Raw genomic sequence first — 60,948 nt, forward strand, 5'->3', positions numbered from 1 at the left:
AAAAACGGGAACAAACGCTATCCAACCAATAATCTTCCTCAGCCAGTTAGCTGGAAAATCTTCCTGCGTTGTTGTAGCCCACGAAACTGGTCAATCCAAAAAAAGTTCTTAACACACGGTGACCTTTTTTTACTTTTACACGTGCTGCTGGGGAACCCGAGCTGGCGTTTCCTCCAAGACAAAATGAAGACACCGCCCTTTAACCTTGATGCCACCTGCCTAATATCAGCCAACAAAATCACGTGCACCTGAACTTTTTCTCGTCGCCACTTATAACGTCTTCACAGGAATGGAATAGCTGTGGTAAGGCTTTCGTCTGAATGAAATACAGAAACTGTAAGTAAGTTGGAAGTCAAACTAAAACTGAGCCAGCTCATCTATTTCCAAATAGTTTTATGCTTATAAATTAACATAGTGTGAGTGTGTCAAAGCACACTGTAAATTCATACTAGTTATATTAATTTATGTTCAGGAAATAAGTTCTGAATCGAATATGCACTGAAAGAAATAATCATCTGAAAGCTGATATAACAGGAAATAAAATAAAATAACAAAAAGTAAAATAATTTCTAAACTGCTTTCAAAATTATTTCAATCGGGAGTCATTGTCAGTAGACAGCCAAACATTAATTTGGCTTTCCTTGTTCTTGGGTTTTTGATGAACGACCGAAGATTGTAGCCATAGACTCAAAATCCCAGTCACTTTTCTCGAACCAACTTCGATTATACCGGTTCCCAGATTCCGGTTTCGGAAGTATCTCTTCTCGTTTCCTCAGAGATGGCCTAACGGACCTGAGTACTGTTTCACTCTATAGGTTATACTAGTTTTGTTTTTGAAGAATCAAAGAAAATACCACACATTTATATATGAGAATATATGAGATATGCGAAAGGCATCATTACACCACTAGGTGGATTAAAAAAGGTTTTTAAGCGAATGTTCAAAGTAATGCATTATTTTTTTTATTTCGTCATAGAAACGCACTATACGCCGAGATCTAATGTTATCTCGAGAAATACTCTAGTGGTGCCTTTTAAAAAATACCGCAAGAAGATTCTGTCAAGAATATTTTTTTTAACTTAAATCAAATAAGGTACTCTCTTTGGGTATGAACTAGCATAACCTTTTCAATTTGTAAACAGTTATGTCAAGCTTATATGAATTCTTCATTATGACGGTTTAAAAGTATAAACACACTTGACCCTATAGCTCCGAAACCCGAAGTTGGATCCGGATGAAATTCAACAGCAACCTGTGAGACTATAGAACCTTTCGTTTGTGAAACCAATCAAATCATCTCTGAAAAATTGAGAGAGTTATATCGTATTCCAGGATGCAACAGGTCGGAATCTGAAATTCGAGACAACTTAAACGGGAAGCCGACAGGGTCTGGTACGTTTGATTACAACACGTAATTTTTTGTCGTTTTACCTTCTAAGGTTTTACCACGTGCAATCGTTCCAACCTCAATAAATTCCAAAATTTCGTCTCAAATTTTTAAGATACATGGAATATTTCAAAGCATCACAATAACGCCATCTCGTGGTAAACATGCTGTTTCGACCCCTTAGTCAATTCCGGTGAAACTTACAACAAGTAACCACGTCGTGTCGTCTTATTATCCTCTGGTAGTCTATTTGACTATAACTATATGATGGATACCTGGAAAGCGACAATGTTTCAATTTTTAAAACGAGAAAGCTCAAGCATGCACAATTCACGCAGTTCATCAACTAACGCGAACGAGTTTCAATACTGTGGACGAATCGTATTCGTTTTATTACCCAACTAATCAAAGTTTGGATAAAAGGGAATGATTTGGCTAAAGCAGTTTACAAAGATCATGGTACCTGTTTTGTGAGTAATCCACAGTTAAAAGTTCACGCGACGCAACTGAATGAACTTCTAAGAAGCACCTGGAGTAAACTGTTCAGCTCCAAAGTTCACGCGGAACTCATGCGCTTTTCAGTTGCTCAAAAATACGTGTTTTCTTGAGCAGCGAGAAAGTTTACGCGGAACTAGTTCTATATTTTTAAGTTGTCAAAAGTCTCGGGTGCATTGTTTAGATTTTTCAGTAATTGTGGAACTTTCAGTTGCTTCAGTTTTTTGATCGTTCAGTTCTGTCTTTGATTTTATCCACCCGCCCCTTTTTACAGAAATTTCTGTTTTGTGTGTCCTTTGAATAAACATAAGGCATTCAGATTAAGGATAAACAAACTTCATTTAGGTTTTTATTTACCATAATATGCCGTTTTTCAGTAAGAACAAAAACTTGGGTTTATTTCATTGAAGTTTTTACAGTCGGTAGAACAGATTTTTTTAACGAATATAGATTAGTTTTATTCTTTACTTCTTTCAGTTCCTTCCTAGATCTTCACACGAACCGATGGAACAAAAGGTGTTGTACGATTGAGATGAAACGCAAAAAGTTTCATTTCGCTACAGTTTGAAAGTATTCACTGTTTCCAAATATGTATGGCTTCGTTTTATTATAAATTGTTTACTAGCAGGGCTACGAATGTCTTGTTTCTAAATCATAGTTCCGGTAGATTTCACAATATAATTTTACTGGTATTACCTTAGACATTCTAGTTAAAGCAGCTTTCACAATATGTAACAATCTACTGAGAATTATATGCATTCATTCGTGAAAATGTAGACACAATTCAGTATTTTTAGTTTGATTCACCGGTTAAAATTATTGATATTAAAAAAAAACTCCTGAAGGTAGGCAAATTATTATTCAGTATCGTACAATTTGCCTTGCTTTTATGTTGAACATCGCATAACATAGTTTGAGTAATACGTTCTGGATGAATAGGACACAATAGGATAGGATCCTACGACAAAAACAATTGATAGCAAAAAGTAAGAATTTCTGTTAGTGTTTATTATTTATTGTATCCGTTGATTTTGTCAAGAGTAGCTACTATCTGTCAGATTTATATTTCAATTTAACCAAATATTCAACTGTATTCGTTCACCCAGAAATATCCTTCGAAATTGAACGTGGATTAAAACTCATCAATGTTCGTCATTTCCCCCTTTCATCAATCTCTTTCTGTTGCATATGCATTCGGGTATAATAGTATGATAGAAACACAGGGTCATTAGGAGGGTATATTCTCACCGATCACTGGATGTATTTGCTGTTTCATCTTCTGCTGTTTTAAATCAAATTTCAAACCATTGTAAAATTAGTTTATTAGCAACAACAGTAGCGATAGTGGTAATAGCGACGGTACGCACGCACACAATCCATTCCGACGACGACAAAAATGACAATGCTAAACAGAGCATCAAGAGCAAAGCTTGTGACCGTCTTCCCGACCATTTTTTTTTTCGCGTTAAAACCACTAAAAGCAGCTTCCCTCCGGTGGTTGTGTTAACTTTAAATTTTCCTTTAACGTCATAATCCTACGAATTTCTTGAAGTATAGTCTTAATTGTGTACTCCCGATTCCATCTGTTAAGAACTGGTACCATTCGTTGATCGACCTTCAAAACATTAACGGCATAAGCAAGGAAAACGAATGAATAAACCAAACTACGTACCACTCCGTTCTGACTATTTATGCAGTTTATATTAATTTTTGATAGAAATTTAACGGTTGGTGGTTCATCCGGATAGCGTTCGCCACATTCCACTTTCAGCGAGTACATTCTGTTTTCATACGGAGTCTGTGGAAGAAGGGGAAAAATTAAAACCAAACAACGGGTTCTGGCGAAATACCTAAATACTTACTCTAGGAGGGCCAATGATCATGACAGTCCAGTGAGTAAGTGTCATATCATCGTCGTTTTCCAAACCCCAGGAAACGGAGCCATCTCCCACGCCTTTCTGTCCCGCTTCCAGTTCCTCCAAGAGACGGAAGTTACGCGGTACCACTGTATAAACAAACAAACAATCAAACACACATTAGTTAGTAGAACTTTAGTTTTGTGAACTGGTATCATATTTCCTATATGAGAACAGATTAGTTGTAAATTTAATGCGTTTTTTGGGACAATAATGCAGGTAATAGATTTCATTATAAGAACAATTCCACCACAAATGACAGATTTTTTTTCGAATATTTTTGTTGTATTTTTTGATTGGCTCAAATTTTGCATAAGCCTTGTTCATGGTTAAACGAAACAATTTTCATCATCAATTTGCCCTTTTTACGCTAGCCTTACTTTTGGTGTCTACTGCAGGTTAGGTAACATAAGAACTATGTGAAAAATTAGAACGGTTGAAACAAATTTTTTGTTTGATTTTTATTTGTTGAGTTTTGTTGAAGGAAGAGTCAACGAGTTGTATGAAATAATTGATCAGCTTAAAGAAAAGTTTTCCAGTGAAAGTACGACAAAAGCTGAACAATTTCAACTCTTAACTGTGCTGCCTGAATCATGGACAGCCGAGAAAATAAAGAAAACATTCAATACGACGATATATACGGCAACGGTAGCAAACAGATTACTGAATGAGAGCGACGTGCATTCTACTATTGAATCGAGGGCAGCCAGTGCACTAGATGAAAATATTACCAAGCAGACCGATGTCTGGTCAACGTGATTGTTTGACAATTAGGAAGGACGGAAAACACCAAGCTGTTCAAAAAAGGCTAATGATCACTACATTGCAAGAAGCCTACAACCGATTGAAGGAATTGAACACTGAAATACAAATCGGATTTTCATCCTTTGCTCAACTCCGGCCTGAGAATTGCAAACTATCAACAGGCTCATGGACTCGTAACGTGTGTGTGTGTTACCATTAAGGCAGTACGCGTTACGATTCTATATCCGTTAACTTATTTTTCTGAAAAACGATTGCTTTTATACGACAACAGTTACATGTGAACAAAATTTATTTCATGTCCGATGGAGTTGCATCGCAATATAAAAAAGCTTATTTTTAGGGGCGAGTAGGGTCTAACATTTTTGAAAAATCAAAAATCTCATACTGCGAAGAAGCAAGAGTTCGGTGCACAGGCCCAAGAGTTTTGCTTCGATTGATTTGAAAATTTGGCAAAACATTCTTCAATATAGAAAAAAATGATTTTTCGATGTGTTAGACCCTTGTTTCCTTCGATTTTATATAAACTTTAAACACGTTTTTCGTGAAAGTAGGTTTGGAAAGTCCGTGCCCATCGTCATTCGAATTTTTCAAACTATGCACACACTTTCTACATGTAAAATACCAGACCAGAACGCTCCTTTTTTCGTTGTTTGTTACTATGGGGAAGTTTAACAAAATGGCGGATATTTTCGTGAAAAATCGTAATGATTTTTACATAGTCCTTATAATTACCTAAAACATTGCAGTAGACACCACATCGTTCGGACCCACCGTTTCTGAAACATGTATTATTGAAAATTTTCAAGGGAATTTCGCTTAGTCCCTCCTCAAAAATAGGGCTAAAGTAAAAATGACAAACTTATGAGGCAAATTGTCTCTTTTGATCATGAAGAATGCATATGCAAAATTTTAGCCAAATCGAAAAATACAAGAAAAAATCGACCTTCGATTTCGCATGGAATTGCTCTAATGAGTATTAATTTTTTACTAATAATGTCTCATTCAATCCGCTTAAGAAGGATAGATGCATGTTAGAAATAACGAAACTTGGTGCCACATTAAAATTCATTGGGAACATTATAAACGGCATAATCGTATTGCAAACTTAACGCAATGTCGTCGTTGCCAAGGCTTCGGCCATGGAACCAAAAATTGTCATATGGATATACGGTGTTTGAATTGTGGTAAATCGCATTCGAAAGATGTTTGTCCAATGAATGAAACCACTGATAAATTTTCATGTTCAAATTGCGATGGAAATCATAAATCCAATTATTTGAAATGTCCTGTCAGGGAAAAAATTTGAAACGCGCGTTCGCTTAGACAACAAATCAAATCAACGACCTTAAATTTACAGAACATACTTGAAAATCAAAAAAGCGTTACAAATGCCACGCCTTATTCTTCTAAGGCACTGATTTCTTCGAATATAAAACAAAAAACAGGTACGTTTTCCAATTCGTCTTCTAACGAAAACAATTTATTGACAGGTGACCTTCTTCTAATGTCAGTTATGCTAGTATAACAGGTAGAAATCTACCACTTAATTCTTCTAATGTAAATAATCAAAACACATGACCGCCTTGCAGTTCATCTTCTAACGAAAACAATTTATTAATAGGTAGATCGGCCAAATCATCTTCTTCTAATGGCAGTTCTAATGCCAGTCTACCTGGCAGTGAAGTTGATTTAGTCGAAACTGAAAATAAAATGATCTACCTACAAGATCAAATTAAATATCGAGTTTTACCTTCTTTCAATACCAAAGTTATTGAAAGCTTGGGAATCGAAGTTGAAACCATTCATGGAACTTATTTCATCGCTGGAGCATATTTGCCATTCCAATGCACCGGCGAACAATTAAATTTCTTTAAAGGCGATTTGCAAAAACTCACAAGATATCGATCTTTTTTCAATAAATCATCTTTTCTGTTAGTTTTTGATTCATTTGGCTTCTCCAATGTATGTTTCCACTCAGTCATTGCAAAAACAAAACATCTTGTGAATTTTACAGTAAGATGGGTTGTTCAAAGCACTTCTCATCGGTGATCATAATATTATATAAAACAGCTAATTGTTAGCACTAGATATCACCGACCCAAATCAAAAATGTTTAATTGTTCTGCAAAAATGAGTGCAATGCAAAACTGGCGTGATTGTCCAAATTCCTCAATATCTCACATGGCCAGTCGAAAATGACGAAACATTTTGTGGAGTGGTGACAGCAACGTGCTATTATTTGGCTTAGATGGCAGGCGTCGATTTGTCAGAAGGGCGCCAGACACTTAAATTTTACTACAATTCCCAATGAAAACGGTTAAACACGGCGATACCAAAGTCGTGGTATAAAGTTTCACCTCTTTCAGCGAAGTCGGATACATTGTCTGAATCTCAGGCACCGTAGATGCAGTAAATTTCGTGGAACTAATAGAGAATGTTACGTTGTCTTTTCGAAAGGACATTTTCTTGAAATGGAACTTTCAACGCGACAATCATCTGAAAAATTTCAAGGGACGTGCGAAAGCTTGGTTTTACAATAAAAAAAAACTTCCGTGTGATTAAGTAGCACACGCAGTTGCCTGACCTCAATCCGATCTAAAATCAGGCAAGAAACATTAAAAAGAAGTATTTGGGGCTTAGTCTAAAATATCCATCACAAAACGTAAGTAGAGTTATTGAGCTCTATGCCTCAGTAAGGAAGGTACAGATGTGGCCTAAAATTAATAATAAAACACGAAGTCCTGATCGTTATATGCTACAACAGTTTCTAGGAGTAACGAACTAGTTGTTAGGAATTTTTCAATTCATTCCATACTTGTAAGCAGTATGATTCAGACGTTATTCAATAAACCTTAACAGATCGGCTGAAAAATTCGTATCGTTTCTATGAGAGGGCGCCACTAGAATTAAATCCATACCATTTTCAGTTAGTACCAACCTTCAAAAGATACGTGTATAAATTTGACAGCTGTCTGATTATTAGTTTGTGAGATATTGCATTTTGAGTGAAGCTACTTTTGTTATTGTGAAAGAAATGGAAAAAAGGAATTTCGTGTGTTGATGAAACACTACTTTTTGATGAAAAAAGTGCCGCCGATACCAAAAAATGGCTTGATGAGTGTTATCCAGACTCTGCACCGGGCGAAGCAACAATTCGTAAGTGGTTTGCAAAATTTCGTACTGGTCATATGAGCACCGAAGACGATGAACGCAGTGAACGTCCAAAAGAGGCTGTTACCGATGAAAACGTGAAAAAATCCACAAAATGATTTTCAATGACCGTAAAGTGAGTTGATCGAGATAGCTGACACCCTAAAGATATCAAAGGAACGTGTTGGACATATTATTCACGAATATTTGGATATGAGAAAGCTTTGTGCAAAATGGGTGCCGCGTGAGCTCACAATCGATCAAAAACAACAACGAATTGATGATTCTGAGCAGTGTTTGGAGCTGTTATATCGAAATAAAACCGATTTTTTTTGTCGATATATAACAATGGACGAAACATGGCTCCATCACTTCACTCCGGAGTCCAATAGACAGTCAGCTGAGTGGCCTGCACGCGATGAACCGAACCCAAAGCGTGGAAAGACTCAACAATCGGCCGGTAAGGTTATGGCGTCTGTATTTTGGGATTCGCATGGTATAATTTTCATCGACTACCTTGAAAAGGGAAAAACCATCAACAGTGACTATTATATAGCGTTATTAGAGCGTTTGAAGGACGAAATTTAAAAAAAAAACAGCCTCACTTGAAGAAGAAAAAAGTTTTGTTTCATCAAGACAATGCACCGTGTCACAAGTCGATGAAAACCATGCTGAAATTGAACGAATTGGGCTTCGAATTGCTCCCTCATCCACCGTATTCTCCAGATTTGGCCCCCAGTGACTTTTTCCTGTTCTTAGACCTCAAGAGAATGCTCGCTGGTAAAAAATTTAGAAGCAATGAGGAGGTAATCGCTGAAACTGAGGCCTATTTTGAGGCAAAGGACAAATCGTACTACAAAATTGGTATCGAAAAGTTGGAAGATCGCTATAACCGCTGTATCGCCTCTGATGGCAATTGTGTAAAATAATAAAAACGAATTTTGGCAAAAAAATGTGTGTTTCTATTAAACGATACGGCCTTTTCAGCCGAACTGTTAGTCAAGTTCTAATTTTTTTTTCCACGTTCCGGTTATCGAATCCCACTATGAAGTCTCACATGAAACATGTCAGAGGAAGGTTGTTGCTAAACAACAATCATCACACAAAGCGCTATCGAGCGATTTGAAAGTTCTAACAGGTTCGCATTGATCAATTTTAATAACCTTGTTCGCGCGTGACTTAAAAGCCATGCGAGTTTGAACGAAATGCTATGTTATATCGTTTCCGCCTGCAAAACCTGGAACTAACCCAAGGTAAATCTTGAGTGCTTAAGAATTATTTTTGATTTAGAAAAATGAACACGGTTCAAAATGAGAAAAACTTGGTCGCTTTAACCGAAATCAAAGACTGGAGAACCATAGAGCGAGCACGAATCGCTACGTTACACTTTCACAAGAGAAACTTAGCGAAGAGAAGGTTAAATTACAAAATCCGTAACACTAGTAAACACATAGCACTTCTAATTGCATATAATTGGGCTACTGATACAAATTTCGTTGGATACAAGACTAAAACCAATTAAGGCAAACAGAGTCTATGTTCTTGGTAATCTTAAATGAATCTCTCTCATGATTGCACATTAAAAATGAAATGGTATAACGATTAATGGAGGTGTTTGATTGAAAATATTTATTTATGTGTTTATGTTCATCGAATAAACGGATATAAATGGACAAATAGGGTGGAGAAAAGCACTTCCATGAGAGTTGAGTCTTGTTTGTCATTCTCACATGGGTGTAAAAACCACCATCCTTTAAAGCAGTTATAGGAACAAAACAACTACAATAATTCGAATCCTAAAACGGCTAAATACATACTAAATAAATGACATGAAAAATAAATATTGTAAAACATTGTCAAAACATAATGGCACATCGTTCAATTTTACTAGCAAAGCGACTAGATGATTCATCAAACTCGAAGTAATCTTCGACTGCAGTGAACGTTCGAATACAAGCGGCTATCGGTTCATTATATCCGAGAAGAGTCCTGTGGAATATGTGCTGAAGCAGAGTTGCATTTCGTAGTGTTCTATTCGGTGTCCGAAAGTTTACTTTACAACGTAACTTAGGTGCATCAATCTCTCCGTTAATCAATTTTGCGTCGAACAATGCTTGCTGAATTCTTCGCCGACGATGTAAAGTATCGATACCAATTGGTTTACATCTATCAGGATAGGGCATGTGTCGCACGCAGTGCCAAACGAACGAAACATTTTTGAACACATTTAATTCGCATGTACCACGAAATTTTATGAGGAAACCAAACAACTGACGCAGTCTCAAGAACTGGCCAGTGAACAGTACAAACCCTTCAAACAGTGTGGGTCCTCCGGCGAGACAGGGGATTGGCGTAGGCCTAATAAGCCGCCCGTAAAACATCTATTACGAATAATACAGGAGAGAATACGACCCGGAACAATCGGCATAGACCCACGCGACGAAATGAGGATTACGATTGGAAACTTGGAACATGGAGCTGCAAGTCGCTAGGTTTCGTAGGCTGCGACAGGATAATATACGACGAACTAAATCCTCGCAGCTTCGACGTCGTAGCACTGCAGGAGCTTTGTTGGATGGGACAGAAGGTGTGGAAAAGCGGACATCGAGCGGCTACCTTCTACCAAAGCTGTGGCACAACGAACGAGCTGGGAACTGGCTTTATAGTGCTGAGCAAGATGCGTCAGCGAGTGATTGGGTGGCAGCCGATCAATGCTAGGATGTGTAAAATGAAAATTAAAGGCCGTTTTTTCAATTACAGCATCAACAACGTGCACTGCCCACATGAAGGGAGACCCGATGACGAGAAAGAAGCGTTCTACGTGCAGCTGGAACAAGCATATGACGGCTGCCCAGACAGACAGGCGCGGAACAGACTAAACTCGGTATCCCATAGAAAAAAGCGCCAACAGGATGACCGAGATCGCGAAGCGATGAGACAGCTGTTCCGTGCTAATGACACAAGGAAGTTCTACGAGAAGGTGAACCGTTCGCAGTTTTACGTCAATTTAATTTTGCCCGCCTTATTGATTGTAAACGTAGAATGACACAAATATTTAAAGACAGCCTTTTCATTTTGCTTGCGTCAGTTATAATCAGTTGAAAGAGTTGCTGCAGAATTCAGTAATATAAAGTAGGAGAAACTTTGTATTATGTGTTCAGTAACGTACCCAGAGAGAGCACATCAACCTGTTGCCAGCGACATCCGTTGAAAATCGAAATCAACTCGTCATCCCTTAACACCAAAGTCTAAGTTAATAGGTATAGTATAGGTACAGCGCTTCAAATTTAGGAAGCGAAGAAGTGAAAGCTTTCATAATTCACACAATCGACTAATTGAAACAAATTTGACAACATTGAAGTGTGTCAGTTTTATTTGTGTTCATGTCATCCAGTTATGCCACTGACATGACCCACTTGTCTTTTGCTAAGAGACATATATTGGAAAAATGGAAAACTATGTGAATTCGCCTTCCATTGACTACTATTTCATTTTATTCGGATCGTACCTTCAGTTCTGAATCTCAATAAAATGTTGTATTCTATCTCACCTCATAAAATGAAACACGATTCACGATAATATTTCATGAATTTGTGATTTACACCCTGTTAAGTCACTTGCCTTAATATATTGAACAACAAACAAACAGACGTTGGTTTGTTCTTGAAGTTTTCAAGGCAACAGAAATATTGCTTTAACCGAATATACGATGGATTTCGACATGGCCATGATTGATGAAACAAATATGCACCGGATCAAAATATTGAAAAACCTTTAAGCGACATAAATATTAATACGACTGTCGATTTATTCTATCAATATATATTCCCAGTAAAATTCCACTTTTCGTTCAAGAATCCAACAGGTATACGAATATAGGAATAGAGCTCTTTTTCTACGTAATGAAGATGTACTTCGACAAAATTTAATAATGCTTATGATGACAGCAATTATTATTCTTCTATGAACATTGAAACCCAAATGAAGTTTTAGCATTTTCATTTTCTTAGATATTTTGCATATGTAATAATCCAAGTGGAAGCTTTTGGCTCATTTGAATTTCAATACTTCAATATGGACGTTTAGAAATAGAAAATCAGAACGGAAATGAAGAACTTTTCCTTCTGCTTCTATTTTAACCAATACATTGAAAGGAGGCATCAGATGGCAATCTAGTTAAAGCATTGAAATTATGTTACTGTACTGAAATAGTAAGGGGCACCTTATTCATATATCATAAATCTCAAATTTGATGCTAAATACTCGTAACATATGAAGTTACTTCCATGATAATGAAGGATTTTTGCAACACATCTGTCGCTAATGTGTATTTAATAAGAGAAATAACATATTTATTTTTATTTTAATACATAATGTAATGTTGTCGTTGACCAACATTGAATTTTAATTTTTTAATTCTCGACAAAAGAAGTGAAAGGAAATCAAAAATGTCCATGTGCACGATCAATAATATGTGTTTTAAATACGATATTGGGTCCTATGTAGGAAATAGATTTCCCTTTTCGAACTGCGTGTTTTTTTTTAGTGTTTTTAAAAACCTGTCAAAGCCATACACTTTTCTTGTATTTCTGACAAATATACAGTTTGTATTGCCCAATTTGTATAGTATTTTGACCAAGAAAAAACTGCAAACTTTTCCATCGCGACTGACATAAATCGTCATCAATCGATGCGGGAAGCCAATGCAAAACAGCAAAGAGAAAACAATTTCTGGTATATTCGATTAAAAATGCTGTTGATCTGTCAAAGCAAACTCCACCTGACATAATAATATGAAAATCGAACCAGACTGCGCACTTTCGATTTGTCGGCGATTTTCTACGTGCCATCATTACTCACTGCCGCATCGAACGAGAGCTACCTTCATTGTCATTCGGTCATTTTTTTCCTTTCCTTGCGTCCACCGTTTCTCACTTGAACTATGGAATTTCGCTGATGCACTCATTGATTTGGGAGGTTCTTTCCATTGTATGAAGGATTAGGATATGCCTGCATGTGATACGGATGTGAGCAAACGATGAAAAAAAACTTACCAACACCGGTTGTGGAGGCCATTTCAGACGAGCTGCTACTTCTAAAGAACGTTGTGATAGAAGAGCAAAAACGATCGACTTTTAATTTTTAGCTCCACCGACGACCGTAAAGGCGACTCCAAATGTTACACAGCCAAACAGGAGTCAAAATTAAACGCTGTACTGCGGCTGGAATCGTTTTACTTTTCCGCTTTTCCCGATCGAACCGTATTCACGTCACCGTCGTCGGTTTTCTTGTGCCGTGAGTTTTTTCTTCTTCGCTCTGTAGCACGAATTAGATGCGTTGCAAATTGTGATGTCCGATTTCATCAAATAATCGATTAGTGGTTATGTCGATCACATACACGCTCATAAAAAGTGAATACATTTCGGTTAAATGCGAACCATAACAGTCGACTATTTTAATGAAACCAGATGAAAAAGCATATCTTTTGATTTTAAATTAAGTGTTGAAAGCAGGAAAATATTATCCACGACAATCATCCTATTCAACGTAGAATATATGATGTCGTAAGCCACACACAAAAAAAAATGCAAGGGGCACATTAAGGTCTGAGGACAGAGGGTCACGTGTTGAGTTTTAAATCTACCACGTGGCTCGCTCAATTCCCATTGCGCATCATATTTCTCTTGTACTCTCTCGTATATGAGCAAACTGTACCGGGTTGCCAGCATACATTTTATTATTTTGATGAGAAGTTTTATCATATTAATCTATCGTATGGGTTGGACATTACATGGATTCCAATGAACAATGAAAAAATATCCAACTTTCACAAAAATTGAATGTTGTGTTTGGCAGCCTTGTCGAGCCAATTTTATTTCTCTCTCCTTTTTCAGAATGCTATCAGGAAACCAAAGTGAAAAAAATGGCAGATGCATTGAAAATGACTTTGTTTCATAGAAAAATACAAGACTTTATGTTTATCGCGATAACATATTTGATTTTATGAACTAATCGCATCTAAACTAAATTATCTAGACTTTGTCACGGTAGATTTATGATACAAGCCTTCAAAGCCGAGATATTCGATGAACAAGTAGAGGTATGCATTTCCGAGCGTTCCAATTTTCAGCAGTTCTCCAGTCAGCAAAAAATACAACACGACCGCTAAACTCAATGAATCATTCAGAAAATTTCACAGAATATTCTCAACTAAATTTCGAAGACATTGTCAGGTGGGTTTTTCTATATTCTGCACCGTTTCCAAGAAAATTTAATTTGGAACGGGAAAAAAGCAAAAAATCTACCGCTTTACGGTTACCGAAAGCTAGGGGCTATCCCTCAGCAGGTCATTAAAAACGATGAGGCGTAGCCGCATTAGACCTTTCAAAATCGCAGTAAATTAGAACAAACTCTATTAAGCAGCATGTTGATCTGTTATGCCAAATTATCATTAGGCCAAATAACCATTATGCTCTCCCACGTTACTGTAGAAAACTGCTTGAGCTTGGGTACGAACATCGAGAAACCGACTGAATTAGTGATCGCTGTGTGTATAGGGTGTTGGTGATTAAAATTTGTTTTAAGTTTAGCACAGCAGACACCAATTGAGCAGCTTGATCAACTCCTGTCACACTCACAGGAGGCAAATTCTGAAATTAGGAAATTTTTCACGTTTTAACAAGAAATAAAAATATCAAGCAACTTACCAAGGAATTAGCCAGCCTCAATAAAATACATAGTCGGCTGAAAAACATTATACGATTATGTAGTTATCACATGGATTCTGTTCATATGAACAATATGAATAGTGTTTTCAAACTTCACAATCTTCTAGCCAACTATATATGTACTTATTGTAATCCTTCGGAAGACCCCTCGACAACGCTAACATAACAAATGTTGTAAATTAATCTTGGTAGTAAAAGTGTCAAATGTCGGTTGCATAGTTTAGAACAGAAATTTGTTTCCGTATCCAGTGCCGATCAAACGGATAGATAGTATAAGCCTTCAGGCTGTATGGCTGAGACCAGTTAAGCTTGGCAGATAGCAAATAGTAATTAACCACGCTGATGGTTAAGTTTAGTTTATACGAATTGAATTGGTAAGTGAAGAACATGAATGAAGATTAAAATGAGTTATGTATTATGATTGAATTAATTAATAGGGCTCAGCTCAAGAATATATTTCCCGGTAAAGAGACTCGTGTGAATTGATTAGAAATACTAAACGTAAGTTGGTTTCAGTTCCTTATGGTATAACTAATTACATCTGAAATCCTTTTAGGAGATTTTAACACATTCTAATAAATTTGTTGCGATCACGGAAAATCTATTCATTTCTTGTGGTAAAACCACAGTACTCATGGTAACATTTGTATATTGTAAATAAGAACATACTGACATGATAGCAATAACTATTTCGCTTCTCAAATTTATCACGAGCGATTTCACCTTCCTTGTGATGGTTATTTTATCTATTTGTTCATAGTTTTGAGATGATAACCATTGTTAGAATGACCATGCCAGAAAAGTCATAAATACAAATAGTCTTCTCAAGTTATAGTCTTTGCTATCTAGTACTTTATACAATACAGATAGTGAATAATCTCATATCATGGTCGTTGTTACTATTTAAGCATATAGCATGACCATGACAAACAGGTTATACGGCTACTATAGTATTTTTCTCAGTGTATGTTTGATGGCAACACGTGAATAATCCTTTTTTACCCATATTTGCAAGGTTTTGCCATCTGCCAAGTAAATTGTTTGTTTTGTTATTTTTTTAATTATAGAGGCTTTAACATCTTAGGTTATTCGCCTCTTCGGACCAGAAAATCTTTCTGACCCTATGTGCGGGGTTGGGAATCGAACCCAGGCGGGCTGCGTGAAAGGCATCGACTATCCCATCACGCTATACCCGTCCCCCCAAGTAAATTGAAAAATTCGTCAAAAAAATTTTTTTTGAATACATGAGATATGTGTAAAGGATCACCATAACGCTCGTGGTGATCACTTTGATTGGATTCTTCAATCGTAAGAGTGCACATTTTGAGAACAATCAAATATTTTATTGGGTAATTGCCTTTTTGTCAAGATTACTTTTATTTTGCAGTGTATTTGTCAAAAAATTTAAATGGCGTCCTGTGAGCAGAACGTTCGCATTGTCGGCTTGTGTTGAGAATAGTAATAAAAACGTGAAATTCGCAAGCAATAGTCGCAAAGCGTAAAAAAACTAAAAGATTTTCTAGATATTTTGTGGTGTATTGGTTTACGTACCATGGATACACCTGCTCCACCTAATGGTAAGATGAAAGTAGCAGAGGTTGTTCCCGGTTTGACTCCAGCTTTCAGTAGAAAAAATATTCTTCCATGATCGTTTGTCTTTCCCCCGTATGTACTCATTTTCAGATATTGAATTAAGGAATATCATCGACAAGCTTGCAGAATTCGTTGCACGCAATGGTCCAGAATTTGAGTCGATGACAAAATCGAAACAGAAAGGGAACGCTAAGTTCGCCTTTCTACACGGGGGCGAGTACTATGACTACTATCAGTACAAAGTAGCAACGAAACAGCAGTCGAGTATGTTTTAGTTAGGTGTCCTTTTATCAAAACATTGATATATGTTATTTACTTAGTAATGCAACAACAAGGGGGACATTCTTCTGGATTCATGGGACAACAAATGAATCCATTTGGCCAACAACAGCAATCACAAAGTCAAAATAATCAGATTCCGCAAATTTGGTCAAATCCGCCGCTTCCTCAAGTTTCGCAGCAACAATCACAACCACAACAGCCTGTCATCTCTCCTCAGATTGCTGCCCAGATTGAAGCCCTCGCAACGCAGCAAACCACCTTGAGAGAACAGATTCGCCAGTCGGAACTGAATCTCCAGGCTCAACATGGAGTAAAAAACCGTTGTTTCGTGAAGCGAGTGGAAAATAATTCTCTTTTTTTTCATCTGCTAGGTTCTACTTCAACAGCAACAGGTACAAATTGACGAGGCTGTGACAAGAGCTCAGAATGATGCTCTGGTAAAACAAGCAGACGATCATAACATATCGCTAGGCGAATTCGATGCTAAACTGCAACCCATTGTTGACTCGTGCACCAAGGATAGTATATCTTATGGTATGTCTAGCTTGAAAATATTTAACTCTAGTCATCAACAAGTCGTTTTTCACATCTCGAGATGAAATCAACTAGCGGTTAAAGTAAAAGGGCGCAAATTCTCTTCTCTACCGCTGCCAATATTGTACCATGTGTTCTTCAAAATTCTTAGTTTACTATGTTCTCTATGTTCGGCAGCTTTGAGTTTTCTATTGTCAAGACGCCCCTTGATCCCCTCGTTTCTGTCTTTATAATGATTTCCATATGCTTTGACAATAACATATATAATGTCATATACTAAATTTCAATCATTTTATAACCATATTACTAAACCAACAAATATCAATCTACATATATTTTTTTGTTAATTACAATTTTAGGAAAAGGCTGGATTTTACAGCATTGTACCGATTCGGGAAAATGTCAAATTATTTCGCAGTATCTTTTGAGAAAGTAATTAGAAGCATTCTAATGTTTTTTTTGTCTACTATATCCCTCATACACGTAACATCAATAACAACAAACGAGAACGAAACTTGACCGGACCGCTGGATCTAATTTTTCACCGAGGGAATAGTTATACACCTTTTTCGAATCCTTCCTATATACGGTGAAACGTTTTGATCTTGACATTTGACAGACACAAAAACCGACCGTTCAAGCTCTTGTAGATACCTGCAGATAAATTTTGCTTTCGTAGTTTTTGTTTGTTTTTCGATTGACTAAAGACACGGACAGACATTTTTGATTTCACTAGAGAGAGAGCGAGAAAAAACTAGAAACGAAATCCGAATTTTTGTTTTTCGATCTTATCTACTTATAGGGCGTTAATAGCTGGAGTATTATTTACGCAAAAGTTGCACCTGATATATTTAGTTAATGATGTAATTCATCACTGGTAAGTCTGAACAGGCATTTATGCTGTAATCAAAATTTTCACAGTTGATCCCATTTGAAACTTGAGATTATAGAAAAAAAAACGGAAGAAGAGCGAAAATTCAACATCGGAAGTACAAAGTGTGACAAAATTACAATTTAAATATTGCTTAGTCTAGTCAAAAATGTCTGGAAATCGCCGTTCGAAGGTTACTGTTTTATTCATCCTAACACCCATTACTATTGTTTTCATGATATCTTTAATTATTATCTACGCAATACGTGCAGAAATTAATAAATAACGCTGCAAACTTTGCAAACCCGTTTCATTGATACAAATCACTGGCACCGAGCGAGTGGAATCAACGGAATCAATGCAAAACGACGTAAAATGGCTAAAGGCTGAAATATTTCAACAGTGATTAAATGTTTCAATTGTCAGAACTCTGGATGAATTATTTCTACTGATACATACAATATTTTTAAAATCTAAATTTGTTTAATGTATATTATAATATCGAAATTATCAGCTCCCATCCATGCTATTTGCGTATTGATATGATAACTATTTGTTTTTAACAAAGAAGCGGGAAGAACTAAAAAAAGATCATAGCTTTTCTCGCGTTTTGTTTCTTCTTTTCAATCGTATGGGGCCAGAGCACAACTGTCAAACTATACTGCTAATCTTCTCGAATTAAATGCATTAGCAAATTTTTCATTTTTTGTTTTATTCTCGGTGACGTTATTTCGTTTGAGACGGTGCCGACCAAGGATCGCTTTTAGGTAATACAACCACCTTCCAACGATAGTCTCACGGAGTCGCAGTTCAATTCCTGGCCAACACCAGTGTTTTCAATCCAGTGGTGTAATAATGCCTTTCTCATATAACTCATGTTTTCATAGATATTACTAAGGGAGTCTTAAAAACTTTTTTTAATTTTGAATAAGAACAAAGCTGCTTGTTTGGGCATACCCTAGCATACCGTCTTAAAAAAATTAAAAATTCGAAACACACTTCACCTTATTGTAGTGAAAGTCAGATCCGAATGAAAGTTTTGTTTTGAGTCTAATTTTGTGAAAATATAGTCAGACGTCTCTAAAAAATGAAGAGTGCTCCGTTTCGTTCATGTGCGGTACTTTCGGAACCGGGAATTGAATACCGGTAAAGCTGAAATCGGTTTGGTCAGCAACTAGCATAACCTATAAATTAAAACAATTTTGAGTTAAATTAAGATTTTTTTCTGTTTTTTGCTTTGTCACTCTAGATGATGACTTGCAATTTCATGCACAATATACTCTGCATTTGCATTTTGAATCTAAATTTGCGAGAATCGGTCTAGTCTAATAAATTTGTGTGATTTCCGGTTTGGAGTACACGATCATTTTTTTCCGGTGCTTCTGGAACCCAGGACGAAGATTCGGTATACCCAAAATCAATGTATTTGGTCACCAATCATCCAGACCTGTCCAACTGAAGAGCTATACGGCCGTATTCCGTGTCTTGTAAAAAAAACATGATCCTACCATTAAAATTTTTATACTTATCAGCCTATAATTCCGAAACCGGAGGTTGAAATTCGGTAGATTTCTTTGAGACCTAGTAAAACCTTTCGTTTGAACCTAAACTTGTAACATTGGTTAAGCGGTCTCTAAGAAAATCGAGCGCGTTTTTTTTTTTTATTATTTTGCGCATTTTACCATGTAATTCTGGAAGTCGGATCCGGATGAAATTCAGTAACAGTCTATAGAATTATAGGGGTTTTTATTTGAAGCTGAGTTGAAAATTTTTTCAGGCGGTTTCTGAGAAATTTGAGTTTGTTTTTTTTTTGGTTTTTAGCGAGGCTACTTCGTTTGTTTGCATTTTTCGGAGTAAAAGTAGGGTGTCTTAAAAATCTTTTTTTGTTCTTTTTTTTGTGACATTACACTGAGGTCTTTTTTTTATGCGGCCTTTTTTTATGCGGTTTTTTTTTACGCGATTTTTTTTATTCGAATTTTCAGAGTTATGCGGTTTTTTTTTATGCGAAGTTTTAGAGTTATGCGGTTTTTGCCTTTCTCATATAGAAAGGTTATGCAATCACTGTGAAAACCGACTTTTGAACCGAGGCCCGGAGGGCCGAGTGTCATATACCATTCGACTCAGTTCGTCGAGTACGCAAAATGTCTGTGTGTGTATGTGTGTGTGTGTATGTGCGTATGTGTGTATGTAACGTTTTTTGCACTAACTTTTCTCGGAGATGGCTGAATCGATTTTCACAAACTTAGATTCAAATGAAAGGTCTTGTGGTCCCATACGTAATTCCTGAATTTCATCCCAATCCGACTTTCGGATCCGGAAATATAGGGTAAAGTGTGTTAAAAATTTTATACCATCACTGAAAAGAGCGAAAAACCGTAAAAAGTTTTCTAAATCGACCTCAAATCTTTTCCAATTGATAGTTTTTATTAGTATACGGTCAAACAAATCTATTTCGGTAATTCTTTTAAGAATCGAAGAAAAATAATTTTGAAGAATACCACAGTATTATATATGATAGTATGATTGATATGAGAAAGGCATCATTACACCACTAGGTGGATTAAAACAGGTTTTTTATGCGAAGCTTCAGAGTTATGCGGTTTTTTTATGCGAATTTTCAGAGTTATGCGGTTTTTATGCGGTACGTAAATTCGCATAAAAAACACTTCAGTGTATTCTTCGAGAAAGTCGTCTTCGGAAGAGTTGTTAAGCCAATCCACACGCATAATTTTGTCGATTTTTTTTTTTGTAATATAACTATCATTAACCCATCATAATCCAAATCAAATCAAATATTAGCCAAATAAATTGATACCAATTTCAATTCAATTCAATAATATTTTGTGTTGGACATGTTGGGAATTGCCAAATCACTATTGAAAATTTTTTCCAAACGAAATTATTCTATGTATGATAACTCATACGCTGGGTCAATACAGTAGCAAAAATATTTTAAGAGATATATCTGTATTTTTAGAGTGTTCATTTGTGAAAACTATAATTGGTAATCAAATATACCGTTCAATATCATTTAAATAGTACATTACCCACCCGCCTTTTTTTGAATTGTTACGATTTTTTCTTCGTATTTATTGTTGTTTTGACGTTAAATATGAAATTAAATATTGTCTTTCTCTTCGTGTTTATATATGTAATTTTATGATTTGGGTAGACCGAGCGAACGGATAAATTACAGGTTTGCGGAATTACGTATGGGACCACAAGTCCTTTCATTTGAATCTAAGTTAGTGAAAATCGGTTCAGCCATCTCCGAGAAAAGTTAGTGCAGAAAACGTTACATACACACATACGCACATACACACACATACACACACATAGAGACATAACTGGATGTCGTGAATACGAAAACAACTGACATGTTCCTTAACACTTCCGAATATCAATTAGTTGATCAATTGTATGAATTATGCAAGCATTCCCCATTTCCACATTTTTCGCAAAAACAAAGAAGGCTTCACTTGATCTCGATTACTGTGAATTTCACACAGCGAAAAGTGCAAAAATCTAACCAAACTGTTCTAGATTTGCACTAAACTGAGGATATTTGAATTCGATTTGCGAACAACAAATCCTAATAGTTCTTCAGAAAACTTTTAGAGCCATTAGAACGGCTGGTTTTGTGTAATGCTCTCCACCGTTGTTTTTTCATCCATGCAAATGACTGGCAGCTGTGACGTAATCGGTCTTGTCGGAAGCGAAACTAGCTTTGCAAACGGCACAAAATACATCTGCTCGCATTGGGGATAGAATCCAAACTGATCCAATTTTTGTTAGGAGCTTTCTTTTTACGTGATTTCGTTTGTAGCTTTTTCACTAATGGGCGGTCCTAACGGCTATAAAAATAGCCGCATACAGAATTTTAATGTCGATTATTTCATTTCGAATTTGCATAATTTATTGAAAGAAACTATCAATATGCTGTAGGGATTCGTTTTTAGCACTCAGAAGGACCAAATTGTGGAACTCACTACGATATTCACCACTTTTCGGAACATTTTTCTCGAACGATTTGTTGTACAGCAGCAGATATTTTGTTCTCTTCCTCAGAACGCGTTCTGATTGGCTGGTGTGGACATGGGTCAAATGAGACAGGTTTTTCTATAGTGTACTATTGAAATACTTCAATGCTTTTGCTATACACGTTTAAATTGAAAAATTTCGATTCTATTGGTAGTTAGATTATATAAATCCTTTCACAGATCACTGAGCTATGATCTTTAAAAATACGAACAAGGCAAACGCGCCTTATGGATTATCCCCTTTGATACTCGTTTATACCAAACATTTCAGAAAAGTTTATTTTGAATTTTTTGAGATTATGTCACACAACTGATAATTTTATCATAAAATTGTGATGATATATTCGATGGCGTGTAGCAAAAATTATGTTGATTCGTTAGATACAACAAGAGATATTCACGATCAAAAACTTATCACTCTCTCAGAGGGTAAATTTTGAAAAGACACCCTATAGTATAGTAAGTCGTATTCAGGACAAAAGTTGTCATAATTTTGACCTTAAATAAAGTAAGTAAAAATAAATTACAAAATCATCAGAGTTATTTTTATTTCGGTCCCAACAATACTGCCGTTGTCTTCATTCATTAATTTTCTTTTGTGCTATTTTCATTACATTGGCGTTATTACTCTGGTTCAATGTTCTTCGCTTTTAATAAAAGAGTACAATTCATGCGCAAATGAATAATTTCAATTCGTCTGATTTATTTTCATATTTTATGCCAAAATAACCTTTATGCCAAATGACCTCTATGCTAAATGTCTTTATGCCAAATGACCTTTATGCCTATTCACCGTATGCCTAATGACCGTCGGAGAAGTACAGCATTCCACACGGCCTATAGGTTGGTCTTGCCAGGAGAAAATAATATTAATATTTGAATAGAAATTGAAACTTTTTTTTCTCTGGACGATATTACAAATTCTAACCCAAATACAAATTATTAAGGAATTCATGTGAGCGTGACCAAGCTAGAAGCTATCCTTTAGTAACGAATAGATCTGTATCGCCGTTGCGGTGAAATCCATTAATTTTATTGATCCTTTGATTTCATTGTGAACAAAGTCACCGAGGTAACTCTGTCCGAGTAGATCAATTACCAGTCGGAAGCGGCAGCTTCTTCCAATCAAGCCTGTAATCGGTTGTGTCAAGTTACTAATATATCACATGGCTCTATGACAAACGGCGTTATACTGTACGACCAACGTAGTATCACAGACTAACAGACAGGACACTCAAATTAGATTCTTCAATCATTTTAACGGTCATTTCAAATATTCCTTTATTTGGGACAGTACTCACATGTGTCATGATGGTGCCACGTTACCCTATCAAAAACATCCTGTCTGTCATCTAGACTGTGTTTATTTTTTTTCATTTACCAACAGAGTTGCCATTCATACAGAATTACCTGTAATGTATTGATTTGTATACGTCCTTGCGAATTTCATGCAGGATACAGATTTAATACATATTGCCAAAACTATATACATAATTGTGCCTACTTCTCATCCTCCAACGCAAGACAAAATCGAACCCGTTTTGTTACAATATTTACTTGCTTCTGGTCTGCCGCCACTTAATTTCGGGTGAAAACTACCAACACAATAAAAAATAGTCTAGATGAACAACGTTGAGTCAAATAAATGGTTACCTTCCAACATCGCGAAAAAGTTAAATATATTATCAACGTAATCCAATAATTTATTGTGACGATTCATTTTCAAATATTTTGATGAAATCAGGCATCCCTGCAAGCAGCTGATCGGTGTTGACAAACGAGGGGAAACCAACTAGTAAAAAAACTTTTACATAACACAAGGGGTGTACAGATAGTAAATAGTTCGCGCAGTACAATATAGGTGGAGCTAGTGCATCACGAAAAATTATTTTTTATAAGAATTTACTCATACTGTCATGTCTGTTAGTCTGTGGTAGTATCGAGCGCTAAGTAAACTTAATGTTAAATGAAATTTATGCCAAACAGTCATTGTGCAAATAACCATTACATTTTGCCAAACGGTATTATACCTACTGACGTTCTATTAAACAAGGTGGATACTCCTTGTTCAAAAGATTTTTTAGAAAATTGAAAAATTTTAGAACTCAATGACTAAAAAATCATTTCAGAGATTTTCATTCAAATTCTGAGCCTCAAAGTTTATAAGTGATTTTTTTGTGTCAACGAAACTTGATGACGAATTTTCACCCACACAAATATCGCTTAAGATATAATCGAAAGGGAGAAGAGTCTTCGATTATATTTCGAATTCGAAGTCTTCGATTATATTTGAATTTCCACTACGCTTCGGTTCTACTGAATAAGTTTGTAACTGAATCGCATCTGACAAAGAATTACTGCGATATTTTCGATGCACGTAGAGTGGTCAATATGAACAATATTTTTTCCATTACAAATAGTGATTATAACGACGAAAGGTTGTTTCAATACCAGCTGGTTAATTGCACTGCAATATTTAGATCAAACCCAAAAAAACGCTATTCAACATGAATTTAATTCATAGAGGTAACAGAAGCGCAGCATTTCGCATGCCTCGAACACATAGCAGACGCAGCGTTTGAATAGTGCGTTTCAATTGGCGTAGCGATAACCTGCGCTCCTGTTACTTCTGTTCGAGAACCATTTCAAACTGAACTCCATTCGGTAATTTTTTCATCTTTTGCCAAGTTTAGAACAGCTGATGTACCGAACATTCTCATTCTACTGATATGTGAGCATAATAAACATTTGTTCACAGCAATATCTTAAGGTACCTAAAGGTACTGAAAAGGTCAACTACCGAGGTTCGAACAGCTGAGATCGGTTATTCAATTTAAGTGTGTGTGAACATTTTTTTCTTAAATATCATTAAGGAAAATGTTCGCTAGTGAATTTTCCACAATCTTTTTATGATCCTTCAGTTTTTTAATCGATACCATAATCTCAAGTTCATATGGGTGATAAGTTCTTCGAATATTTGTAAGCCCGATAAAGCGATAAATCATTTATAAATTAGCAACTACTTAGCAACAAATTTTCCAGCATCCGAAAGCGTACCGATGAACTGAAGAAATGCTTGGAGGGTGCTGTTATTCCAATGTTTTGCAACGCCCAAATAAGTGAGTACCCGAGCACAGTTCAGCGTGAATTCGTCGTTAACTCGATGCTAAAACTATCATTTACAGCGGCCGCGACCGACGAGCAACGAGCCAAGCTTACGAAGCTACTTTCGCTGTGGGAATCTAAGGGAAACTTTTTCGATGCTTGCGTTATCTCGAAGCTGAAATCACCACCATCCTCGCTGCAAGAGTATCAAAATTCATTACTCACTCAATACGCAGCCGTTGTCGCTCAGATCACCCAGAACACAAAGGCAACTTTCGAAAAGTGAGCATGCAGTCTTTGATTCGCGATTGAATTTCAAATTGTATTGTTTTTTTGTTTGTACTATTTGTCATAGCTATCAGCAACAACATCAAGCGTTCGTCCAACATGCAACTCAACAGTTGGCGTTACTGGAGAAGCAAAAACAACAAATCGAACAGCAAGCAATAAAGGCAGCTCTGGTTACTCAACAGAAACCTTCTGGGCCGATGCCATTGTTGCCAGAACTTTCTTCGGCTTCTAACAATGGACACGGACAGGTAAACTCAATGATGGGAGGTGGTCGAGGTATGGAACGGGAGATGGCTATCCCTTCGTTGCTGGATCAGAACATCAATTTCAACCTACTGTCAGGGGCAATTCAAAATCTTCAGAACTTAAACGCACAGAACCCTGGTAATCGTAACAGTGACAGCGGAACCAACAACAATCCGGGAGGTGATAACCGAAGTGGGAGTTATGCTGTAAGTTATGATTCCATTGTGTGATTTAAAATCGTAATCTTACCCTCTTTCATTTTTGCAGCATTCGAACGATTCTGGTGACGGTAATAATAATGGGGATTACTCTCAACCACCGCCCAATTTCCCTATTCCTGACATGTCCAGACCGCCGCCCGGTATGCATCAATTTCCTTATGATTCGCAAGATAATGAACACCTGGACGATAGAGATAACGATTATGACGACCATATTCCGGATGAGGAAGATGACAATCGCGAGGATGATGACGATCGTGATATCGTCCGTGATGAGGATGAGGTGGGGGAGGATGACATCAATCAAGATGAGCGACCGCCCACTCCACAACCGCTCACCCCATCGATACCGTATTTCGAGTTGCCTGCGGGTCTCATGGTTCCGTTGATTCGCTTGGAAGATTTCAGTTATCACCCTCTAGACCCTGACCAGATTCGCCTTCCTCCCCCAGCGCCACCGAACGAACGTTTACTTTCAGCAGTTGAAGCTTTCTATGCTCCGCCAAGCCATGAGCGGCCGCGAGATGGAGAAGGCTGGGAGAAACTGGCACTTTACGAGTATTTTAAAGTTAAAAATGCATCTCGTAAGCAAAAGGAAGAAGAAATCGAGAACGGAGTTCGCGAACGTTCTCGTTCACCAACACCGATTGATCCGAGCTGGCTAAAAGCCATAAAGAAACAGAAGAAACGCGAGTATCGATCTCGAAGTCGTAGTCGGTCAAGATCGCGTTCACGATCCCCCCGTCTGCGAAACAGACTGGGCTCCCGCTCACGGTCCCGATCTCGATCACCACGCAGAGCACATAACAGAAGTCGATCGCCCCGAAGGGATCGTGCTCGATCTAAGGATAGAAAATCACTTACTCCGCCTAGCTTCGGTGGCAGTGGCTTCGGTGCTAAGTCCAATCAACCCGTTCCAGAAGGAAAATTGCCAGCAGCGCCAAAACCTTCCACTACTCCCGTGATGAGCAATCCCAGTATCATGCCGCCACTCGATACTAATATGGATGACGATTTTTGGGATAGTAATGAACACGAAGGTTTGGGTTCATTTGGTGCAAGAAATTCCGATCCCTATGAAAGCTTTCGGAAAAACAAAGGAGCTGCATTTATCACACGAATGAAGGCAAGAACTGACGATAGATAGATGAGCTGTTGTTAATGTCACGAATCATCCGAAGTAGATATCACGACAGTAGGTTGTGATTTTATTGGAAACACAAACGAAAAGTCCTTAATAAAATACATTGAAGAAAAGGAGAAAGTTTTTTTTTACAATTTTACTATTTTCAGAGTTTGTGTCGTACTTAGAGTGCCTGTAATGTCAGAATGACGAGCAAACGACCTTTCAAACTAATATGAAGCTTACAAAACTGCCAACATTTCGGGGTAAACGTTTTGAGTTGTTGCCAATATTACGGTTGAGATGTCGTCACTGTGATATTACGGCCACTCTAGTCGTACCTGTCCTCGTAGATATCGAAGCATCCCAATGAATTGCGCCCAAGAAGGGAACGTTTTTGTGTTGTGTTATATTTTTTTCTCTATATTTATGATGATCTAGGAAACGTGATAAAACTAACGAAATTAAACTAAGTAGTAGAAAAACAGCAGAGAAAGGAATTACAATCATTTTTATTCAAATTGAGCAAAATGCAACATCAGTACTTGTTTTTATCTTTTGTCTTCAGTTCTGAGCTATCACTTCGTATTGAACTGATAGTGCGGAATTGAGCCCCTTATTAGGAATTATCATTAGGACCAAATTGTGTCTGTTGATAGATTGTAAATAAACAAATAAGAAATCTTGATCAATCAGCATAGCATAGCTTGATTACTCAGTCAGATTCAAAGTGTGGTTTGAAATTCCCAACTGTGGGTCCTGAAAAGGACCATTTGAGGCATACTCCATAATGCCGGGTGTACGTTATTTGGCCGAATTTTGTTTGGAATAAATTTGTTGGCATTAATTTGATTGGCATAACTTTTGATTGGCATAAATTTGTTTGGCATAATGTCGGAAGCGGCGGCCCCCGCACACAAACCTGTAATCCACTCGTTTGCCCGGTCTATTTAAAGCTAAGAGCTATCCCTTGGCCTCGCATAAAAAAAAACCGCAAAGCGGCAAAGCCGCCTTTAGAATATATTTTCTAGTTTTAGACCACAACGAGGACAAGGCAACCTCGGCGGCCGAGGTAACGCAGTCCGAGTTGTCCAATCACTAATCGGAAAACCTATAATCCAAGTGTTATCAGGCCGTTATGTATTTCAACCTTTTAAATTACTCCCAGAATAAAACGAATCAAAAGGAAATATGCACAATTGAAATTATGCCAAATGAATCAGTATATTTTTTTTATTTTATGCCAAACGACATTATGCCAAACAGATTTATGCTAATCAAAAGTTATGCCAAACAAATTTATGCCAAACAAAAAACACCCGTTATAGTCTTGTTAAGATTGAAAACACATAAAGAGACAGCCTAATTGACTAGAAGAACCGAGCATGCTTCGCTTTACTCGGCCGCCATATCATTCAATTATAATCATAACTCTATGGAAACTCATCTGACTGAAAACATTCACACCGCATCGCAAGTCTATGTTCACTTCACTGCTTTGTCGTCAGACGCTGATTTGAAATTTTGCCTCATTATCCATCAGCTGAGAGCATCAAATAGATGATGATCTGGAAAAAATCATTACGCTCTCGAAGAGTGAAATTTTGAAAATGGGATCCCAGGTGAGTATAGTGAAGTAAGACGTTGTCTTACATAAAAAGATGTAGCCAAGTAGTTGGTTTATACATGCAAGTAACTGAGGGCTCAGGTAGGTGTTAGCTCAACCTCGAAAATCTTAAAATGGGTAGGGCTTTAATGACCAGTCACATTTTGACGTAGGAAGCAATCAGACATGACCAACTATTGTGTGTAAATAAATTTTTTGGCCTTATAATACATTCATACATGAAATATATCATTCAATTTTAAAATTACTGATTTTTTTTAATCCAACTAGTGGTGCTCTTATGCCTTTCTCATGTAACTCATATTTTCATTCATATTTTTGAGGGATTCTTCCCCCCAAAGTTTGTTTGGACATGCAACCTTTTCAATCTTTAACCGTTTTGACCCAGCTTAATAAGAATTCTTCCTCATCCTGTAGTTCAGAAACCGGAAGTAAGGTCCAAACAAAGGTAGTCTATTTTTATAGACGTTGACCCTTTTATTTGAGCCTAAGTTGGTTAAAATCGACTCAGCTGTTTCTGGGAAAATGGAGTTCCATTTAGCCTTTCTCATATAAAGAGGTTATGCAATCACTATGAAAACCGATTTTTGAACCGAGGTCCGGAGGGCCGAGTGTTATATACCATTCGACTCAGTTCGTCGAGTACGCAAAATGTATGTGTGTGTATGTATGTAACATTTCTTCGCACTCACTTTTCTCGGAGATGGTCGACCCGATTTTCATGAACTTAGATTTAAATGAAAGGTCTTGTAACCCCACACAAAGTTCCTGAATTTTATTCAAATCCAACTTCCGCTTCCAGAATTACAGGGTGATATGTGCAAAAAAATGAAAATTAGTGCTCTTACCTTTCTCTGAGACGGATAAACCGATTCTCACAAACATAGATTCATATAAAAGATTATACATATTGCATATAAAAGATTATTCATATTGCCTTATACAAAGTTCCTGAATTCATTTTGATCCGACTTCCGGTTTCGGAGTTACAAGGTGATAAAATTCTTATTTCAAATTACTTCCTCACTTTTCTCAGAGATGGCGGGACCGATTTCAACAAACTTAGATTAAAATGAAAGGTCTCATTGTCCCAACTTCCAAATATCATCCGGATCTGACTTCCGGTTCCGGAATTATATGGTGAAGTGTTTTAAAAATTATACACCGTCACTTGAAGCGGCGAAACAAAACACGTAAAAAAATTTTAATAACATGCCTCGAAACTATTTTAATCGGTAGCCATTGTCAATAGACCAACAACTCGATTCCGGCTCGTTTCTGATTCCGGGAGCACCGGAAATAAAAAGTAAAATAATGTTTAAGTTTGCCTCAAAACTTTTGCAATCGGTAGTCATTATCAGTAGACGGCCAAACATTAATTTGGCTTTCCTTGTTCTTGGGTTTTTGATGAACGACCGAAGATTATAGCCATAGATTTCAAAATGGATCCCAGTCGCTTTTCTCGAACAAATTTCGCTTAAACCGGTTCTCAGATTCCGGTTTCGGAAGTACCTCTTTTCGTTTCCTCAACGATGATATAACCGACCTGAGAACTGTTTCACTCTGTAGGTTATACTAGTTTATGGACAAACCTTTTTGTTTTTTAAGAATCAAAGAAATTTATGTTTAGGAATACCACACATTTATATATGAGAATATGTGAGATATGAGGAAGGCATCATTACAGGTGGATTAAAACAGGTTTTTGAGTTTTCGATTACTATTTCAGGTACTTTCGGAACCGTGAGCTGAGAACCGGTATAGCTGAAATCGTTCCGCAACATTTATTGTTGAATGCATTTTGTGCGCTCAGCTAAGTACGGTTGCGGTATTGACTCCTCTACTTCCTTTCGTTCAATAATTTCCAAAGGTTTACTGTGAAACCGTTCTCTGGAATAGATACAAATGTAAGGTCTCAGTACATACATAATTCATAACCTACCTATCCTATGAAAGCACTCACTATAATATAGCACAACTCGAACCATTGAAATAGTGCAGATAGTTTAAACTCGTCAGCTGCTCCGAGAGTTATTAATTTCTCGAACGACGTTTTCCGTTTCAATGATGTAACAAAATAAAATCTCAGCAAAAGTTGTGTTAAATATCACAAAATCAACTAGTACCAATGTTTGATTCAATGAAAATATTTTAGAATCAATCATCTTTGGCATTTGATTCAAGGACGAAAATTTTTAATCATCATCAGGCCCGTGCGCAGGAATCATTCAATGGAGAGTTCAAGGGAGTGGGAGAGGAGTGAGGATTCAAGGGAGTAAGAGGGGTGGTGAAGGTGCAAAAATTTGAAAGAAAAGTCAAGATATTTGCACCTTTATATAAAAACTACTCTATTGTTAATGAAACTTACTTAATTGAAAATTAAAACCCTCCTGCGCACGGGCCTGATCAACATCCATGAATTTGAAGCTAAGACTCAGTATATTTGATTCAGTTTAATTCAAGAGTCAACATAATTTGTTATTTGAATCTATTCAACGACATATTTGATTCAAATATATTTAATGTACTGTAACAAACATATGAATCAAATAAATATTTGATTTGATTCAATAAAATTTTGAAATTTGAATTCATATTTCAATATACAGGGTCCGGCACTCGAAGTGTAACCAATTAAAAAGGCCATAAATTCAGTTTGGAAAATTACTTTTATTTAATTCAAAGTACAAAATGTGTAAAAATAATACAAAATTCAGAATCAATTCACTTTTGCTCGATATGACCACCTTTTGCCTTGACTTGATGACTTGAGAGGGCGAAGGAGTAGCTTCGTTTGGCCGAATGTGACTTGCAGGTATTTTGGCCCACTCGCGGACAATAACTTTTTTCAGCGCCTCGAGACTGGTGTATCTTTTAGTTCGGACTTTGCTCTCCATAATGGCCCAAAGAGAATAATCCATTGGATTCGCATCTGGTGAATTCGAGAGCCATTGTGTGGACGTGATGAAGTTCGGAACGTTGTTTTTCAGCCATTCTTGGTTCACTCGAGCTTTGTGAGACGGTGCCGAGTCCTGCTGAAACGTTCATGGTCTGCCATCGAAATGTTTGTCTGCCCACGGCTTCAAAGCAACCTCCAGAATACTTTCCCGATAATATGTCGCATTTACCCTAACGCCAGGCTCGATGAAAACGATTGGAGAGCGCACATCTGCGGTTACAGCGGCCCAAACCATTATCTGTTGCGGGTGCTGGCTCCTGGTGGCCAATCGATGACTCACATTCTCGTATGAACGGTCGGTCAAGTAAACCCTATCGTTTTGAGAGTTTACGAATTGCTCAATTGGAAAAATTTTCTCGTCAGAAAATACAATGTTCGGAAATTGACCGCTTTCGGCCAAACGAAGCAACTCCTTCGCTCTCTCAAGTCATCAAGTAAAGGCAAAAGGTGGTCATATCGAGCAAAAGTGAATTGATTCTGAATTTTGTATTATTTTTACACATTTTGTACTTTGAATTAAGTAAAAGTAATTTTCCAAACTGAATTTATGGCCTTTTTAATTGGTTACACTTCGAGTGCCGGACCCTGTATTTGAATCTAATATGCATTGCCACACTAAATTTGATTCAAAAAAAATTTATTTGATTCAAATTTTTATTCAAAAATAGTTTTATTTGATTCAAACAACTGTTTGAAGTTGACTTAGAGACTCAATATATTAGAGTCTAATGTGTTATATTTCTCTGTGTGTAGCATAACCTATAAATTGAAACAGTTTTGAATCGAATTTAGTACAGTTTTTACGTTTTTGCCTTTCTCATATAGAAAGGCTATACCATACGATTTAGCTCAACGAACTGAGCGAATGTCACTCGATTTTCTCGGAGATGGCTGAACCGATTTTCACTTAGATTCAAATGAAAGGTCTTACGGTCTCATACAAAGTTCCGGAATATGTGATATGCACAAAAAATGTGAAAATAATCAGCCCGATTCTGTTTTTCGTTCGAATCGGATTGCTTCGATCGAATACGAAATTTTGCATTCTATAGCTCGATCGAGTTCGAGTTTTCCATACAAAAGCCTCACTCGATCGAATGACAGAATGCAAATTTTTACATTCGTTAGACAAAATCCGATTCGATCGAAATACAGAATAGGGGTGGATATCATACATTTTCCTCGAAGATGACTGAACCGATTTTCACAAAATTAGATTCAGACCTTTCGGTCTTATGGTCCTGGACTTCTTATGATCCCATACAAAATTCCTGGATTTCATTTAGATCAGGCTTTCGGTTCCGGAATGACAGGATGATATGCACCAGAATGATGGAAATAATTTCAGTAACTTCTTTCAAAAATGGTTTAACCGATTTTTATCATCCTAGATTAAACTGAGAGGTCTTCAAATACCATAAGAATATCCCGATTATTTTTGATGTTATATATGAGGTAATGAATCATATGAGCAAGGCATCATCACACCACTAGGTGGATTAAAACAGGTTTTGCATTACCGCTCTATATGATAGGTTGCAATTTCATACACACTACCCTGTACCTTGTACACCCCGGAACCGAAAGCCGAATCTGGACATGACATAATACTTTTGTGTGGGAACATTCAAGTCAAACTTTGTAGTGATGATGATTGAGTGTCTCAGTAAACGCAGGATTTGTTTAAATCATTCGATAGTTTGGAATATTCATTCATCTTTTGTGCTGCTGGTGCCAGATGTGGGTTATAGTATGTTCACATTAGCGCTGATATCAAGTGATATTGGGATATACTTGATATCCGATGATATCATGTGCGATATCACTTGATATCCCATACAATTTGATGTCAACGCGTATCGCCATTTTAGCATGATATCCGGGATATCATGTACGATATCATATCAAGGGGTCAAAAATCGCAACTAGCAACACGGATAATGGCATTGAACGCACTCATTTATGAACGTCACTTTGAGAGTGACAGTAAAGAATCATTATAATTTAGATTTTATCAACGAATATTGGCATTCGGAGACCGATAAATGCGAGACTTCAATTATCGATTGAATTTTAGGAGAGAAAAGCAATATTATTTATCTTACTTCTAATGGGAACATTCTATATGACAACTTGATTGTCAAACGATATCATTTCGATCATATGTGAATACTTGGACATGATATGCATATCATCTCGGTATATCAAGTGATATCAGAGCTAATGTGAACATGGTATTAGAAACGTACATGTCATCGGTAATATCGTATTTGTGATCATGATTTATGTCCGAGGTTTGGAGATTTTTGGACTATTTCGTTGGTACACACTGGAAAATAGTGTTGAGCTTAATTAAATCAGCCAGTTTTGTTTGTAAAAAACAATAAATTTACGACTCATACCGAGTTTAGGGGCCATTTATGACACACCAAAAAGTGACCATTTTCCGCTTCGTTTCGCTTTTGCACAAATAGAAATTATTTTATCATACAAAGCAATATCATTTGATTCAGCGCATCCTAATTAGCTAAAAAATACTAACCGAATATAATTTGTTTGTTGCGTTTCACACTCACCGGCTACTGAGACCAATTTTAGCTGATGTTCGGGCCCACGTGTAGGGGGCTATAGTCGATAGGATGTGACACTTAGTGTTCGGAGTTATTACGAAAGGGTCATTTTTGCCCTGGTCTCCCCTACACTAAAATTGATGATTATAATATTGTCACAGACTAACAGACATGACAGTATGAGTAAATTCTTATAAAAATAATTTTTCGTGATGCACTAGTTCCACCTATATTGTACTGCGCGAACTATTTACTATCTGTACACCCCTTGTGTTATGTAAAAGTTTTTTTACTAGTTGGTTTCCCCTCGTTTGTCAACACCGATCAGCTGCTTGCAGGGATGCCTGATTTCATCAAAATATTTGAAAATGAATCGTTACAATAAATTATTGGATTACGTTGATAATACATTTAACTTTTTCGCGATGTTGGAAGGTAACCATTTATTTGACTCAACGTTGTTCATCTAGACTATTTTTATTGTGTTGGTAGTTTTCACCCGAAATTAAGTGGCGGCAGACCAGAAGCAAGTAAATATTGTAACAAAACGGGTTTGATTTTGTATTGCGTTGGAGGATGAGAAGTAGGCACAATTATGTATATAGTTATGAATATAGGCAAGATGTATTAAATCCAAGATTAAATCTGTATCCTGCATGAAATTCGCATGGACGTATACAAATCAATACATTACAGGTAATTCTGTATGAATGGCAACTCTGTTGGTAAATGAAAAAAATGAACACAGTCTAGATGACAGACAGGATGTTTTTGATGGGGTAACGTGGCGCCATCATGACACATGTGAGTACTGTCCCAAATAAGGGAATGTTCGAAATGACCGTTAAAATGATTGAAGAATCTAATTTAAGTGTCCTGTCTGTTAGTCTGTGATATTGTCGCTTGTGCATAGAAGGACAAGAACTATTCAGCCACTTATTATTTATGATAAAAAAAGTTTCGAAAAAAGTAATATTTTTGTTTTATTTATTACTTCTTGCGACTCCTTAATGTGTTCACAATTGGCCTCCTAATGACAGTTCGACAAATAGATAGCGCTGTAGTTTAAACGATGATGTTTTCGAATGAAGCTGTCGAAATACTTATCACGCGTTTTTTTTTAGAACGGTAATAAGCCACCTGTCAACATTCACTTTGAAGAGTAATTTCGAATGACTCGGCACTCGCTGAGAGTAAGTCATTAGAGTAAACAGCAGAGAAAAGTTTTTTCTTTCGTCTGGTGTTAAATTTAATACTCTATCTTTCATAGCTCGCTTGCAATTTCTTTCAAAAGTGGAAGTTGACAGGTGTCATATTGGCCGTTCTAAAAAAAACGCGTGATATAATATGTACTCTTCAGTGAATTTTCATTTATTTGCGGTTGAAATTCGAATGATCGAGGAATATTTGTTTTTCTTGCCAATTTTTCATAGCAATGCCAATCTCTATTAATTGAAATTCACAGAAGTGTTCGCTCACCATCACGCGCCAGTGATCACTTGGGTGTATTTAGGCGAGAGCACGTGGGAGCGATTCGTGCGAAGAGAATGTTATTCTCTCGCACCAACTTCTTTCAACACAAGCACGCACTCAAAGTCTGTCTGTCTGGACACTGAGAAGAAGTGCGCTTTCCTCTTTGTGTGGAGCGGAGCAAATGTACCCGCAGTGTATAATTGAAACCTACGCCCTGGTGTATCACTCTAGTGAAATGCCATCTCTGTTTGGTGCATATGATCAAAACTTGGTTCGAAAGCCGAAATCTTTGACGCGCGATAAAAACTGGTTAAAGGAACTTTGTTTGACCAAGAGCAACACAAAACATAGAATACCATCTTTCGGAAAAAACGGAAATTAATAAGGAGTATTCAAAATGTTATTGAACTCCATCCGGATCCGACTACAGGTTCTGGAATTACAGGACGATGAGTGGAAAAAGTTGCAAGTAGTCAGCAAGCGGAATTTTTGAAAATAATTGTCGTTCGATGCTTATTGACATTGCGATGCTCCTAATTTTCGTGTAAATTATAATATTCAACGAACATTGACCATCATAGCAGGTAGGCTTTCTGGAATCCTAAATCGATTACCGGAAACTCCGGAATTATAAATTCCAACAGTATGCAATTATGGGGTAAATGAATAGAACAATGGTTTTCTATAGTTATCCACAGTTTATTCAAATTGTAATTTACAATAAATACTGCATTATCTTGTCTTCCCACTTGCTTTGAGTCATTCAATTCACAAACTTCGCATACGTCATTAGTATTTCAATTTTCTATTTCGACCGCATGATTTGCTTTTCCAGTTTCTTGGTCAAAATTGAGTTACACTGTAGTATACTGCTCAAGTAGGCTTCCGCTGCCTCAGTGGATCATGGCTATTGAGTGTGCTATTTTTCTTCACCTGTGCTCGTCGTATAGGGTTTAGCGTTATTTTGATATAGAGTTATGTGTTAATCTCCCGACAACCTTTTTTTTGTAACAAATGTGTATTGCGGATGTGTTTTTTTTTTCTAAAATTTGCTGTGTTCGACTCCAGATTTTATTTCGCTTTTTTATAGTTTTATGAATGCACATATCACAATCAGAAACAGTAGTGCTTTATCTACATACTAAACATGCTATTAGTAGCTTATATTTTAAAGATAGTGTGGGCATCAAGTGTATTTATAAATTCACGTTAGGCTACTAAAACTGGGATAGATTTCGAAAGCTACTAATCAGCCCTTGAAAAAGTTTCATTAAGATTCGATTCCTATTGCAGTTCGGTTTTCATTGTGGGGATTACAATAGGCTCGCTGTTTTAAGGAAAAGTTGTTTCTTGCTATGACTCAAAAACAAAAACATCCTAGTGGAATTTGAAATTTTAACCCATTCACGAAAATAATCGTATTAACAATAATCAACATATGTATCTATAATTCAACCTTATTGTTGAACAATCAAGTCGAAATCGATCAAACCATTTCCACATAAATAAAATTAGTAGAAACAGAAGTGCGTAACGTTCGATTGGCTTACGATCATTCAATGTTCATGCTTTTGATCACATAATGCACTATCAACGCAAATATCACGAATCCAATTAGCACAATTAAATTCGTATAGAGGGAATGCCAAATGTTGTTACTATCATCGCTACTCGAAAGTCCATTGGCACCCTCCGGCGACTCTACATCCAATGCGTCGGGTGATGCCGTTGTACCGTTTGCAACACCATTGGCAGTACTGGAATTGTTGTTATTTGTAGCATTTTGTTTCCGGTGTTCCTCGATTTTAGCTAGTCGTTCATTGATTTCATCACATGTTTCGGGAAACAGCTCGAGGAACACTTCATTTTTCATGTTGAACTCCAGCGATTGACGGGCATACTTCCGCTTTTCGTATGTTGTGGACTCACACGAGCCTAGTGTAGGTGTCGTTTCTAGCATAAAGCTTAGTAGACCTATGAGTGAGAATCAATTTAGCAATAGCCCTATACTTCTTCAGATAATTGACGTACCTGTTAATATGGTTGCCACAGACCATGCTGGATTCCAGGTATCCGGATGAAAATCAGATATACTGAGGCATAGTCGCTTATTCGTTTTGAATCGACCATTGGGTGTTATCATATAAATAGAAGGTGGTTTGAAGGGAAATTCCTTGGTAAATAACAGTGTTCCATGATAATAGCCACCATGATAAGGGGAATCCTCTGGTCCTTTTATAACATAATGCCACTCAAGGATATTCGATGGCAGCGGTTCTGCCGTTATGTACGGCACTAATGAAATGAAGGTTATAAGATGACGGCCAGATAGAAATTAAGATAGTCTTACCAGGATCTCTTTTGAGACGCATGTAATCCTGTTTCAACCGAGAAGTGGCTGTTGGTTTTTGATTGGTCATTTTTGCATATGTTCAACGACTACCTATCACAATAAAAGAACCTTGTTAAGTAAACAGCCTATCAATTTAGATGAAAAAATTCGATATTTTTCTTGTAAACAAAAAGTACACGTAATTGTAATTATTCACTCACTTATTAATGCAATCCGTTGTTTTGTTTGTCAAATGTTTTTACACGACTTCAGGTTACGCGGAGATCTTATCTTAAGTTAAATCCGTTAGACAAACAAAATATGTACTTATTTACAGCGCAGATGCCTATGTTAACAAAAAAATACTACGTACGAGCAATTAATTAAAAACGTAAAAATTGGAATCCACACGAATGACATCAAATCCAGATCTCAAAATATGACTGCTAAGTTGACATTTGGCGCCCCAGTAAAATTAATATATCACTGATCCTGAAAAAAATACACGCACGTAACAGGAAAACTACACTTAAAAAATAAATCACTTCAGTTTTATGAGATTATTCACGTTACTTCATTGTATTAGGGCATGTTCAGGAGAGGTTTAGTTCTAGATGCATGTCAGTTACAAAATTTAAATCTGAATTTTATAACAAGAAAAACTGGCAGCCCCAGCCGTGTTTTACTCGTATTTCAAATATACAAAAATTAGAACAGCATCGTAGATCAGTTTTAAATTTGACAGAAGAAAGGGTCGAATAAATAAAACTAGAACGGCTTGCTGGGGATACATTTGTTCCAGTTTCTGCTCTATTATAGATCTTCCATATAAAACTTCTAGCTGCTGAATTTGCTCTTATATCTCGGTTGATTTTTCAAATGGCCGTACTCGCTTTCCAAAACTGTGTCACAATTCAACTACCCCTCAGTAACTGGTAATGTCAAAATTAAATCCTTTGAGAACTGTCTGGAACTGGCAACACAGTCTTCAAAATTGTTGTTTTTAGTATAACAGTTACCATAACCTTGGTAACGATTTTTATTCAATTAAAAAATGTAAACAAATGAGAACAAACCAAAATTTGTGAGTTTTGTGAACGGGAATAACACCAAATACAAATAATAATACCCCTAAGTCCCATATAAACAAATCGCCAATGTTTGGTTCACAGCATGAACAAGCAATCCTAGCAAATATCTCCCTTTCGTTGCGATAGTGTGAAAATGTGAAAGGAGATCGTTTCTGGCAACGCTTTATGCTAGTTGCTACGGTGCAAAACAAACTTGTTTGTTTATCGTTGCTGTATTAAACTGCAACAGTCAGTCTAAATATGGCCGGCTAATAAACCGAGAAGCTTTCGAAATATATAAACATATATTCTCATTTATATAGATTTTTCAGTACTACTGATCTATGAAGAATTTCGAGCTTGCTTATTGAATTATTAAGGTAGATTATTATTATTATTTGAGAACTTAATTTATAATAATACATGCATGTATTCTAGAAAATCAAGTTAAACAACGCAAATTGTCGGAAGTCGTTCGTTCTTCAGATCCTCTATTCACTTTAACTCAATTTATTTTAGGACAACTCAATCGCTTCCACTGTGTCTTTTACGACACAAACAATCAACGAGATTTATCAGCCCGCATGTATGGCTAATTTAAATAATATTCCAAAGTACTTATCTTTGTTTTATTAGTTGCTGTAAGCATAAGAATGATCAAATTTGATAGTTTTATAAAACTACAACGCGAAAATGTACGGAATGGGATAGGTTATTGTTAATCTTCGAGGTTTGAAAAATAAAGGAATGTATTTTTCAAACCTCGAAGATTAACAATAACCTATCCCATTCCGTACATTTTCGCGTTCTACGAAGATGTAATCATAAACGAAATCTCTACAATACTTTGAAACGCAACCCTAGAAGATCAACTGATCGTTTCCGCGTAGTGAGACAACATTTGCAATTCAACATTGACGGCATTGCCTACATACATGGCTTATCTCAGGGGTAGTTAGTGATTGAAACATACATTCCCAAGTAACATTTTTAATATTAATAAATACTTGTAGCTATCTTCAATGCTACATAATAAATCTTGCATTAAAACTTTAAACTCCACGAAAGCCTACTGAAAACCTCTATAAAAGCATGTTCCTGCCAAGTGGACCATTCTTCATAAGGTTTATAAAGCAAAGTGAAGAATCATCATAAAGCTGCGTTAAAACTTCAAATTCAAGAAAATTTTGAAACCAGATTTACGATCAACATTAAATTTATTTGGATGGAATAAATTCCACTACGAATAAACTGTCGTTTTGGTAATACTTTTCTTGATTATATGTGTGTCATATCTGATTTGAATGCAATCAGTAACAATTTATTGGATATTATTTACAAGTTTGATGCTTTTACCGAACGTAAAAACTTCATGCGCTTTTATTTTTATCGTGAATGTATGGATAAAAATAAGAATTATAACTAATCGCCTTGAAATAAATACGGTTTTTGCGAAAGTCTCCATGATTTATGAAAATTATTTTCTGTGATTTATCTTTATTTTTGTATAAAACTATTTCGTGGCGATAAAACTTGTGCATACGATTTGAAAATGAATCATAAAAGTCCATCATACTTCCTCGTTTTCGCATTTCGAAGTTTATTTGATGTCAATAAAGGCTACGGCCAAGAACATCATAATGGCGGCCATGAAAATTTCTTTAATGCAAATTACACTTAATCTAAGAAGCAATAAATCAAATAGCCCATAACAGGAGTGTCATAAATGTACTTTAGAACCCTCAAATTTACTCTGAGTGAAACTGTCATTCAATTAACACGCACACACACAAATCTAGATTTATGATAGAATTTTACTGACAATAATGTTTTAAAGAAAATTTTTCAAAGCAATATTAAGAGCGTTTGCATGGTTTTATTCTAGTACAAATTGATTTATTTTTAGTCCAGTTGTTAGTCTAGGTAAAAGGTTTTATAGAAGCTTTTAAAACTATGATATTACTTGTCAAAAGCGACACTTATTATAGTTGTTATAAAACAAGTAGTGATTAAACAATCAATTATAAAACTCCTATAAATTATAATCAAAACCATAAGGCATTCGAATTGTTACTTGGGTTGTTATGCTTTTGAGTGAGTTTATTAGTCAATTTTTTTCCAATGCTATCCTTATTGATACAATTTATTTTTCGTAGATTTTTGTTGCTTTTTCCTATCGACAGCGTTTTGGTGAATATCAAGAATTGGTTCATCAAGCTGGTAGGCAGAACGGTAACATTTTCAATTTTAGAAACGTCAGATTATGCTATGCAGCTGAGGAAAGCTTTCGGTTAGCATTGTAAATAAATGGTAATGATGCAGTTGATGGAATTATATGTTTATTCTGTAACCTCACTTTAATAAATATACTGACTTAATGAACCGACCTTCGTACCGTTTCTTTTACTTGTTTGACCATCGCCAGAAGAAACACTCAAATCAATTGCTTTATCCTGTAGTTCATTTTCATTTTTCTTGCCGATAGTTTCGATCACCTTCAAAATATTGATAAACACAGGTCTTGCCGGGAATCATCTAGAGTCTGCTGAAAACATATGAGATTGTTTATCATAATTTAAAATGTTTGTTAAACCTTACTTTTCTTATAACCGACATCAGTTCATCGATTCGCACCAATTCCTCGCTAACAACGCTTGTTGGCCGTCATCATCAGTAGTACTTTTTGACGGCGCTCACTTGTTGCATCAATTTCTGTTCCTTCATCTCTAGATCAACAAGCACTGTGTTCGTTTTGTTGATCATTGAATTAACTTGTTTGTAGAGCATTTGATTATAGAGCATTTGACTGCGCGCGATTTTTTTACCTTCATCTCTCCAGGTTTACAATACCTCGGTTAAGATTATAGTTCTTCTGACTTCGCTTGTGAATTTGTTTACATATTTTTTACTATAATAAACAGTAACTATAGTGAACTTGTTCTTACCCTTCAGTGTTGCTAGTTTTATAGGAAATTCGTTAAAGTACATTGTCACTCTGACAGTGTATCATGACAATGTACCGCACGATGCAAAATGTGTCCTTGAAAATTTGTGGAAGCATTCCGTATTATAATTTGTATTTAATCTATTTTTTTATATTTCACGAAATAGTTTTTCTTACAGGAAAATTTACAAAGGGGTTATTTTGTTTACAAAACATTTGCGACGTGAAGACATTAGTCTAGGATCTACTTGAATCGTTACGATTTGAAGCAGAAAAGTGTTCAAGATACAGGATGCAGACGGCAAGATGTTTTACTGCATTTTAAACACCTGATCTAATCGTGTAGGACAATTTCTACACAATACAATTGAATTCCTAATGAGAGTTGAACAAGTTTTCGCTAGCTTCAGTTTACTTAGATCGTTGGAAATCGTATGAAAACCAAACCTGAGACTTGGCGACGAAGTTGTTGCAAGAATATCACATGATTTTACCTCGATTCTACTTGTTAGGTTTTGTTGGGTAGGGTTCAATGCGTAGTATTATTCTTTCTATAGTTTGGAGTTGCAGTATGTTTTTAGTTATGTAATTTCCTTATTTTTATGGCGACCATGTGACTCTGACACTCAATTAGTATTAGTTAAATAGATGTTATGTAATAAAATTCAATCCATACTATTTAGTTACGATATTACGATTTACGTCGGGTTTCGATCCTTTATACAGTCAAATCAAGGGTCAGTCAAATCAAGGGTCATGAAATTATAAATTCCATAAAATAAGGGCAATCATGCGTAGAACAGCAGTAATTGTCTATGATAATTTATTTAAGGCCCCACTTGCGATTAAACGATAACAGTTGTATATTCAAGAATGAGTTATAGAAGTCTTTTTGCGATTTGTATCAATATATTTATAATTATAATCAGCCCCGTATGAAGTTTTCATATGCCACACAATACATTGAGATAAGAATAATAATAAGGGCTATGAGTCGAAATTATAGGCGCAATGCAGCGAATGTATTTGAATTATTAAAAAAATATTTGATTTGTTCATCCAAATGCTTTCAATTTAAATAATTTTATTTATATACTAAATTTCTTATGGAACACTTCATTTGTTGTACTGAACAACACAACAGGTCGACTGGGCTTCACGAACCCAAACAACGAATCAATCGAACGTTTCATCGACGACACGACCAGGCACTCCGAAGAAAAATCGATACTAAAATTGTTTGTTGACGATTTACCGTCAGTTACCACGAATATATCGACCCCTTGAAAATGATAAAAATAATCTTCTCAAGCAACACTGTTCAAGTTGCTACGAACTAGTTACCAAGGAGCTCCAGAATAAATAAACAAACATTCCGTGATCGCTAAACATACGGGGAAGCATAATAGTTCAGAATGTTCAAAATATTGTGGAAACTTTTGATTAGGACGTGTTTCAGGCAAGAGAAACGACATATACGTTGGACTGCTGAATGAGACCTCATGATAGGATCGTGTAAAAAATGAAAACATCTGGATTCGTTGGTATGGTAAGATTCACTCGACATATTTAGTGAGATAAACTAGAAAATTAAAAACTTATTTCAATCAGAATGCCATATGGACTTTGATGAAGAACAAGTATCAGTGAATTACCGGTAAACACCTGGAGTGCACCATCTGTTGCATTTGGCACAATAGGCGATGCTGAATAAAGAGCGATAAGATTTGTATTGCATGAATAATCGCTAAATTAAGTAATTGATTTACCAATCTTTTTGTTAATTTCAGTTTCATACCAAGAAAAAAAAAATTGTAATTTAAAATTCTCAGCGAATCGAAGAAATAATCCAGACAAATGATGAATGACAAAAGTTCTGCACGAGAAAGCTACCACGAAGTCAAGTGGTTAAAACGAAAAATAAAACATAACTTAAATGACACTTATTGTTAACAAAATATTTTCGACGCATTAGATTTCAAACTAAGGATAATGATTTTTTTATTTGTTTATTTGGGTTCTCATCTCAGAATTTCAGTAGTATTGTTTTATTAATCGGGTCTAGAAACAACGATCATACAGTAGTTAATATGGAGATTCATGTGCTTAATTTCGTAAAGAGCTTCTGATTGCGTTTTTTTATGGATTTATAGGAAACCGTTGAACTTTAAAATCAGAACATTTAAACTTGTCAAAGGTGACATTATTCATACTTATCAGGAAATCGCCATTTTTGATTTAGCAACGTTACTTGAAAATACTCCATTTATTTGAAAAAGAATCTGTTTGATTAGCATATTTCGTCAGTGGTTTGGGTGTTCTCAGTGTTTGGGTATTGACCACAAACGGGTTCCATCTCCACTAACTAAGATAAGCGAAGTTCGTATGATGATATCTTTACAGTATCGATAAACTTATCGATTTACTGCTCTGACACATAACGATGCTGGATCATTTGCAAATTTACTGCGATAAGACCTTCCATTAGAGGCTGTTAGCCAAATTTTAATTTTCCGCGATTTACGTTACTATTCGGAGTTGTTTTTTGTTTACATTTCTCATGTCTCTTATATATAGTAACCAAGGTTATAGTAACTGTTATTCAAAATCAACAACTTATCAACCTGTGTTGCCAGTTAAATTTTTTGTTCAAGAGATTTCGTTTTGACATTACCAGTTACTGAGGGGTAGTTAAATTTGCGATACAGTTTTGAATAGTGAGTGGCAGGTCGTGTCGTCGGTTTCATCCAATGTTCATTTTCGACACGGGGGGATGGTAGGTGGCAGCGCAAAAATTCGAATGAAAAGTGCATCATCCACTTTATTGACAATATTGAATTCATTATGATTTCCACATGGAATCCCGAATGAAAATTTCTCTTCGATTCGGAATTAGGTTTTGAACGAACATAACATAACCTCACAAAAATGAACAATATGAATCAATTCTGACAGCTATCAGTGGTTTGTTTATGTGTTCATTGCGTTTATTCTAATTTGAATACGTGTTAATAGATATGTAAACAATCCACTGATAGCTGTCGAAAGGTGAACTTGATTCATCGGCAGTTCATTGGTAGTTCATTCGAGTGGTCATCGTGCAAAACCTAATCAGGTTTCCCACGAACATGACATAACCTCACAAAATGAACAGACTGAACTTACTTTGACAGTCGTCGTGTACTTGTTTACAGTTTAAAAGTTCATCAGAGGTTCATCGTTCGAATGTAAAAATTGCATGTCGCCTCACACTAAACAGATTCATACATATATCGCTCCTTGATGCTGGAAACACATACAGGGCAATCTTTTTAGTTCTTTTCACTGTGCAATACGTTTTTAACAGGCACTTTTTCGTCATTTTTCAATTTTCAACTTGCAGTCGCAAAACAAAACAAGTACACGGCAACTGTCAAAGATGAACTTGAATCATCGGCTGTCCATTTGTGTTGTCATCGTGCAAAATCTAATTGATTCGTAATTCATTCGGATTTGATAATGTGAGTTATGATTTTCGAAGTTCATTTTGTGTGAGCGTGGTATTTCTTAGCGGGTAACATTCGACGAGTTTATATTCGCTCAAATAGCATCAGTTCCATTGTGCAAATCAGCATTTTCAGTCTCAGGGGTATGTCTGACACGTAGATTGACGTTTTGTGGCCAGAATAATACAATCGAGGAATTTCTGGTTTATTAAAACTTTGAATAAATCATTATTGTAGGGAAAATATACGAAGTCATCTCTGTGTCAAACTACCAGAACTACCTACGATCTATTTCGAAGTGAAAATGATTGATTTTTCTATGCGAAGACGGTGAAATTAGACAAAACAAGAACATCGTCCCCCGTGATTTCGCTGCTGTATAACGAAAGCATTTTTCCTAACTTACTAAAAAAACGGACTTTTGGATCACTGGAAAAGATGGCTAGTCCTAGAACAAGGAGAGTATTGAACGATTTGAAACCAAATAATAATAACACTGTAAGTTGTACCTTGAGATGCCAAGAAATCATATTGGCAGTTTTTTTTTGTTCACTTTACAGAAATGCTTCGAATGTGGAACGCATAATCCTCAATGGGTGTCCGTGACATATGGTATTTGGATTTGTCTCGAGTGCTCCGGAAAGCATCGTGGACTTGGAGTACATCTATCGTTCGTTCGCTCAGTTTCTATGGACAAATGGAAAGATGTGGAGCTCGAGAAAATGAAGGTCGGAGGAAACAAGAACGCTCGTGACTTTTTCGATAGCCAGGATGATTGGGATGATACCTTAACGATTCAGAAAAAATACAATACTCGTGCAGCCGCTTTATATCGTGATAAAATATCAACTCTAGCCCAAGGTAAACCTTGGGATCAAACCTCAGCTTTAACAAGGATCAAGGATGTAGGATTTTTGTTTTCGTCTAACACAACCAATAGCGGTGCTGGTGGATTGACCCATTCGAGAAGTAGTGGATCTGTGCAAGCAAGTAATTACTCAACATCTTCCGGAGGGTATCAGAACGGAGGAAACTATCAGGAGACGAGCTACCAACAGTTCAATACAGCCGAATTCAAATCGCAGAAAGAGGACTTCTTCAGTCGGAAACAAGAAGAGAATGCTGCACGACCGGATCATCTTCCGCCAAATCAAGGGGGGAAGTATGCTGGTTTCGGATACAGCCGAGATCCACCACCGCGAAGTCAATCGCACGAGCTATTCGACTCAGTGCAATCGTCTCTGGCTACTGTATGTAAACAGTGGCTTTTTGTTTTCATAACAGATTTTCAACAGATTTTATTTTCAGGGATGGAACGTATTCTCCAAGGTAGCTAATGTTGCTAGGGAAAATGCAATGAAGTACGGAACGTTGGCCTCTCAAAAGGTAGTTGAGGTTTCTGGTACAGTCACTGATAAGGTAGTTTGTTGTTTTTTTCAGTTTTTTTTTGTTGTCATACATTTGCTTTGAGTTACTTTTATTTGTTCCTTTTATTTTATCATGTTTAGGTTAAAGAAGGTACACTCCTGGAAGGTGTTGGCTCGCAGGTTTCAAGTTTAGCCAACAAGGTAATGTTCTGAATTTTCTTGCAAATAAGGAATGGATCATAGTATCTCTTAAACGGGAAAAAAGATAGAATTGAATTTAAAATATGTTCATCGAACGAACGATAGAAGAGAACAATAATACAATACCAATACCGATTGTACATAGCAAACATCTTTGTCATATTGGATTACTTCGAATATGTGGTTTCCTCCACAGATTCAGTGCAACTCAATTGATTAAATAATGGTTTGTAGGCTCGAATTTTGCCTCGAGTGCATTCCCAGAGAACAGACGACCACGCTATAACAAATTTGTTCGAAAAGTATTTCTGTTCTCGGCAATTCTTCTATTGATTCAATCGGTTTTTCGTTGGGTATTGATAAAAGGCTTAAACATATGGTTTACCTGTCATTAAACGGAGAGGATTATGAAGATTTTATTTAAAGAAATAAACACAGAATATTGATTTTGGATATATCTTTACGCAATCCATTATTTCGTCTCTTCTGCATATTTATCTGTTTGTTTGTTGTTGTTTCTCTATGATCATAGAATTGCCCTCGTATTGTCCAACTAAATATATTTAATAGGTTTGTAGTAGATTCAACAATCATTGGAACATATTTTGATCCTAAACAGGTAGGCGAGGTAGGTCGCAAAGGCTGGGGTAATCTTAGTGGAGCCGGTAGTTACAACGCTACGGGAGGTAGTGATCAGTACGACAGTTTCTCGTCGGAAGTCGGGTCCAGCGGTAGCAATGGATATCAACGTTCTTCCTCCAATGGGAAACTGAGCGGAAACGGTGCCAGCGCGGGCGGCGGTGATTGGAATTCCTGGAACAACGACAGTAACTCCAACGCTCTGAAGTCATAGTAAGTCATTTACATTCAAGGATTTCTTTTTCATTAATCTTTATGCCAAATCTAGTCAGAATCCGGAGACCGATGATCAGGAATGGACGGGATTTGAATCTCATATGACCACCGCAGTAAAATCCACAGAAGAAGGGTTTCAGAATGCGTCGCTTACAACGGCAGCAAACGATTTGGCGAATCAAAACACATCTTCTTCCAACAGCCAGCAGAGATCTAGCACTCGGGGCAGCATGAAAATGAAACAGAGTTCCAATTTGGAAAGTGATTTTGCTTCATTGGACGTCAAAAGTACCACAGTTTCGGCTGCCAGTAAAAGGAACAATAATACAGAAGACGATCTGTGGAACATGCTGAACAATTAAGAATATAGAAACGCATTTGTGTGAACAGTTTTATCAATCAATATAGCTATGCGGTTAGCGCATCCATGAAAGATCGATGATATTTTTTTATATTTTTATTACTAATTTAAAACAGTTTGAAGAATATTTATCTCACATGCCACTATATCTTGTTTGGTTTTGTTCGAATCAACAATAAATTTAATGGTTGATGGTTAGCGAAGATTCAAAGAAAGCTGTTAGGAAAAAAAGAGACATTTAGCAAAATATTTCAAATATGTAATTAGCTGGCATTGTAAATCATGTTTTAGGTGAAAAATATAATGAAGGATTATTCTACGAAGCAAAATATATGTGCAAAAGATATACCAAGCATTATTTTTTGTGGTTCATGTGAAAGAAATAAAAATGATTGATGAGCAATTATTACACCACAAATCTGGATCTGAATTTATATTCGTTTCCCGTTGCTATTTTTTAATGTAAATTCTGAATTGAATTCTCGGACAAGCTGTACTTTCGATTTGTCTCGAGGATATGCAGAAGCGAGAAAGGTTGGCCGGCGCGGATGGAAGTGAATCTTGCTTAATAGGAACCCAAGAACCTTTTCGCGTGAGGTTACAGTAGGTGGCAGAAAATTTGGGAACGGATTTTATAGACCGTAGCTTATCGCTCTTTTTGTAGCTAGAACACGGTAAACCATTCATCCATTTCTCTAGTATTAAGGACTATTCACACATATCCGGTCCGGTTCAGTGCCGGCACAACATCGTGCACGGATATTGATATTATTTCATTCGTTTTCTATGCGCGCATTCACACCTATCCAGCACAGTGCCGTTTCAGTGCAGCTCGCCGTCAGTGTCGCGTCCGTCCGGCAAACTCAAATTCGTCGTCACCGATATTTTTTATTTTCACTGAAGTCGGTATGTCATTCCATTGGCTGTGCCGGAACGGAAACAGCACGGAAACGCAACGGAAGGGTTCCGATAAAAAAAGAACACTGACGGCGCACTGAAGGCACTTTCACTGAACCGTCACGGAACTGAAATGTGTGAATAGTCCTTTATTCTTCCCTCCCATATTTCAGAAATCCTCAAGTGAAGCGTGCTAACAAACTCCTCCCTTCCATATTTGAAAAGCTCGGCCGCCCACACAGTTCTTTTTACCCTTTCCAAGCTGCGAGTGCTTCTGTTTCTTCAACCGTCTTCGTGTTTTTTAACCGTTTTTTACGTAGAGGTGCTTGCTAAAGAACTGCTTTCACCTATCCAAAAGTTCACCTTTGTTAAGGAGCAGGTTTACGTCAGCGTCTCGTTATGAATCGTTTTGCAGTACGTAGTATTCTCGGGAATGTAGTGATATAAGGAGTGTATCGATAAACGGTTAGCAACATTCACACAGTTATTACTCTGAAATGGCTTAATTTTTTGCAGCGTGTTTTGCGGTGACATGTTTGTTTACACGTCAATAACAGCTGCGCAATCGATTGGTTTCAGTAGGGTTTATCGTTTCAATGATGAGTCGAATTGATCCGGAAACACGAAAGAAATTTCTGAACACTTGGTTCTCAGAAAGTGATTCAACGTTCAACGATATTGCAAAACTGGTGAAAGTGCACCACATCAGTGTCAAAAATATTATCGAGAAGTTCGGTAAGACCCTTTCCATGAAGGATTTGCCCCGATCCGGTAGGAAAACGGGTCCCCGCCAGCCCGGCCGGGACTTAAAAGTGGTTGAGTACATCAGGAAAAACACATCGGCGTCGACGAGGGATTTGGCCAAGCAGTTCAACACCAGCATCGAGATGATTTAATGGATCAAAGTTCGGAACTCCCTGAAAACGTACAAGAAACAGAAGGTGCCAAAAAAGTCCCTGGTACAGCAAGTTCAGGCCAAAACAAGAGCGCGAACACTGTATAACCGGATTCTACAGAATAAAGACGGATGCATCCTGATCGACGACGAAACCTACGCCAAGGAAGACTCTCGAGCGCTGCCCGGACCGCAATATTATACGAAATCGGTGTACCAGGACCTGGACGACGCTGACACCACGGTGGCGATGGAAAAGTTTGAGCAGAAGGTGTTGGTCTGGCAAGCAATTTGTACCTGTGGTTGGGGTCGTCGATTTTCTTCACGAAGGGCACAATTAACGCCAAGGTGTACGAGGAAGAATGTTTGAAGAAGAGAATGCTGCCACTGTACAGAAAGCATAAGGCTCCTCCTCTCTTCTGGCCGGAATTGGCTTCAGCCCACTACGCCAATTCCTTTCTACAGTGGTTGTCAAAAAATAATGTACCATTCGTGAAAAAGGACATCAACCCACCGAATTGCCCGGATCTTCGGCCAATTGAAAGTACTGGGCAATTGTCTAGCGGCACTTTCGGAAGGAAGGTACAGTGTCCCAAAACATGCAGGAGCTCAAAAAAAACTGGACAGCTGCCACCAGGAAAGTCACAAAAGTAACTGTGCAGAATTTAATGTCAAGTCCAAAGTGCGAGCGTTTCACAGAAACTAGGATTTTCTTCAATATAATCAGTGAAATGCATAAAAATGTTATTTTTCTACAATATATCGAAAACTGATGTCAAAATATGTTTTTTTTTTCGCTTTTTTATTCAATAATCAATGTTGCTAACTACTTTTCGATATACTCCTTAGTCGCTAGTGAATCCAGTTTGGCACGGTCATTTATTTGATATGGTTCAGGAACAGGATCCTTAAGACCAAACAAAGACGGTTTTGTTATGTATTTAATGTGTGAATGAAATTATGATTTTTTTTTCAAATTTTAAGTTGTATCTTTTTGATGCTCTTTTTCTTGGTGGAAACTTGGAGGGGCAATCACCTCTATTCTGTACTTTGATTGAATCGGTATATTTCGATCGAATGTAAAAATTTGCTTTCTGTACTTCGATCGAGTGATGCTTTTGTATGGAAAACTCGAACTCGATCGAGCTACAGATTGCAAAATTTCATATTTGATCGAAAGAAATGTTTTTGAAAGTAGTAGTAGTAATAAGTTTTGCCTTTCTCATATAAAAAAACCTGTTTTAATCCACCTAGTGGTGTAATGATGCCTTTCTCGAGTATAATATTGTGGTATTCTATTCAAAATTTTTCTCTTCAATTTTTGAAAGAAACCAAGAGATTGTATGTGCATTAACTAGTATAACATTATATTATATTATTGAATAAAAAAAAAAAAAAAACTAGTATAACATACATAATGAAACAGTGCTTTGCTCGCGTAGGACATCCTTAAGAAAACGAAGTGGGTTCACTATTATATGCACTTCCGGCACCGGAACCCGAGAACCGATATAATCAAAGTCGGTTCGTACGGCCACCAACTAACATGGCGTACAAACTCTACTAGGTTTTATTCAAATTTTGAAGATTTCATACAATTTTGCCATCGCACTCTAAATGACGATTTAAATGTTTGTTGTATCCGAAAATATGCAGTAATTTTTGGTGGGACCATAAGACCTTTCATTTGACCCTAAGATTGGGAATAACGGTTTTGAGTCCAGTTTAAAACATTGTTTACGGTTTTTGTTCCGCCAGTTTCGGTGACGGTGTACATTATTGAATACACTATACCCTATAACTCCGGAACCGGAAATCGGATCCTTATAAAATTCTGGAATACCGTGTGAGACCGTGAGACCTTTCATTTGAATCTAAGTTTGTGGAAATCGGTCAAATCATCACTGAGGAAAGTGAGTGAGATCCATTTCGGTATATATTACCACTATTTCCGGTGCTTCCGAAACCGGAGACCGGGAACCAGGATAGCCGAAAAGGTTTGTTTAGTTGCCCAATGATAATGAGTATCGATTTGTGAAGTTTTGAGACCAGTTTAGGAATTTTTTAAAGTTTTTTGTTTCGCCGGTTTAAGTGACGGTGTACAATATTGAGCACACTTTACCCTATAACTCCGGAACCGGAAGTCGGATCCGGATGAAATTCAGGAGTTCCGAATGGGACCATGAGACCTTTCATTTGAATCTTTGAATTTGAATCTAATCTGTCAAAACCGATTCAGCCATCTTCGAGAAAACCTAATGAGATTATTTGACACATACACACACAAACACACACAACACACACACACACACACACACACACACACACACACACACACACACAAGCACACACACAGACATTGCTCAGCTCGATGAACTGAACACTGGAAAATGGACCAAAAACACAATTTGTTTTGAGACATGATACAGATTCCACGTATTTAGAAGGACCGCACGGAACGCTATTATGTTCATTTTACCCCAAGTTCTCTTTTTGTACTGTATTGTTTTCAATCTCAACTATACCAGACCCTGTCAGGTTGGAGCGAAATCAATCTTCAATTCAGCAACGCCATCGCACGGCATCACATTGAACATATCATGTCAATTATATATACTTATATGCACGAGTTCCGATGCGGACTTACCGGAGGGCGCCATGCTCGCAAAAAAGGTTGTTGCCAATGATTTGTTCGGGAACTATGAAAGCTGGATATCTTCAGACCCTGTCAGCTTGGAGCGAAATCAATCTTCAGTTCAGCAACGCCATCGCACGGCATCACATTCAACATATCATGTCAATTGTATGAGTGCGCAGCCCTGCTATTTTGGCGCGCACGAATTTGACATTTCTCTCCCCTGTTTCTATGTATGAGATTCGATGCGGACTCGCCTGGTGGCGACATGCTCGCAAAAAAGGATGTTGCCAATTATTTGTTCGGAAAATGTCAGAGCTGGATATCTTGTTAATATGATGTCTTTGATATCTTGTAAATATGATGTCTTTGAGTATACACAGCAAAAAAGAATTGTAGCAACTACGATGTAATTGAATTGTGAAAAAATAGACGTACAATACAATAATTGTCTCGGTGTCTGCAAAATTATTGAAGTTATTGTATTTGATGTTCAGTACGTCTAAATTTTTTTCACCTCAATTGATAAGCACATCGAGATTGTTACAATTCTTTTTCTTGCTGTATATAACATAAAACCGAAGTAGTTGTAGAAGAGCGAATAGAGTCCATATTACCAAAGACATCATATTAACAAGATATCCAGCTCTCACATTTCCCGAACAAATCATTGGCAACAACATTTTTTGCAAGCATGGCGCCCTCAGGCGAGTTCGCATCGAATCTCGTACACAGAAGTAGGGAAGAGAAATGTCGAATTCGTGCGCGACAAAATAGCAGCACTGCGCACCCATACAATTGACATGATATGTTGAATGTGACACCGTGCGTTGCTGAACTGAAAATTGATTTCGCTCCATGCTGACAGGGTCTGATATTACGTAGAAAACTTCGGTGATCCAAGGACACATAATGGGAATGACAGTAGAGAATAAATTGGGGTAAACGATATATGTGGTCATTGAATCTTTTTGTAATCTACTTTTCAGGGCTTTCTTCCTAATATCAATCAAGAAAGTTTAACCAGAAATACTATTTATGAAATAAATTGGGGTAAACGGTATAACAAAATTCCTGCGGTCATTGAACCTACTTATACTCTATTTTTCATGGCTTTCTTCGTAATATCAATCGATTTCCATCAACCGCATGCGGAATGCGAACGAAAGTTCACCTAGAGATACAACCTATAAAATAAATTAAGGAAAGAGGGTTAAACGGGCTAGTACTGTCGTTTCCATTATGTGTATTTGGATCACTGAAGTTTTCTACGTAATATGGACCAATATTGATAAGTCATATTGGATCTTCGGGATTGTAAATCTGAGTTCGAGGGAAAATAGGGATAGAACGAAGCAGCACGATTCATGCGATCATGGAAACTATCTGTTAACTATTTTTTGAGGTTATACGCCAAACATAGAACTGTCTTGTTTAACCATAATTGGTGTAAAACAGGATACAGTTATTTGTAGTAGTTCTTATTAAAAGCAATCTATTCATCGAGCTTGTGAACATGTCAGGAGTACCTTCCGATTAGTCGAATTCACGGAAGAAGAAAATAAAACACCGCCTCTGCGAACGAAGCACGCGGTAAAGAAAACGAAAACCGACACCGAAGCTCGGTCACTTTACGCGAAGTGTGGCTGATGCGCATAAAATTTTCGGATGCATCACAATGGATTGAAGTTTATTTGAAAAGACATGGGTCGGACTTGCATGCTCCCTGATGTATAGGAAATGTTGCTGGTTCAAAAGTATTACCCTACATAAAGTGAATTTCATATATAAGAGTAGCATAAGCTTTTTCTCGATGCAAGATCCATGTTGAAATACCAGTGTCTCCGGAATCGGCCAAAAGCCTTGGTATTACATACCTGTAGTGGAATTTGACCTTCTGTTTCAACAGACTTCGCAGCCGATTCAGAGTGTACAGAACCGTTGCATGGCTGGCGCTACGATCCTACTGACACTACGAATCCTTCCAGGTCGGGGCTCGAACATACGACAACTGGTTTGTTAGACCAGTGCCCTATGCATTGAACCGCCAACCCGGGACTTTCAATGAATGACGGAATCGGCCAAGCAATGTTTTAATTATGTATTTCCCATTATCATTTTACGCGAAAGTATAAGGTTTCATTTTAGAGTTAGTGATCGTTATTTCCGGTATTTCCAAAACCGAAGCCCGGAACGAGTATATCCATAGTCAGTGTGGTATCCTGAATTATGTGATATCCACATTGAGTATGATTTGGGTTAGCGTGTAGCAGTGGGTGACAGTGCGGAATAACGGTGGCTTGCGTTGAGTTAAAGGCCGCGAACGAGTGTCGAGAATATAAGTGGATATCTGCGGAAAGGAGAACACACTTATTTTCGGATTTTCAGTTCGGTAATATTCTTACTGGAAAATTCGTTATTTTTATCGAAATTACCGATTAGTCTGCTGTTCTTATAAAAATTGACGTATTCAGCATATTTTGTTACCGAAATTCAGTTCTTCAAAAACATGTATTGAAAATTTGGCAATTATCTACCGAACTGTCTTCACTTTGAAATTATTCGGTAAATTTAATAGAAATCGTGCTGGTCGATCAGTAATTTATCGACTTTTAGCGAATTGTTCGGTAAAGAGTACCGATTCAATTTGTAAAACGCAAGCACATAGCACGCCATATTGGTTTTTGTATACTGTGATCGAAGTGAGTAAAATGGAATATATATTGAACAAAATCCAATCTTTTATCCCCGAGAACCGCAATTTCTCGTGAATTCTCCGTCATTTCAATCTGCATTTGAATATGCGGAACTAGCGGATAATGAGTCAGTAGATTCAATTAATGAAGACACTAAACATACCGAAATGGATTAAATTAAAAATTCTCGTGGCGCGAAAAGAACAAAGGATGCAGATCCAGAGAAAATAAACCCGTTAAACGGTTTAATTCAGTGGTTAAAGGTAAATAACTGTATTGTTTGTTTTGTCCCGGGTTGGCGGTTCAATGCATAGGATGCTGGTCTTACAAGCCAGTAGTCGTATGTTCGAGCCCCGACCTGGAAGGATTCTTAGTGTCAGTAGGATCCATAGTACTAGCCATGCAATGATTCTGTACACTAAGAATCGGCTGCGAAGTCTGTCGAAACAGAAAGGCCAAATTCCACAAAAGGAATGTAATGCCAGAACTTTGACTTTTTTTTTGTTTTTTAAATTCCGTCTTGTTAATACCATCACAAAGAACGAATATAATATTAGTATTAATTAATTACGCAGTTATATCTGTGAATTTATATGTGTTATTCCAGGTTGATGACCCGTTTCCTGGGGTTAATTCCTATATCCCGATACTGCTTTACAAAGCTGAAGGAGGAGCTATTATTTGGCGCGATCTTAAAGTTCCAGTAGAGGGAGATATTCTGTACTGCTTTGGATAGCTGTGCCAGTGTTTTGAAGTATTCAACTGTAAAAGCCATCCTGCAGATAAACTCTTTTATTTGTTCATTATGAACTCTTTATATGGTATTGGAACTCTGAATACAACGGGTGAAAACTTTCGCCGAAGCTATGAGATGAAATAAAATTAATGTTTTTTAAATCAAAAATAAAACGGACGTAGAGCAATCAGTTGTTCAAGATATTTTTTTCCGAAATTTCAAATGAAATAATTTAATCATTCAAAATTAATTTTCTGCTGCACTGAACTGTAAAAATTACTGATTCAATCAGTTGGTTTAACCGCTGGTTCGGTAACTTTTCAACGTAAAACAAATGCTGATTAAACAGCAATATTTACTGAATCCTCATCAACATTTGCTGACCAGTATAGTTAAAAATGACAATTCGAACAAACTTCAGTTTTACTGAACGTTCGTCAATTAATAAATTACTGAACAGATTACCGTACGTTCAGCTGTGTAAAAGTCGGTAAAATATTGCTGAAGTCGGTAAAGAAAACTAAGTGTGAATATCACATTGGCGATCCTGCCATGATAAACTGAACCTGCCAGAAATGCGCAATGAGTGAGCCAAGTTCAGCTCATAGCAAATAAAATTAAAAATAATCAGCAAAAAAAAAAACAAAAAAAACGATAAGTGATGCGTTGGGTTAAGCAAATAACCAACATGGAGTACATTGCACCGAGTAAAGCTCATGGTCAATATTAAAAGAAAAAAAGAACTGTTGCATCGGGTTAAGCCCATGGCCAACATAAAGTTCATTGAACCGAGTTTAGCTCATGGTCAATATTAAAAGAAAAAAAAAAGAATAACTGTTGCATCGGGTTAAGCCCATGACCAACATGAAGTATATTGCACCGAGTTAAACTCATGGTCAATATTGGAAAATTCAAATCACAAAGGATTGAGTTCAACACAGAGCTCAGAAACGTGCGAAACAGGACAAAAGCAAAACAAACTGTCAACACTGCTTTGTAAAACATATGGTTGATTGAAATGTGAACGAGTAGCAGCTGATGTCCTTTGAATAACTTTCGGTACCGAAAAACACGTTTATTCCGTATACAAAGAAAGTAGTATAAACTGCTTCCGTATACGTTACATACACGTAAAATTTATAAATTGATTAGAATATGGCAACAGAGGCATTTTGTGCGAGAGTGATTTGGTTTTCGAAGCATGGCCGTGCTGGTGTTCAGTTATGTTAGTGTCTAGCGTTATGGAGGTCTTGAGGATTCATATAACGTGTGCGAACGAAAGAGCTTCACCCGCTGCTATTCGCACTCGTTCTTATGTTTGGTGCAATTTATCGAGAGGAGCGCAGGACGGTTGCTGTTTTCATTCGGTGCTTTCAGAGCATGTACATAAGCTGTTTGTGCGCGGTGGTGCCATTTTCATATATATATTATGAACAACCACAGATTCTGTAATCCAATATGTTACACATATTTTGTGCCACAGATCGCATTTTTTTTCATGTGAAGAGTTTGCAACTTATTACAGAGAGCGTACGCAAGAATAAATATGGAGTGTCGAGTTTTCTGTAGAAATTTTTGAATTTGTTTTTCTGGAAAAGCAGAAAAGGGTTGAAGGATTGAAGTATAAATGGAGGCAGATGTTGAAGACTGGCATTGACAGCTTATAAGACATATAACCGCGGTTAGCCTCAATCAAAACCACGGTTAGGTCTCTGTAGGTAGACTACAAATATATCTCGGTAATTACAATTGTTAATAACTGATATTTATTAATACTGTTGTTGATGGGGAGGATGTGGTATCCTGAATTATGTGATATCCACATTGAGTACGATTTAGGTTAGCGTGTAGCAGTGGGTGACAGTGCGGAATAACGGTGGCTTGCGTTGAGTTGAAGGCCGCGAACGAGTGTCGAAAATATAAGTGGATATCTGCGGAAAGGAGAATATCACAGTCAGGTTGTACGACTTACTTAATCTACAAATTTAAACTGATTTGTAGACTTTCTACGTTTTTTGCATCGTCACTTCAAAGGACCGTCAGAAATGTTCAATAGTTATCAATCTACATTTTCGGGTACGCATAAAATTCAACGACGGCCTGTAACACCCTAAGACTTTATTTGTAGGGGCGACCGGGGCTTGTTTGGTTGATTTTTACTTTCGGAATTTCTGTACTTATTCTGGTTAAACTTTTCGATAAACGGTTTGCGCTGTCCTGAAGATACAACTCTTGATATGTGAGTTTTTTCATTATTGAACAAAGATCAGGGAAAAAGTTATTTACAATCAAATGCGAAGAAAATATCGGCTGTCAACTCCAGGCTCGGGGTAGGTTGGCCGAGCTTGATCAAATATGAAAAAAAAGTTATGTTTGTCGGGTTTTGGTGGGCACGGGTTAAAAAATTTGGTCGGGTTTCGGATTTCGGAACTTTCTTCGGATTCTGCTGAACTTATCAGTAAACAACAAATATACCGAAATCAGTAGATCCGTTTGTCGAGATTTCGAACAGTGCACAGTGGGGAAAAATGGACCAAAAACGCGACGATTTTTTTGGAGGCATGATACAGCTGACCACAAAGCACTTTTTTGGTGTAAAATGGTCAGTAAAATCGATTCCATGTATTTAGAAGGACCGCACGATACTCTATCATGTTCATTTTACCCCAAGTTCCCTTTTTATACTGCATTGTATTCAAGCTTAACTATTTAACATGAAACTGAAGAACTTGCAGAAGAGCGAATAGAGTGTTTCCGATGTAAAAAAGTCTAACAAATCGATTCCATGTAGTTTTATTGACAGCAGAAAACTCGTTGCACGGTTTTACCCCATTTTTTTTCTAGTTATAATATTCAGTTGAAATATGATCTACAATCCAAAGGCAGATCCAATGCGATCTATCAATATAATATAATATAAACACAATGGGAATGACAGTACTATCCTGTTTAACCCGTTTTACGTTTTACTTTCTCTCGCATATCGAAAGCAGACTGATTGCGGTTGATGAAAATCGATTGATATTATGAAGAAATACTTGAAAATAGGACTACAAATAAATTCTATGACCGCACGAATCTTGTTATATCGTTTTACCCCAATTTATTTCATAAGTCGTATTTCTGGTTAAACTTTCTTTCGCATACCGAAAGCAAGCTGATTGTGGTTGATGAAAATCGATTTATATTACGAAGAAAGACCTGAAAATTGGATTACAAATGAATTCAATGTGGAGCAAAATCTAAAGACTCAGTTAAAGGATAAATTGGGGTAAAACGGTATAACAAGATTCGTGCGATCATTGAATTCAATTTTTAATCCTATTTTCAGGTCTTTCTTCGTAATATCGATCGATTTTCATCAACCGCAATCAGCCTGCTTTCGGTATGCGAAAGAAAGTTTAACCAGAAATACGACTTATGAATTAAATTGGTGTAAAACGGGTTAAACAGGCTCACAGATGTTTTGCACGTAATATGAACCAATATTGGTAGGTCATACTGGATCTGCTTTGGGATTGTAAATTTGAATTCTACATAAAATTATATTTGTCGGAAAATTGGGGTAAAACGATGAAGCACGAAGCATGCGATCATGAACACTATCTTTAATTATTATTTGAGGTTATATGCGAAACATAGAAAAAACCAAAATTGGTCCAAACGCCGATCCATAGAACTTATTTTTCTGTAAATTCACGGAAGAAGATGACTGGAGTTAAAACAGAATACAGTTGTTTGCGGTCAATCTCATTAAAAACAATCCATTTATCCATGTCAGGAATACCTTCCGATTGGTGGAATTGAATTTATTCCTGAGTTTCACAGTTAGTTTTCAAAGTAAAGTCAGAAAAAAGAGGAATTGGAGCAAAACGGGCATGAGAGTGAATTTTGCGGATCTTCTAACTATCATAAATCGATTCTACAGAAAAATTTGCATAAGAAATATTAATTTTGAAAATATTTGCTCATGTTTTTATAAAATTATTGAGCAAAGTCGCGTTTTTGATAGTTTTTTCCCCACTGTGCAGTGTGTTAGAGTTTATTGAAATTCGGCGAGACACTTGTCATCTAATATCACCATTTCTGTTAGAGCTGTAAAATGTAAAAGATTAACAAAGCAAAATCGTTTCTGCGCTCGATTACTGATGACTCGGCAATTCATGATTCAACCGTGATTGCTTCTGCCGAGCTAACAAAAAAAAAATTAATGATGAAAATTTCGACAACAATTGACAGTTGAAAAATTTAGGAGTTCTGAGATTCTCATTAATTGTACATATCATCAAGCTCTTGTCTGTGCAAATCTCGGCACTTTTTTGCCTCGTTGGTTCAGTGTGTATCACTCTGTAATTTCGGTACAGGAAGTTGGGTCAAAATAGGTAATAGAATTACTGGAGAAACCGAATTGTTGATCGGAGCTTTAAAGGTATATGTGACGTTACCGACAAAACGCGTTGATTTTTCCACTTCATTTTCTCAGAGTCGTTTAGGCTCGTTTGAAAACTACTATTGGATTTTGGATAAAGTTCGAAAATCTAATGGTAGTAAAATCTCAGACTTATTTGAAAGCTAACAATGTCATTCAAATTTGGAAGGGTTATGGCGAACATTGCCGGTTCGAGGGATGTAATCTTATATGTGACGTAACCGACAAATCCCAGTGTTTTTTAATGCATCAAAGTTTCTCGTATTTGAAAGAATCGATTTTGAAAGACTTAGACTCGTTTGAAAGCTGCCATCAGGTTGTTTGATAAGTTCACAATACAGGTAGCCGAGAAAATTTTTTGATTACCTCTATTTTCGTTAAGCTCTAGTGCTCAAAAGTTTAAGCACCTCGAAAAAAGCCTTCATGCAAAATTTGAGCTAAATCGGACATGCGTAAGGGGTGCTGCCCGGTGGTAAAGGTTTGACAATTTTCGATCTTGAAAAAGCACCATAGGGAGGAGTACATGAAATTTCCAAAATCGAAAATTTTTTTTGATGCCGAAACTCTTAAAACTGCATGAAACATCGAAATTTAGTGTCATCTCGTTTCATGCAATTCTAAGCCTTTTAGCATCAAAAAATTTTTTTCGATTTCGAAAATTTCATGTA

At 36.8% G+C, this 60,948-nt stretch overlaps 4 protein-coding genes across 5 annotated transcripts; 2 read left to right on the forward strand and 2 right to left on the reverse strand.

Moving 5' to 3' along the window:
* Positions 1-3,108: 3,108 nt before the first annotated feature.
* On the reverse strand, positions 3,109-13,070 carry LOC131436092 (ubiquitin-conjugating enzyme E2 variant 1). Its single transcript, XM_058604577.1, has 4 exons — positions 12,769-13,070; positions 3,746-3,888; positions 3,556-3,681; positions 3,109-3,498 (listed from the first exon to the last, which is right to left on the reverse strand). The coding sequence occupies exons 1-4, from the start codon at positions 12,788-12,790 to the stop codon at positions 3,358-3,360; spliced, it is 432 nt and encodes a 143-aa protein (XP_058460560.1). The 5' UTR covers positions 12,791-13,070; the 3' UTR covers positions 3,109-3,357.
* Positions 13,071-15,834: 2,764 nt separating this feature from the next.
* Positions 15,835-26,889, forward strand: LOC131435525 (calcium homeostasis endoplasmic reticulum protein). Its single transcript, XM_058603517.1, has 10 exons — positions 15,835-16,019; positions 16,126-16,299; positions 16,356-16,627; positions 16,689-16,851; positions 17,211-17,283; positions 17,654-17,728; positions 24,805-24,881; positions 24,948-25,149; positions 25,223-25,610; positions 25,672-26,889. Exons 1-10 carry the CDS (start codon positions 15,995-15,997, stop codon positions 26,770-26,772), a joined length of 2,550 nt encoding a protein of 849 aa, XP_058459500.1. The 5' UTR covers positions 15,835-15,994; the 3' UTR covers positions 26,773-26,889.
* A 9,166-nt stretch (positions 26,890-36,055) lies between these two features.
* Positions 36,056-38,160, reverse strand: LOC131437393 (ubiquitin-conjugating enzyme E2 J2). The gene is made up of 4 exons (XM_058606699.1): positions 37,931-38,160; positions 37,728-37,820; positions 37,409-37,672; positions 36,056-37,351 (listed from the first exon to the last, which is right to left on the reverse strand). The coding sequence occupies exons 2-4, from the start codon at positions 37,795-37,797 to the stop codon at positions 36,930-36,932; spliced, it is 756 nt and encodes a 251-aa protein (XP_058462682.1). The 5' UTR covers positions 37,798-37,820; positions 37,931-38,160; the 3' UTR covers positions 36,056-36,929.
* A 7,178-nt stretch (positions 38,161-45,338) lies between these two features.
* LOC131437185 (ADP-ribosylation factor GTPase-activating protein 1) lies at positions 45,339-48,410 on the forward strand. Of its 2 annotated transcripts, XM_058606361.1 has the most exons (6): positions 45,339-45,706; positions 45,769-46,458; positions 46,517-46,627; positions 46,717-46,776; positions 47,396-47,628; positions 47,684-48,410. In XM_058606361.1, exons 1-6 carry the CDS (start codon positions 45,647-45,649, stop codon positions 47,991-47,993), a joined length of 1,464 nt encoding a protein of 487 aa, XP_058462344.1. In that variant the 5' UTR covers positions 45,339-45,646; the 3' UTR covers positions 47,994-48,410. The 2 variants fall into 2 exon arrangements, with proteins under 2 accessions (XP_058462344.1, XP_058462345.1); XM_058606362.1 differs by lacking the exon at positions 46,717-46,776 and having other exon boundaries at positions 45,340-45,706; positions 46,517-46,594.
* Positions 48,411-60,948: the final 12,538 nt, after the last annotated feature.

This window comes from Malaya genurostris, chromosome 3 (assembly GCF_030247185.1).
Source record: "Malaya genurostris strain Urasoe2022 chromosome 3, Malgen_1.1, whole genome shotgun sequence".
Lineage (NCBI taxonomy): Eukaryota > Metazoa > Arthropoda > Insecta > Diptera > Culicidae > Malaya > Malaya genurostris.

Coding starts and splice junctions, on each gene's coding strand:
- LOC131436092 (XM_058604577.1), bottom strand. CDS start 12,790: ATGGCCTCCACAACCGGTGTTG. Junction 3,889..12,768: donor GGCCTCCACAACCGGTGTTG/GTAAGTTTTTTT, acceptor TTGTTTATACAG/TGGTACCGCGTAACTTCCGT. Junction 3,682..3,745: donor TGATCATTGGCCCTCCTAGA/GTAAGTATTTAG, acceptor CTTCTTCCACAG/ACTCCGTATGAAAACAGAAT.
- LOC131435525 (XM_058603517.1), top strand. CDS start 15,995: ATGGATACACCTGCTCCACCTAATG. Junction 16,300..16,355: donor AGCAACGAAACAGCAGTCGA/GTATGTTTTAGT, acceptor TTATTTACTTAG/TAATGCAACAACAAGGGGGA. Junction 17,284..17,653: donor TCGCAGTATCTTTTGAGAAA/GTAATTAGAAGC, acceptor ATCTACTTATAG/GGCGTTAATAGCTGGAGTAT.
- LOC131437393 (XM_058606699.1), bottom strand. CDS start 37,797: ATGACCAATCAAAAACCAACAGCCACTTCTCGGTTGAAACAGGATTAC. Junction 37,673..37,727: donor GCGTCTCAAAAGAGATCCTG/GTAAGACTATCT, acceptor TCATTTCATTAG/TGCCGTACATAACGGCAGAA. Junction 37,352..37,408: donor TGTGGCAACCATATTAACAG/GTACGTCAATTA, acceptor TCTCACTCATAG/GTCTACTAAGCTTTATGCTA.
- LOC131437185 (XM_058606361.1), top strand. CDS start 45,647: ATGGCTAGTCCTAGAACAAGGAGAGTATTGAACGATTTGAAACCAAAT. Junction 45,707..45,768: donor AACCAAATAATAATAACACT/GTAAGTTGTACC, acceptor TTCACTTTACAG/AAATGCTTCGAATGTGGAAC. Junction 46,628..46,716: donor CTGGTACAGTCACTGATAAG/GTAGTTTGTTGT, acceptor TATCATGTTTAG/GTTAAAGAAGGTACACTCCT.